At 45.6% G+C, this 65,825-nt stretch overlaps 2 protein-coding genes and 1 long non-coding RNA gene across 15 annotated transcripts in view; 1 reads left to right on the top strand and 2 right to left on the bottom strand.

Moving 5' to 3' along the window:
• LOC114487002 (uncharacterized) overlaps positions 1–5,965 on the bottom strand; it is a 20,823-nt gene extending 14,858 nt beyond the window's left edge. The window contains exon 1 of the long non-coding RNA XR_003681565.2: positions 5,334–5,965. This is a non-coding gene — a long non-coding RNA (uncharacterized lncRNA). The remainder of the gene's footprint in view (positions 1–5,333) is intronic.
• Positions 5,966–16,720: 10,755 nt separating this feature from the next.
• On the bottom strand, positions 16,721–43,958 carry ERMARD (ER membrane associated RNA degradation). 13 transcript variants are annotated; one of them, XR_003681576.2, is made up of 19 exons: positions 43,918–43,949; positions 40,827–40,995; positions 39,353–39,492; positions 38,293–38,394; positions 37,912–38,001; positions 35,855–35,952; positions 35,294–35,430; positions 33,992–34,106; positions 32,742–32,844; positions 29,172–29,201; positions 28,420–28,488; positions 26,863–27,036; positions 24,354–24,440; positions 22,727–22,803; positions 22,054–22,179; positions 21,522–21,740; positions 20,537–20,650; positions 18,908–19,144; positions 16,751–16,831 (listed from the first exon to the last, which is right to left on the bottom strand). XR_003681576.2 is itself a non-coding variant. In XM_024122463.3 (18 exons), the coding sequence occupies exons 1-18, from the start codon at positions 43,921–43,923 to the stop codon at positions 16,759–16,761; spliced, it is 1,929 nt and encodes a 642-aa protein (XP_023978231.1). In that variant the 5' UTR covers positions 43,924–43,949; the 3' UTR covers positions 16,721–16,758. The 13 variants fall into 13 exon arrangements, 11 of the variants coding, with proteins under 11 accessions (XP_023978231.1, XP_028350539.1, XP_007107203.2 ...); XM_024122463.3 differs by lacking the exon at positions 18,908–19,144 and having other exon boundaries at positions 16,721–16,831; XM_028494738.1 differs by having other exon boundaries at positions 16,740–19,144; positions 43,931–43,958.
• A 67-nt stretch (positions 43,959–44,025) lies between these two features.
• Positions 44,026–57,955, top strand: DYNLT2 (dynein light chain Tctex-type 2). The gene is made up of 3 exons (XM_028494746.2): positions 44,026–44,177; positions 52,403–52,609; positions 57,626–57,955. Exons 1-3 carry the CDS (start codon positions 44,070–44,072, stop codon positions 57,734–57,736), a joined length of 426 nt encoding a protein of 141 aa, XP_028350547.1. The 5' UTR covers positions 44,026–44,069; the 3' UTR covers positions 57,737–57,955.
• The last annotated feature ends 7,870 nt before the right edge of the window (positions 57,956–65,825 follow it).

Below are 65,825 nucleotides of genomic sequence, written 5' to 3' on the forward strand. Positions count from 1 at the left end.
CACACAGAGGCCCCGGTGCGGCTAGGGGCTGGGATTCAGAAGAGGAGTCTGGACAGAGGACAGCCCCCAGGGACACTGGTGGGGAGGAGGCTGTGTGTGGGAGGAGCGAGGGAGGAGGGGCGACAGGCAGCCTGGAAGCAGGGCCCAGCAGAGCAGCATTTACTGCGGGGAGGGAAGGAGGGCGACAGGAAGGACAGGCAGGGCCCCCCAGGCAGACTCTCCGCAGAGACAACTCAGTGACCCGAGCGCCCTTGTAGGGAAAGGCCAGCGGGCACCCACGGGCCCCCGCCAATCCCGGCCCCCCATGCAGGCTCCCTGCTGGCTGCGGGGGACACTCATAGGGCCTCACCCCTGCCTGCTGGGGGCGCCGCTTTGCAGAGGGGGTTTGGGGTCCGCAGGCCACGTGGAGGTGGAAGCCCGTCTCGGCAGGGCTGCGTCTACAGCATGTGCAGCCAGAAAAGAGGCAATTTCGACCTGATGAGGTTATCCTGCGGGGGACTCTGAACACGGGCGGGGGGCATCTGCCAGTCCCTGGAGCACAAGCTCCACCTCCATTTCCCAGCAGGAGCCCCGGGGCAGGGAGCTCCCTTCCCCTCTGAGCCCAAGAGCTCACTTATTTGGCTCTTGACAAACCCCACTGTCCCACTGAGTCAGCTGGCAAAGCCCCGTGAGCCGCCCCCTAGCTGGTAAAGGGTCGTGTCCAGAGGCTCAAAGCCGGCCTCATCCCCAGGGCCGCGTGCCAGGGACAGCCCCAGACAATGCCACGAGCCCCTCCGTCCCCAGGCCCTAACTACAGGCTCTGCTGTAAGATTAAGACACTAATCCACGTTCATCTCCGGTCCTTTGAGGCCATTTTTAAAGGTAATTCGGGGCCAGGGGAACTGAGACACAAAACCTTGGGCAGGAATGACCTCTGACCCCCTCTGGAGGCGCACACTAAGGCGTCAACAGGTGAAGCGTTTCTATCCCATCCTGACAATGCTGATTGATAACATGGAGCTAATCTCCCGCCTTTGTTCCCAGGGGGCAAAGGTTTGCGCTGGGCCTTTGAATCCGGGCCTTTCAACTCTGCAGTGAGTAAATCATAGCAGGACCTGAGGCCCCAGGATTAATTCCCTGCAGGAAATGCTGTCCTGGTCCCTAACAACCACGGCCTCCCCTTGGCTGCACACGCCTCTCCCACACCTTGGAAACAGGGAAACCCTGCGTCTCGTGGCCGCTGTACCGCGAAGCGGGGGATCAGGACGAGAGTTTAACGCTCTGTGGGGTTTCCGCAACTCATCTGAACAGAAGCCCCGGCCAGGAAACCAGAGTGCACGGCCTGGCAGACAGGACTCAGACTCCGGGACTGGGTGCCGGGCTGGCGGGTGCTCGGCCTGCCTGGAGGACGGACCGCTCCAGAGACGACATCGGCCACAGGTGAAATGCACTCTCCCTAGAGCCATGCCCCTCCCTCCCCGCACGCGCCCGTGGACCCAGCACCGTCATGCGCCTTCTGTCCAGGGGTGGCCTCCTGATCTGCTCCAGGCCGGCTGCCCTAGGAGAGCCCCGCGCTACAGACCAGCACCATCAACAGAGATGCTATGAGAGCCACGCCAAAACATAACAAGGAACAGAGAGATCAGTCTCCACAATATATTTCATTAAACCAATGTATTCAAAAAGACACATGCACCCCAACGTTCACAGCAGCCCTATTCACAATAGCCAAGACATGGAAGCACCCTAAGTGTCCATCCATGGATGAATGGATAAAAGGATGTGATATATACATAATGGAATATTATATTATGTATATATACAGAAATGTTATTCAGTCATTAAAAAAAACTTGCCATTTGTGGCAACATGGATGAACCTGGAGGGTATTATTCTAAGTGAAATAAGTCAGACAGAGAAAGATACGGTATAATCTCACTTGTATGTGGAATCTGAGGAACAAACCACCAAACAAAAAATCCAAGTCCGCGGGTGTAAAGAACAGATTGGTTGTTATCAGAGCGGAGGGGGTTTTGGGGGAGGGATGACTTGGGTGAAGGGGGTCCCCGCCGTCTGGTGACGGACGGTGACCAGACTTGGGGGGGCTCACCCTGCAGTGTACACAGATGTCGTAGTACAGTGCTGTACTTGAAACTTATATTTTTAAAAATCAATAACTAATTTCATGTTTAAATGTAGGTGGTTAAAAATGCTAAAATCCTTTTCCTGTTTGGAGGGGTAGAAATACTGAACAATTTGGGGTCTGTTAAAAATAAAAATACAGTAAGATATATGTATTAAAATCTTAGGGTAATTTTAAAAAGAGAAATTAAGAATAAAAAAGAGGAAAAGAGGAGGAAGTTAGATCTATTTACCAAAACCAGTAGCACTCCTATATCCAATAATTATCACTTAGAAAATATAATAGGAAAGAAGACATCGTAAACAACAGCATGAAAGCTATTTTTAAAACATCGCTCCAGAAATATGTCTAAAAAGGATATCCACAATCTTTGGTGGGGAAATATTAAAATATTGAGGAACATAAAAAGATTTGAACACATGGAAAATATACTGTGTTGAGGGATGTTAAGACTAATATTGTGAACATGGTGACCCTCCCCCTTAAAAGCTGTGAGTTAGATGCCATTTCAATCAGAATTCCTGCTGTATTTATCATGGAACTTAGTAAGCTGATGGTAAAGTTTATTAAAGCAAAGAGCTAAGAATAGCAGAGAACATTTCAAAGGAGGAGGAGGAGACGGTGGTACCTGCCCTGCTGGGTGTCAAGACTGACTCTAAGGCTGTAATGAGGCAGTGGTGTCAGGAGAAGCAGAGGCCACGGAACAGGACAGAGAACCCAGAAACAGATACACATGTTTCGAGAATTTTGACATATGACAGAGGTAGCAGTAAGAATGAGTAAGGAAAGAATGCACTATTAAAATGTAATAATATGACACCAAAAGCACAGGCAACAAAAGGAAAAATAGATGAATCAGACTACATCAAAATTAATAATTCTGTGCGTAAAGAACAGCATCAAGAAAGCAAAAAGACAACCTACAGAATGGGAGAAAATATTTGCAAATCCTCTATCTGATAAGGGATTAATATCCAGAATATATAAAGAACTCCTACAGCTAAACAGACAAAAAAAAATTAAAAATGGGCAAATGACTTGAACTGTCATTTCTCCAAAGATGATGTGCAGATGGCCAGCAAGCTCATGAAGAGATGCTCCACATCCTTAGTCACTGGGTGAGACAAGCCAAAACCACAGCTGAGATGTCACCTCGCACCCAATTGGACGGCCGTAATCATGGTTGAAAAATGCAAAACAACATATGTTAGTGAAGATGTGGAGAGCCTGGAGCCTCATGCACGCATGGCGGGTGAGAATGTCCAGTGGAGAACAGCTCAGTGCTGTGTGGCCCAGCAATTCACTCCTGGGTATATACGCGAAAGAACTGAAAGCAAGAACTCGAACAAGTATTTGCACAGTCATGTTCACAGCAGCCAAACGGTGGAAACTCCAGTGTCCACCAGCATATGAAGGATAAAGATGATGTCACACACACACACACACACACACACACGCACATGCACACACACACAGAATATTATTCAGCAGTTGAAAAGGAAGGAAAAGTTGATACCTGCTACATCATAGACAGACCTTGAAAACATTATGCTTAGTAAAATAAACCAGACACAGAAGGGCAACCGTTGTATGATACCAGTTATAGGAGGGGTACCAGAATTAGCAAATTCAGAGACAGAAAGTCAAAGCGAGTTACCAGGGTGGGGTGGGGTGAGGAGTTTTGTTTTTGTTTTTGTTTTTTTTGGTGGTACGCGGGCCTCTCACTGTTGTGGCCTCTCCCGTTGCGGAGCGCAGGCTCCGGAGGCACAGGCTCAGTGGCCATGGCTCACGGGCCCAGCCGCTCTGCGGCACGTGGGATCCTCCAGGACCGGGGCACGAACCCGCGTCCCATGCATCGGCAGGCGGATTCTCAACCACTGCGCCACCAGGGAAGCCCAGGAGTTATTGATGCGTGGGCACAGAGCTGATGTCGGGAATGAGGAAAAAGCTTTAGGTAAAGAGAGTGGTGATGGTTACACAATACTGTGAATGTATTTAATGCCTCTGAATGGTACATTTATACAAATGGTTAAATGATCAATATTATGGTATGTATATTTTACAGCAAACATCCTCAGAAGTGAGCTAGAGAATTGTAATTGACTCCAAGTCTGTATTGCAGTCAGGCATTCCCTGATTTTTCAGCATTAAATGAAAGGTTAGGGGCTTCCCTGGTGGCGCAGTGGTTGAGAATCCGCCTGCCGATGCAGGGGACGCGGGTTCGTGCCCCGGTCCTGGAGGATCCCACGTGCCGCAGAGCGGCTGGGCCCGTGAGCCATGGCCACTGAGCCTGTGCCTCCGGAGCCTGCGCTCCGCGGTGAGGGGCCCGCGTACCGCAAAAAAAAAAAAAAAAAGGCAGAATCCATGTTGCTAGACATGCGAATCTGCCCACAGAGAAGGTGTGACTCGCCCAGGGTCCCGCAGCTTGTGAGCAGCCTTGAACTCAGACTCGGTGGAAAAAGCATAGACCTGAGGCCAGACAGGCTGGGTTCCAGCACGACCTCCCCTGGCTGCAGGATCCGAGAGTCCGCACAACCTCCCCTGTAAACTAAGGACAGAATCGGGGGCAGCGTCAGCGGGCCGTCAGCCCAGCCTCACACGCCCCCTCCGTGGGCAGCATGGCCCTGGGGCCGGGCTCCGCGGAGCCTCCGTCCCCTGCCACTGGCACCTGGGTCGGCGGGGAGAGGACCTGCCACCTCCGGGCGGGGAGAGCAAGCCTGCCCCCCCCCTCCCGTCCCCACCCCGCGCTGGCCGAACAGGGTCAGCGGCCGGCAGCCCCGCCATCCACTTCTCCGCTGCAGGCACACGGGGAGCTGGGCCGAGACTGCCCCCCTCGCTGATGTGGCCCCTGCCCCAGAGGAGGGTGGAGCCGTGAGACGGAAGAAGCCCGGGTCCCGGACGGCCGCGGGCACGGGAGCCGCAGCGCCTGTGGGGGGAGGGGGAGGAGCCACTGGGCGTGGCCGTCCCACCCCGCGGGCACACCTACTCTGGGCGACATGGACGCCACCGTGAGCGTGCACCCCTCGAGGGGTCGGCCCGGGAGCACCGGGGCTGGCGTGGCCTCAGCTCCTCCACTGAGCTGCGCCCGGGGCCGCCACGCCGCGTCTGGCTGACGGTGGACCCAGAGCTGCAGGGCCAGCATGGGAATGTCACACACGCCAACGGCGGGGCGGCCCGCGGACGGAGGGCGGCTGCGACGGGCAGTGCTCACCTGAGAAGCACGACGGCGGGAGCGGGGCCAGGCAGCTCCAGGTGGCGCCGGCTCAACGTTCCCTCTCGGCCACGCCGCTGACGACAGCAAACCAGCCCGGGCGTGACCCAGGGGACGGGTCTGCTGGGTTCCTTGGGAGAGTCGATGGAGCATAACTGAAGGTCGTGACCTTAAGGTGACCACGGATCACGCAGAATTTAGAATTTTGCTGGCAGAAATGCCAGCCTCAAAGCACATCTTAAAGCTCCTGCAGCCCAGCCCGTGTTTCTGGGGCTGCCGTTCCAGTCCAGGGTCCCCGGGCGGTGGGCTCCACTCGGGCAGTTGGTCAGAGGCCGGCGTCCCTCCTTCCAGGCAGCTGACCAGGAAGCCAGTGTCCCAAGTGGGACGGCGGGTTGTCGCTGGGAAGCTACTCAGGAAGCACAACGGGTTTACAGCCGAGGCCTTGCGGGAGCCCCTTCCCAGCCTTTGAGAGAGAGTAGACAAATAGTCCGTTCTGAGTGGCTCCGGCCAAGGGCTTGAGGTCATTTGTAGGAAACGGTGAAATCAACCCAGAGTCTCCCCGAACCAGTACGATGCCCCCGACTCGGGCCGCGACAACGGCTTTTCCGTCCGAGGACTTAATGCCACGGTCAGCGGGTCAGGGCCAGTCTGCTCGCGCCGCGGACGCCGGCCTGTGTGCAGACGGACGTGCAGACAACCTGCGCCCCGGGAACCCGGGCCCCTGGCGCTTCGTGGAGAGACTGTCCCGGGAGCGCGCCAACCGGCCCCATCCCAGGCCCTGGCACCCAGCCCCTCTCTCCGTTGTCCCGGCCACTGGGCTGCTCCTGGCCGGAGGGGCCCAGCGTGGCCTCTGCTCACACCGTTTGCTGCCTCCCGAGCCCCGCGGCGCTTGCTTTTGTTTCTCTGTTGGCCTCACCAGGCCTGAGACAAAGAGATGCTGCCGGGTAACCAGAGGTATGGCCCCAAATGCGGAGCGGGGGCCACAGGAAGAGCCCCCGGTCCGTTCGGGGTGCACGGGAACCACTGTCCTGGCACCGGGGCTGCTGTGCACACGAACACGGAAGTTCCGGGCGCCAGCTGGGCTTACGTCCCACTGTCGGAGCCGCTGCCAGCCCGGCCTGGCAGGAGCCCCTGTTGCCATGAGCTGGAGGGAGAAAGGGATTAAGTGCCGCCGGGCACACCAAGCCCAAGTCAGATGGAGACTCAGGCAGCGGCGGAGGAGCGAGGGGCGGGGGCCCCGGTTTCAGGGCCGTCAGGACAGATTGTGTTTTGGCAGCTGAGGTAACGCCTGGCGGGAAGGTGGGAGACCCTCTGCGCAGCACAGCCTGATGAGGTGTGGGATTAGAAGCTGCCTGGCTGCGGCTCCAGGTGAAAGAAGGGACCCCCGGGCAGCGGGGAGGCTGTGCACACGGCACACGCCGGCGGGAGCCGTGTGCACAGCAGGAAGAGAGAGAAACATTAACCAAATCGCCAGTCAGATCATCCGTCTGATGGCTGCTTCGGGAATAGTTCGCCTTTCAAACAGGCCCACCTGTGCTCCTCGTAACACTTTATTTGGGCTTTTGGGGGCGCGTTATCTTGTTCAAACATTCCTTTGCCGAGCTGGGCAGTGGGGCAGGGGGAGGGGCTGTCGGAGGAGGGAGACGTGCCCCACCGTCTGGCAACCTCGTGGGGCCCGGCTGAGTCGGGACAGCAGGAACCCCTGGGCGGGCATTTCTGTCGGGAGCTTGGTTTTAATTCGCCACTAATGTTTTCAAACTCCTTCCTGATACACGAACGTGTCACCACCTCGTCTCAGCCTCTGCCAAACCGAATGGCAAGTGTGTGTACAGTGTGTTTTCTGTTTTCCGGGGAAGATAAATAAATAACACTCGCTTTGCATAATGGCTTGGCCCTCACCAGGGAGCTTGCTAGGAGGTACTTCTGACAAACACGGGTCTTCTCTCGGTGTAAATGCTCTAGTCGGGATTATCCCTAAAGAAATCCAGGCCAAGGAAGGATTTAACTTTTTGACTGAAATATTATATTGTGCTCCCGGAAGCTGAGTCCGCAGGATGGACTTGGATGATGGAATCAGCCTTCCTGCTTATCTGATGCCTGGTCACGTATGTCAAATGTCACATCTCGCCAGCCCCTCCGTCCGGGGTGCGCTGTCCACCAGCGCTGCCTGGGGTATGTGAGCCCCGGCTATTTTGTCCTGTGCATGGATGGCAGGTCCTCCTGATGGAACAGGAGGCTTTCCAGGCACAGGAGCCCTGGGGCAGAGCTGAGCACACAGACGGCCGTGTAACGCCAGCTAGTCACCAGGTACGCACGGGCCGTAGGCCCCCTTACAGTGGCTTCTTCGTTAAGCAACTTTTACAACGTTGAAGAAGCCGTTCTGCTCGGCCGCCCACCCCCGGATCACCCCTCCCACAGTTTAACCACCGCCCAAGGCCCCACTGCACACGTGACCTCAGTGGGCCGAGATCCGGCTGGCTGGTGGAGCCTTTTGAGCAGGAGCCTGCCCGGTGCCTTCTCATGCGTTTCCAGTCTTTCGCTTCTGGTTAGTCTCTTGTGCGGCTTTTACCCCACGTGCAGGTGAGAGGCGGCGGCACGGACAGCACGCGGGGAAACCCTTGGTTCAGCTCCCAGGGCTGCTGCTGTGGGGATGAGCTCTGTTATCGTCAGCCATGCTTTGCCCCTGTTGAAAAATGGCAGCGTCAAGGCTTTAAGGCTCGTGCCATCATCAGAAAGCGTTGATTGGTTTAAACAAACATGTTCCAGGAGGCTTGGATCGGACAGCACGCAGGTGCTGGGCTCCACCCGCACTGGCAGCCGCGTGAGATCCATCACCCAGCGTTACAGCCGTCGGAGAGGTGGATGAGGTCCCTGCCCAGCTGTTTAAGGAGGAGGTTCAGGAGGAGGAAGTGCCAGCAGGTTAACAGCTCTCGGCTTGATGAGGCTTTCCCAGCGCCCCTACCTCAAGGTGGTGTGTTTATTGCCAACTGCACCGCAGAGGCGACAAATAAATAACCCATAAGTCAGTGTCTGTAGCCCATTTACAGGCACCTCCACGACAAACAGAATATCAAAAACTGGGTCCTGCGTGTGATGCTGGAGGTTTACGCATCCAGACCCAGGGCTTGGGCTCCTTGCACCTGACCAAAGTCCCGGGGGATAAATATTTTGTAAAAAGCCTCAAGATCGCTCCCCTTTAGTGGTGAGTGCCTGCTCCATCTTGGAGGTAGAAATCTTTTCTCCTCTTGGTTTCCAGTCACCACAAAATTGTAATGTGATTCTGTAAAATTGAAAGGCAACAAGCAAGCTTCAGAAATGAAGGTGTTCAGGGGATCGATGGGCTTACTGTGGCGGCTCCTCAGCCTCCGATCCCTCGCTCTGCTGTTGCCATGGAGACCGGCGTGCAGGCAGATCCTTCTGATAGCAGGCATCTGTGAACTTAGATTTCCTACTTATTTGCTTTCTAACTTATTTCTTATGTTATTTTTAAAAGCCATTTTAAAGTGTGTATCCCGTCAATTTAAATTTATTGACAATGTTTATCTAATCCTTCTAGCTTCCTACATACCTACTTCTGTGCACTCTTGCTTTGTTTAAGACGCTTGCTTTGTTTAAGACGAGCATGCTGTAAGTCACTTTCTTCATTAAAATATATATATCTATTATTTTTCAAACTCAGAGAACGAATGTCAGCTTTTAAATAATGGTATGACCGCACAGCTCTGTTTTTTTGCCGTAAGGCTTTGTTAAATGAATTCAAGATGCTGTTGAACTCCAGATGCTTAAGAAAATAGTACGTCCTTATGGAAAATTGGGTTTTCAATAATACATGCTATAGAGCTCAGCTAAACATAATTACATGTCAAAATAAAATTCAAAACTTTTAAAAAGCTGGTTTCAAAAGTGGTTATAGGTAATTTGTTTTATCTCTTAACAGATCTAAAGATTTAAAAAATAATAGGATTGGGCTTCCCTGGTGGCACAGTGGTTGAGAGTCCGCCTGCCGATGCAGGGGACGCGGGTTCGTGCCCCGGTCCGGGAGGATCCCCCATGCCGCGGAGCGGCTGGGCCCGTGAGCCATGGCCGCTGAGCCTGCGCGTCCGGAGCCTGTGGTCCGCAACGGGAGGGGCCACAGCAGTGAGAGGCCCGCGTACCGCAAAAAAAAAAAAAATAATGATAATAATAATAATAGGATCATCTTCAGAGAAGCTGAAAAAGTATTTGATAAAATTCAGCATTAAAAACCTCAATAAAATAGGATTAAATATTTCCTTAACATGGCAAAATACATCTATCTCAGCGCAAAGACAACACGAAGTGAAAACCTTCTACAAATAATAAGAAAATTTAGTAAGATATCAGGGTATAAAATTAAAATAGAGAAACCAATAGCTTTAAACGATATAATGGAAGAAATTACCCCCATTTAATTACCCAAAAAACAAAGATAAAGTTTCTAGGAATAAACCTAAGAAATTAAGATCTATTTGAGAAACATTTTTAAATACCCTAAAAAATTCATATGAGAAAACTTGAACAAATGGAGAGGTTACCACGTTCTTCACCAGGAAGTCTCAACATCACAGGACACAGTCTCCCCAACCTGTTTCATAAATTAATGCAACCACAACAAAAATAAGGATGGATTGAGGTTTTTCTGGATATTTGATTTTGAATTTTTTATTGTGAGAAGACGACTAGACAATTTGATTCGAAAGTTCAAATAGAAAAAGAAACAAGAATAGGTAGGAAAATCCAGTGTTAATCATTAGACCATTGCTGTGCTGGAAGTATGTGGTAAATTAGTATGTAGTAAAGGTGACATCTCAGATCAGTAGTGAAAAAGCAACCGTGGGATAAACAGCATTAGGACAACAGAGTAGCTATCCAACAAAATAAATAAGAAAAGATAAAAGCTACAACCATGTCTCACACTGTACGTCAAAATGAGTTCCAAATGAGTCAAATATTTAAATGTTAAACATAAACTCAGAAAAGTAGTAACAGAAATCATGGGCAAATTCCTTTATAATTTTGTAGTCAAGGAAAGACTCTTCTAATTAAAACTGAAAATCCAAAAGCAGTAAAAGAAGGATTTATAAATTCAACTACACAAAAATAAAAACTTCTGCATAAAAAAACTACCATCAGCAAATTAAGAAATAAAGAAGACAATGAGAAAAATATATATATGTGTGTGTATATATATATATATATTCACCTCCTATGACAAGCTATATCCTTAGTATATAAAGAGCTCCTAGAAATCAACAAGACAAAGATCTGCAACCCAAAAGATAAATGGACAAAACCTCTAGATAGTCCAGGGGAAAAAAATACAAACAGACGCTCAAACTTACTATAGTAGAAAACCTATTAGATTGGCAAAAGTCCTTTCCCGGAGCCAGCCAGAGAAGAGATAAGAGCTGTCAATAGAACCCAGTGGACTTGGGAACTTTGTGTTGGTCGCTGAAGTTCCAAACCCTGCAGGGCTGATGGGCCACAGCCCACGGCCTGGCCACGCTCGGGTTCCTCCATCCTCAGATGGACACACAGGCCTCACTCAGCATCCAGTCCAGGCCGAGCACTCAGGTCAGACAGGAGCCTCCTGTCCGGCCACCTCGGCCACAGTGCCCGTGCTGCTGCCTTTGTCCGCTGGGTCCCATTCCCGTCTCACACGCACTCACCCCGCGTGGCTCCCTCTGGCACCTGCAGCATCTTCTGCCCTTGTCCTTCACTTTGGGGTCATGCTCAGCCCACTCTCTGGGATTGAAACACACCCCAGCTCTGGCTGACCGCTAACAGCCCTCTGCAGGGTGTCCCCGCCCCCCGCCCCTGCGGCTGCCCTGCCGGCTCCCCTCCTGCCCGCTGAGGCCTTGTGGGAGCGGTGCCCCCAAGGCCTCAGCGGGAGCTGCAGGGCCTGACCTGTCCTCCACCCACTTCAGCGTCCACCTGGACCCTAGGACGCGGCGGCCCCCCAGGTGCTCGCGGGGTGAGCAAGGAGTCTGGGGAGACGCTGCCTCAGCGAGTGGCTGATGGGTCGGAAAGTTGGTGTGAAAACTGCCCCCCCACCACATCCTCAGCAATCAGACCTCCTGTCACGCGAATGCCCTAGAAAAGACGGGACAGTGGGGGGTAAGTTAGCCGCTTCTTCTTGGACCCGACGGGCGGCGTCCTGGTAGCCACGGCAGAGCTGTCACGCGGGTGGAGGGCGTGCCCGGACCGCTGGGTTCACAGAGCACCTGCTCTGCACGAGTGACAGCTGAGAACGTGGCACCCTCTGGCGACGAACACCGTGGAGTCGGCAGTGCCGGCGCCGGCCTCCGGGGGGCGTCCCTCTCGGGATGGAGACGCCCTCTCGTCAGCCCCTGGGGCCTCGGCCCTCGGATGCTCGTCAGGCGCCGGCAGAAGGTGGAGGAAGCCGCGGGGACTCGGGAGAGCAGAGCCGGGCAGGCAGGGCCTCGGTGGCCCCGGGAGGCGGCGGGGGGCAGCGGGAGGGGGGCGGCTCTGAGGGCGTGTTACAAACACAGCGACGGGCTGGACAGGCGGCAGCCATCTGGACACAACAGGCTTTACAGGCAGTGACACCCCAGCGTTTGTCTCACCGCCGCCCCACCGGGGTCGCTCTCACACCTTCTTGCGTTCCTGCCGCGCCACGATAAACAGCACGAAGCAAATGGGCCTCGACTGGTTCCCAGGCGCCCCCAGCACCAGCCCGTCCTGAATCCCCGCTCGTGGAGGCGATGGCCAGGTTAAAAGGGGCACAGGGTTCCCCCGACCTGTAGGTAACCGAGGTCGACCATCCGTAGAGAAAGAACGGGAGGATGGAGCCAGCTTGCTCCCGTGTCCTGAGAGGCATGGTGGCAGGTTTCCTCACCCCCGGCTCCCGGGCAGTGCTGTCCTCCGCTGACCAATGCCCTCACCTCCTCCAAGCCCTCGTCCCACATTCCCACCCTCAGCCCCTCCTCCGACCTCCCCGCTCCTGGAAGACTCATTCTCTTCCTGCTGCACCGAGGGCATTTAGCTGCTTTGTGTCCATTTCTTCAGCTTCCTTCCTCCCTGAAACCCTCTGCACCATGTTTTCCCTCCCTCTTCTCTGAGGTCAGGCGGCCTCACGCAGGGCTCTGCACACCTGTCCATCTCACCTGCTCCAGGATCTTCTCCTCCTTCAGACACTCTGAGTCCTGAGATGCACTGGTCTCCCCGGCCCACTGGGCTCTCCAGCAGAGCCCCTGCCAGGCCCCTCCCCTTCTCTGCGAACCCCCGGGGACACAGTCTGTGGTTCCTGCCTCCTGCCCCCTCCCGCCCACCTGACCCCAATTGCCAGAGCCGAGGACGTTCCCCAGCCTCGTCCCGAGACATTTCTGGGGTCATGTCTTCCTCTGAACCGCCAGGGCTTCCCTCCTGCACTCAGCTGGATCCTTCTCGGCCTTCCTGGTGGGGCTTTGTTCTAACCATCAATCCTCCCAAGGGTCCGAACTCACCTCTCTCCTCACCTGGCATGCCCCCCAAGGCCAATCTGATGACTCCAACCCAGACCACGGATGGAGAGGGAAACAGCAGGACCTTATGGCACCTGGGGCCCCTGCTGACCCCAGACCCAGCGCCTCTTGGATGGCACTTCCTGCCATCCATCCCCACCATCCACGGCGACGGCTTCTTCCCTCTGCGGCCTCTTGGGACCCTTCAGCATCCCTGGCAGAATGTCTTGCCCACGGTGGAATGAAGTACTTATTTTCGTTATGTCTATTTATTATGTAACTTTCATCCAAGCCAGAGAAATCGGAATTATCAACTACTACAGGGAAGAAAAAGAAAGAAATGAGCCGAAATACAGGAATCTGATCCCAGCAAGAAACTGGGCCCCTCCAGAGCGCTGACAGCGGTAACACACGTTCACAGGAAGAGCAGGCTCGTGACATTTCCTCACTGACACTCAAAGCCGTGTCACGTCTTACAAATGGGAGGGGAGAGTCGCAGTAACTCAGGGGCGAGGTTTTGTGAAATACAGTTACTCATGGGCTGCAGCTGCCAAATCAAATTCCCACGCAGAGCTGCAGGAAGGCCCAGGAAGACTCCTGAGCACCCTCAGGGGTCTCATAGTAGAACAGAGAGCACGCTTAGGCGGGTTGAAAGGAGGTCAAACTCGGTGCCTCCACCCAACAGGCCTTGCCTCCGTTTGGACGAGTCCCCGGCCCAGAACGCAGGCCTGCATCAAGACCCTCCCCTCCGCGACGCTGGGAGCCCCTCTCTCCTCTCTCGGGGCCTTGCTCTCTCCCCTGTAAAGCGGGCGGATTGCGCCTTCACAGTGCTGGGGTGGGGATTCGCTCTAGGGAGAACCCACCTGCAAAGCCTTGTAGAAACGGGGCTGTGATGAGATGGAGAGGAGATGCCAGGTGGCACGGGCCACGCTGGCCACGCCCCCTGCGGAGAGAGGACCAGCCCCACCCCGGCCCCGCCCTCCTCCCCCGAGGAGATGACTTCCCGGGCCCCCTCGCTCCGGAAGGAGCTGTCCTACTGGGTGGGTGCGGGTGGAGAGGGGGCGGACGTGAACAATAAGGACCTCGAGGTACTCTGGGAACAGGGGGCCCACCCGGTACTTACACAGACGAACCTGTGCCACCGCCCGCCCCGACTGTAACCAGTGCTGCGGGGCTCAGCGCGTGACGGGCTCTTTTGAATGTACCCTAAAATACTCTTGTCTTAAAGGAACTGAATGACGTGTCAAAGAACTTCCTGAATCATCATCCAGGGTCTTCTTTGGAAAACCTTAAGAACTGATCTTAGATGGGCTGTAAACGGTCCCAAATCGATTCACTCTGGTGCCACATTATCCAGGGCCCCGGGGACCCGGAGGGGTCCAGCTGTAGGTTATTTCTGCCTCGAAGACTTGGGGGCACGGGCACCAACAGAGCGACGTCGTCTTACTGGAACTGCCAAGTGTGGCTGTAGACCGGCCGCAGCCACGCCCTGCGCAGGCCTGCGTCTCCGCGGGCTCCTCTCAGCCGCCCCCAGACGCCGCAACGCCAGCTGGGAATTCGCAGTAAAGGGGAGCCGTCAGGAGGCCACTTCCACGGCAACTCCGCGCCGAACACCGTCCTCCGCAGGAAATCGACCCCCGTCTTCAAACAAAGAGCTTCTCCCCTGCGGCTCGTTCTCTGAGCTACACGGTCAAGCCCGCCCGGGCTTTCCTCCCTGAGGACGGGGGCTCCTGCCTCGCCGGGCCGGAGTGAAAGCTCGTTTCCGGGGAAAGCCCCGTGGGCCCTGCCGACAAGCTGGCGGCCGCTCTTCACCCTCCCGGGCAGCCCGGGCTCTGCCCGCTGCAGGGAAGGCCGAAGGAAGGAGCAGGTGCCGCCTGGATCCATGATCCCCCAGCCCCTCCCCTCAGAGGCTTCCAGCGCATCCCGCGGCCGCCGCGGCCTTGCTTTGCTGAAGAGCGCCGCCCCGCGACCCGACAGCGAAGCGCAACACCGTGAGGCACGGGCCCAGCCCGTCCGACAGCGCTAACAGAGCTCCGGAGCGACCCTCGTCTGAGGAACCCAAAGTTTACTCGCAAGAGCAGCTTCGCGACCAAACCCCTGAAGAAGCACAGCGAGGCAGGAGACGCCGAGGGACGCGACCCAGCGACCCTCCTCCAGGTGTGCGCGCGTCTGGGCACGCCCGACACCCACCCCGCTCGGGCTGAGGCCGAGCTGTCCTTAGCTCCGACGGGGGGCGGCGGCTGGCTCCCCGCCCCCTCCTTCACCGAAAACCCCGCAGAGGCCCGGAGACTGCGGTGGGGGGAGCGGACCCCGGGCTTAGGCCGGGACGTTCTCCGGCCGCACGCAGCTCGCCCGCCACACGGAGGCACCCAAGTCCTTCCTCCCGGCAGGGCCACCGACGCCGGGTCAGGAAGGGGCTGGGGGCTGCCCGCACATGGTCATCACGCCAACCTAATCGGGCCGGGACGTTATCCTCCACACGTCACCCATGAGAAAACGGTGTGAGGGGCTGAGCCCGTGAAGAAACGTGATGGAGCCGGGGTCTAGCCCATGTCCAGCGTCCGAGCCCGTGGCCTCTGACCTCTGCGGCCGCGCTCCTGAGGCCAGCACGAGCTGGCTCCCTCTCGGGCTCGCTCTTGAATGGCTTGGAGAGCTTTTGATGGAGAACAAATTTAGCTAATCTTCACTTCTTTCCTTTTCGCCAGCAGTTTCCACCTGCTGAAGGTATTCGGCCAGCAGAGAAAATAAAAAGCGTCCGGGGGGAGCTTGAGGCAGACTCGCTAACACCAGGCACCTCTGGCCGCTTCTCAGTTGCTTGGCCTCCTCAGCCGTGACGGACGGTGCCCATCGAGTCGTGGACCCTCAGACGCCGGCGCCCGTTACCCTGGCGACTCCCGCTGGCTTAGACGGCCGGTGTGGCACAGCCCTCAGGACGCCTGCCCCTCGGAGTGAAGTTCTACATCAACTCAACGGTGAAGAGCAGCAGAGACATGTGACATTGTTTGAGGAAATCAATGAGCTTCAGCCCCCTCTGCTGTGGCTGCCACCCGGGTGGACGCAGGGAAGCATCTGCTCAAGGCAAGGGTTCTGCAGTAGGAGCGCGGACAGGGAAAACAGACCGGCCGGAGAGGAGGAAGCCAGCCCGTGGGCAGTGCCCAGCCCAGCACCGGCCAGGAGCGGCGTGGCCTCCCCGAGGGCCGGCAGGCACCAGCCACACCGCCCTAGTGCCCGGCACCCCAGCAAGGGCAGCGCTTGTCACGGGTGTCACGTTGCCGCCGTTCGCCCACAGGGAGGCCGCGGGAAGGGCCTGCAGACGCAGCGCGACACCAAAAGAATGCACGCCGCTCCCTCTGGGAGCACACGCTGGGGTCCTGGGACCACGGGGGCAGCACCCACGGAGGCCTGCGCCCAGTCTCACAAGAAGCCAGCTCCCCCAACCTCGAAGCTGAGACCAAGACCGGCGAGAGTCCTGGGCAGGATAGGAGATCGTCTGGGGGCAGAATGGACGGAAAGCTGACTGTGGAAGTGACGGCCGAATGTGACTCTGAAGTTGCCAGCACTGGCGTCTGGGCTGTGGGTGTTGAGCCTTCGCGGAGGATCTTGGTGAGCGGGCGCGGCCTGTGCGGTGCTGGGGCTCAGCCACAAACAGGCCCACAGCACAGACCCAAAGGTTCTGGGACACAACCCTGACAGTAACTCTCCTAGCTGCCCTCCGGACCCGTGTACCGTCTAGAACCCCGACTCCACCGAGGCTCCTAGTTTCCTCGTGACCGAGATGGTGGGAGGTGTCGTCTGAGCCGTTGCGGCATCAGGTCGGCGCCTGCTGGAGCATCTCCTTCTGAAACCGCAGACGCCCACGCGGGACCAGGCTGTGCACGTTCCAGGGCCCAGGTCAGAGACAAAAGGCTCACGTGCCCACGCCTCCTCGTTGTGTGCCCACAGGCTTAAGGAGAGCTTCCTACGGCCCGTTGCCCCAAGTACGAGTTGTTTGATTTCTGCAAAATCCACTGACACCACCTAAAGGAGAAAGTTGTAGTGTTACAGCCTCAAGGGCAGCCCCCCCACTGTCTCGGGGGGCAGGTCAAGCGCCGGGAAGGACCCATGGCCGTGAGGGTGGGTCTACACGGAGGAAGCAACTGGTAAGTGTGGCCAGGTGGTTAGGGGCCTGGAAGCAACGAGACCGGAAGTTGAGGGCCAGAGGTATCAGAGTGGTTCGTGGGCGTGAGGAGGAGGTGAGTGCACAGCATGCTGACGTCTGTCCCACGAGAGTGCCCACCGCTGGCGTCAGGTGACACGGTGACCTGACTGTGGACATCAGTGACCCCCACCCCCATCACCACGGCACAGAAGCCTTATCTGCTGGGTGGCTCTCCCGGCACCACTTCCAAGACCTCAGCACGCGCTCCAGCCCCACGAGCAGCCCCTGGAGGACGTGGCAGAGACGGGGACGCCTGGGGCTGCTGCCCACCCGACAGGCACCCTCCTCTCTGAGCCACCAGGACACATGGTCGATCAAGGAAGCAGATGAGGGGGGAGCAGCCCTGTGAGCCCCTCGGAGCCACGGCTTGTGGGGAGGCTAGGCCCCCAAGGCAGCCCTTACACAGAAGGGCTGAGGGCCCGCCCGCAGTGCTGGCCTTGTGCCACGGAACCAAAGGACCGAGAGGGGCCGACTGTAATGGGGGTGACCGCCCCCCACACCCCTGGGGACAGGGCTGCGGCCACAGGCGGGGACTTGGGGGCCCATGGGAAAGGATGCCCATTTCCAGGGATAAAAGTCAACAGAAAACAAGTTACCAAAACTAGGAAGATTTCTAGCGGGAAAGCCCTTTCAAGAGTGAGATTTGGGTCAACCTACCAGGTGAAGACCCACAACCAACAGAGGTGGGCAGATGAGGGCAAAGGAACGCGATGAGCTGTAGAGCAGCAGCATTTAACATGAGTTTCTGCCAACCCAGCAGCCGCTGGGCTCCACAGATCCTGCACTGGCTTGGTGATAGTACAGATCAGTCCATTTTCCCCCTTGCCCGTTCCAGCGCCAACACCAGGAGTGTTAGGAGTGGTTAAGCCTTCGAGCCCACACCCGTGACCGACCATGACCGACCATAGGAGCACCTCCTCCAGAGGTGGACAGTCAACGTGGGCATCTGGCATCACATCAGGCAGAAGCAGGTTTCACTGTCTTTACCCACAAGTTCACTTTACAAGGGAGTTGCAGGTACTGGGCTGATGAAGCGACAGATGGAACACGGATGGCTGTTGTTAAACGGCCCCACCTACCCCACGGCGGCCTCCACGCTCATCTCTGACAGCTGAGAAGCCAGGACAGGCTGTGGGAAGTCCTTCCTGGCAGGCCAGACCTGCCAGCAAGCCTGGAGGAGGCTGTGCATCACAACAGGTGGGTGCAGCCGAGCACACACAGACTGGGGTTGGGGGCAGCCCTGCGGGGGTTCCTGGAGAACCACAGCCTTGCTGCTGCCACCTAAGCGGATAAGCTTCCTGCAGTGGCCACCCAGGGCCTCCTGCGAGGGCTGACCCGGCTCTTCCGGCTGCAGCCCTGGCCCTCACTCCTCCGCCCTCCTGGTTCCTGCACTAAACCTGCCAGACCTGGAAACCCGGGGACGTGCTGACCATTAGGCTTGCTACCCAGCACCTTCCAGAAGCTGTTCCTCCCCAACCCTCTCCCTCGAGATCTGAATCATTATCAGCCTCTCAGCTCCAGGGACAAGGGTGACCAGCCCAAGCCCTCCCTCTAAGCCCCAGTGGCCGATCCAGGAGTAGACGTCCACCCAGCCTGACTGGTGAGTGCAGGGCAGGGTCTTGGCCACAGCCATCGTTTCAAGATTAGGCCTGTGGCCAGTAAGATGAAGCCACCCATTCCTGGGTGACAGCTGGGTGAGAAAAATCTCTCCTCTGGACAGTATGCATTGGGAGATGAGGCCCAAAACTGCTACGCCCATTTAGTTCCCAGGGATTCAGCCTGAGGTTCACACCAACAACTTGGGAAAAGCAAATCAGGAAACTGCAGAGCAAAGGACCTTGTGCCCTGATCAAGCAGTACCTGGAATCCACCCTGCCTTTGGATTTTCAACTCACATGCTGTAGTCTACTCAGGTCGGGTTTTCTGATAGATCCCAAAGCATCCTGACTTATTAGACTACTTTACTCGTGGATTTCTTGGCTAAATGTATTAACATTTGTTTCTTCTCACTAAAAGTCCAAATTTTCAACAAGGCCGCCTGTGTGAGATTGACAGCTTCATCCCACTTGTTCTTGTCTTGGCTGGTGTAAGCCGCCAGGTTCTCTGTGTACTGCAAGACGGACTTTAAGAACCTGTTTAAAAGAAAGAAATAAGGGCTTCCCTGGTGGCACAGTGGTTGAGAATCCGCCTGCCGATGCACGGGACACGGGTTCGTGCCCCGGTCCGGGAAGATCCCACATGCTGCGGAGCAGCTGGGCCCGTGAGCCATGGCCGCTGAGCCTGTGCGTCCGGAGCCTGTGCCCCGCAACGGGAGAGGCCACAACAGTGAGAGGCCCACATACCATAAAAAAAAAAAAGAAAGAAATTAATTTCTTTATCTATTCCCTTGTAAAATGCAATAATGATTTAAATGTATCCCCTTCATTTTGAAATTACAACTGAAGTTCTATAGTTAATTTTTGTCTGAGAACTCAAGAAAAAGAAATACATTCAAAACAGGAACGAGAGAATACAAATTGGACGAAGAAGAACGCCGAACTAGAGTGTCACTGGAGGGGGTGGACGCCCAGACTCCACACAGCTCACACACCCTCCATCTTTCTCTCCCAAATCCACATATGACGGATGCTCTTAGCTGATGGGACTCGGTTCCAGAAAGGACCTTAGAGGCCGTCTGGACCACACTCACGCGTAATAAACCCACAGGACACAGGACCTCGAGGGCTGTGCCTCCTGTTCCCACCCTGATGACCAGCCTCACCCGCCCTGATGGAGAGAGGGACCACCCCTTCAAAGCAAACACGTCCCACTGGGAGCAGCTATTGCTGTTGAAAGGCTTTTCCTGAAAGATAATTCGTCAGAAAGTTCACAGGGGAATTACCTGACTGATGGGAAGAAGTGCCATTTTCACATTTTCCAAATTCTCCTCAAAGTTTCCCAAGTAGCCTAAAATTTTCTCCAACTATGAGTTTTTGAAATTTTCACACTTAGGGAGAAGTTAAAAGAATAATACGATGAAAATCCACAGACCCTTTGTCTAGAGGCATAGCTTTCACTTAGGGTGATTTTGCCCCCAGAGGACTGTGGCAACATCTGAGCCGTTTTCAGTCATCACAACTGGGGGCTACTGGCATCTAGTGGGTGGAGGGCACCACCCTACAGTACCCGGGGTGGCCCCGCGGCAGAGACAGTCCACAGCTTTGAGCCGCGACCTGGCCCCAGGCATCCGCACAGCTGCCCAAGACGGTGGCAGCTTCTCCAGCTTCCTCCCAATCACACTGTCTGGACATTATTCTTACACCAGAGGGAGGAATTCCGAAATCATTCACATGTAAATCACATTAAATTTTCTGAAACGTGTCAGTTTTAAACGCTCACAAATTTGCACTGAAGTCCACAGAGAAGAACAGTTCAGGACCAGACTGTGGGCTTGAAAAAAATCACCAAGAAAATAACCAATAGGAGTGAACATGATTCAGAATTACCAAAACACAGCTTCGTCTCCTGTAAGTGAGGACACTGACCTTAGATACTGCTGATATTCTGAAGTATTTTTCCCAAGAACCACATGAATGTTGACCAATTCCAGTGCAATCAGCAATAAAATCAGGTAAAGCATAGAAGACAGAAGCTTAATACTAAAAATAAAGTAAAAGTTAATAAACGTAAGTATTTATCACCTTTATAAGGAGAAAAATGTTTCATCTAGCCAATCCTTCTTTCAAAAGTCCTTAAATCTAAACTTCTCAAAAGAACACTCTTGTGTGGACAGCCATTTTTCCAGTGGCCATGAGCCCCGGCCCCTGCAGGCTGTGTGGGATGCCCCCCAACCTTGGGCCTGAGCTCCTCGCCTGGTTCTGAGCCCGCAGGCGCCCTGCCTGCTCTGAGGACCGGGCTCCACCGGCTCGGCACCCAGTCCCCTCCACTCGGCTCCTGTTCCCTTTGCCCAGTGGCAGCTCCTTCCTTACAAGTCAACGTTCAGCAAAGGACTCTCCCAAGAGGAGAAACACAAATGGCTTAAACATGAGAACGGGTTCAACGTCTCTGGGACCAAATTCCAGTTAAAGTCAGACTCCAGTCTTCCCGGGAGGAATTTTAAAATATACCCTGTTTTGGGGAAGGATGTGTGATGTAACAGCATCATCTCATAAACTGCCGGTAAGGGTGTAAACTGGATGTAACCTTCCGAAAGCTTACTAAAAGCTTTATAAACAGATACCATTCAACCCCAAAATTCTAGGAATTTGTCCAAAATGGTAATTTCGTGAGGATGTAGCCATTCTAAAATACACAACGCTGGCATCCCCAGGTAAATCTGCTGTTATATTTTAAATCCAAATATTCATTCGGGTCTGTAGAACCCATATCCCAAAATTATAAATGGTATTTTAAAGTGACACATATGTAACTTTTCCTGAAAGTATTTCTCTGAAGTCAGGGATAGAAGTGTACCCAGAGGTAAGAGCTGCCCAGCAGAGCTCCTCTAAACGAGACCCGCGAGCTGCGCACCTGTGAACGAGGCGCAGGTAGTTCCGCCGCTGCCGGGAGCGCAGGCTCCTGTCCTCCCACTGCCGGCGCCTCAGCTCCGCGCAGGCGGCCACCTGGCCACACACGCGGCGGCAGTGGGCGCCGATCTTCCGGAGCACGGCCAGCACCTCCAGAACGGCTCTGGGGCAGAACAGGGTCCGGACAGGGATGCTGCAGAGCTCACGGAGCAGCTGGGGCCACCTGCAGGGCAGAGCGAGAGTCCGAGGGCCTATGGTCGCCGGTCCTCTGCGGCCTGCCCACCTGCCGTGGCCTCCAACGCGGTCTCGGTTTCCTGCTGCAATCGTTACACTGGGCGGGTGTTGATGGTGAGAACAGATCGTGTATTGTAACGTCCGTCAGACAGACCAACGCACACACCATCAGGGCTTATCTAATAATTCCTCCTGGAACACAGTGGGATTCTAACACTACCTTCAATGTGTAAGACTTCAAACACAGAAAACTGCGAAGTCGGCGACCCCAATATACTTCACCCAGGATACCCTGAACTTACTTCTCAGGAGGGAGGTGCTCTGAGTCGTGAGGAACATGGTGGGTCTCGGGCACATGGTGACACAGCTCAGCCACGATTTCTGTGATTAAAGAGTGGCAGGCATTTATTTCAGAATTACCTTCTGATCTGAAAAACAGAAAACGTTTAAAGATACATGACAATGAGCAAGATGCCTAATTATTGCCAGTGCAGAATATTATTTATTTCAGTGGTTCACTGAGCAAAGCACTCAATCTGCAACTTGCTTTCCCCCCAAATAAAACGAAAAAGCCACCATTAGAGGGAGAGGTAAAAATAAACGAAACAACACACTGTGGGCGATGCACCTGCTGTCAGAAGATGCCCTGTGACCCTCGAGCTGACTCTGCAGTGTGTCCATGCCCACTCCTCTCCTGAGCTTCAGACCTGCTGTCACACCGTCCACTAACCATTTCTGCCAGATGCCACCCTCCTCCCCATGAGGCCTGCCTCTCGTCCCTGTGCCCTTGGTCTCTGCAAACGGTTCCCCCACGACCGGGCCCTGAACCCCCAAGTCTTGGCCCTCCAGTCACCAAGACCTAGCAACCCCTCCTTGGGATCTGTCTCCCGACGGGCTTGCCAGAGAAAAAAAATCGTTCAGAGGCTGACGTTCTCGGACCCCCGTGAGGCCTGCGTGACTTGGGGGGGCACTCACCGCTGAGCCTCCCTTTCGGATCCTTCAGGCAAAGGCAGCAGCGGCCAAACTCCGATGCTCCTCTCACAGCTCAGCACCTGACAGGACAAGTACAACGGCTTTTCAAGATTTTTAAATAATGTTCTAGAAAATATGTTTTTAAGTTGTTACAGATGTTGTCATCACTTCCAAGAAAAGACATATCTGTAAAATTGTTACAGATGCCACACTTTAAAACTAGGTGATGGGTCTGTTACTCGATAAATCAGGTAAAGGAAGGCAGGTGAAATATGGGATTCTAAGGAAGTGTCCAAAATTCTTCTGACGCCTGCTGATGAGAGTTGGTCCTTGTCCCCACCCCTGGTCGGGGCCAGCCGTGGCGAATGGCCGTGGCCTTGAGAACACAGGGAGAAGCAGGTTGGAGACAGGCCCCTCCCCTTGTCCCCACCTCTGCCCGAGTGCAGCTGACCGAGCACCCAGAACAGACTTCCACTCCTCAGATGGGTTCCTGTCTGGCAGAGCCCGTCCCAAATTTATGACCCACAAAAGCACAAGCAAATTAAGTGGTTGTTGTTGATGCCACCAAACGAGGTACTTTGTTACGCAGCTGATATCCCGAGCAGTGGACTTAGAAAGAACAGGATGCAAGATCAGCTGCAGAATAAAAGGTGACTAAATCACATGCGGCAGGGGTACGAGGCCACAGAAAAGGTGAAGGTGCAGAACGCCCACTGTGGGGAAAGGAAGGGGCATTGACCCGGGACCTGGAAGCAGCAGCCAAGGAGCAGGAAGGCTGGCTCCCCAAAGCTTCTCTTCCTTCCAGAACCTTCCCTCCTTCGTTGAAGCCTCCCTCCCTGAACGCTTCTGGGTCCTCCTTCTAACGGCTTTTGTTCTGGAAGCTCAGAATCACGATGGGCGATGTGAGTGGATAAAGGTACCAGAGTAGCCCGACGCACCATCGCAAACAGGACCCGCTGACACAGGAACTCAGGCTGATTCCTTCCCTCAAACATCAAGGACAGAATGCCACTGGACTCTGCTCCTGCACATCTGCTGATAAACCCCTCCTACCTGATGCTACTCAGGACCTGTCTTCTCCAGGCTCGGCTTCTCCCTGCCGCCATTGCAAATCTCCCCAATCCATTCTGTGCTGATTTTACAGCTTCCTTTTAGAATTTCTCAGTTAGCAACTATCATGATTATTATATTCTTGGAGACGACCCCATTTTTGCCCCCTCGTACCGCCTACCATACAGAAAATAAAGTCCCTAAGCTACTCGCCAAATTGTAACTTCCTGGTAGAAACGCTTAAGAAAGTTTGTTGCTTGCTTGTTTACTTTACAGGTTAACAAAGGCTGGCCTCATAAAGCTGGCATTCCTCACCACCGAAAAGCAACACCTGTGACCAGTCCCGGGTTAACAGCACTCAGGCACCCATCAAGTACCAAGAACGCCAAGGACACAAACCCCACCACAACCCTAACTGCTGGACCTTAGAAAGACACAGTGGCTTGGCCAAGGCCATGTGTCCAAGAGGCGCGCAGGCTACAAGGCCAGGTCTGCGGACTTGCAGCCCGGCTGGACAAGGCTGGCCTGTACCTCTCAAATCTCTGCAACAACTGACCTGCACATGCCCCTCCCAACACACCTGTTTTTTAAGCTGAGAAACTGGATGGCAGCGAGCGCTGTAGGCTTCTGCAACGCTCACCAATGCTCTCACTGCTGCTTTTTCCTGCTTTAGAGAAAACAGACAATTGTTACTACAACTTCTGGTCAGGCTTCTACTTTTCTTCTATTGTATCTTAGGTCATTTAAGAGTCCCGATTTCCAATTAGCTTCCTTCACATAATTCTCTCAGCTAAAAGAAAGCAAAACTCTTCATTAAGATAGGTCTAACATAGTAGTCAAACCATAACCAACAAAATTTTTAAATGAGGCTGATTAACAATGTTAAATTACAAAGGCCACTCTGTCCACAGTGCAGCAAAACAAGAAATAAATGGGGGAAAAAAAGATGCCAAACAATTGGAAAATGTAAGAGATTCTCCTAAAAAACTAGGACATAAGAATTTAAACATTAAAAATCAATGTAACTAAAAAAAAAATCAATATAACTAAAAGAGGATTACATACTATAAACACTCAATTGCCAAACATACATTTTTAAAAAAGTAAAAATAACATTATTTACAGCTGACACATCTGTATAACTGGAAAACCCACGGTGGCGGACTATTACAAAGTCAGTGAGTTTAGAGTGGACAACTTTAATACACAAAAGTCAAGAGCTTTCCTACATATAAGCAGTAACTACCTAGAACTCTCCAAAGCACAAAACAACTCGTATAGTTAGTCGTTACTTGCAGAAGAGGTGCACTCAACTTTCACTCACGCAGATACCTACACCACACGGGTGCTACACGGAGCAGACAGAAAGCAGCCCTCACCGTGTGGTGAACGTCCGGCAGGGTTGCCAGGACTCACACCTGAAGTCAGTGACGAACCGGAAGCCACCACAGCACACACGGCTTCTCCCCTGAGACAGGAACCCCAGGAGGGCCTCAGAGCACAGTGGGGACACATGGGGGCCACACCCCTCCCAGGGGCTCAGGGGAGCAGTGGGGGTGACAGAGGAGGGGGGATGCAGATCTGGGGCACCAGCTTGAGGTAGAGGATTGAATGTGGAGAGTGAAGAGTAGGGACTGGCCTGTGTCAGGGAACAACGTTCAATCTTGCAAAAATGTCAATTATCCCCACATTAATCCATCAGGAGCCCATTCCTGTGGGCTGGTTGGTTGGGCTTGGGCTTTGTGTTTAACTACACAGGTTCACTGGAATAATAACAATTAGAGAAGAGGCAGGACAATTCTGAAGAAGAAGAGGGGTGGGAAAGTAATCGCTCAGATATCAAACTGTATCATGAAGCTTAGTAAAGACAGGGAAAGAGAGTCCAGGTCTGGAGTCCAGTGCACACAGTATAGAGATATTTATTCTCTAAATGGTGTTTGGCCAACTTGCAAGCAATTTGTTAAAAAAAGAAAAGAAGTACAGATAGATTCTCTAAGTCACTCCCAGGTGAAATAAATTCCAGCTGGATCAATAGATGTAAATGGGGAAAAAAGCTATAAAACTATACAGGAAAACATATGAATACATTTATAATTTTGAAAAGCAAAGGGTCTTTTAAGAACAACTTCAAATGCATAAGTCAGAGAGAAAAAACATCAAAACCTAAAGACCGGTAACAAGCAACACATACTCTGAAAATGGCAAATAAGGCTAATAAACCAGTGAGGAAAATGAAGCTGAATAAAACAGAGCAAAAACGTTAACAGGAAGTTCACAAAAGAATTTCAGCATCATAGTTAGACATTTTCCACACCAGAGAAAATTCTAAATCACCCATCAATGAAGGACAGCTTAGACAAATAATGACACATTGATAAGATGGGGGTATCAAGCAGCTGAGACAGAGTAAGGTAGAACAAAGTTGCCAAAAATAAACTGTTAATGAAATGCTAGTTACAAAACAGAGTATGTCCTGCTTTGGAACCCGCACTACAGGCTCATGGAAAGATGTGGAAGCAGAGACACCCAGCTACTGACAGCAGTCACCTCTGGGAGAAGGGATTCCTGAGAACTTTCACTTTTTGTATTAATTTTTCTATCCTGTTGGAATTTTGAAACAAATTTTACCATAATTGTTACATGTACAGTCTGAAAAAAAGATTAAAATATAACTAACAATCTAACCTAAATTATTTCTTTTAAAATATAAAAGAATTACAGTTTATTGACAAATACAAATATTCTACTGTCTCATTTAATAGTCCTCTGTAAATTTTTCCAATTTATTTAGTTAATCCTGTTTTATACTTTGTTCTCTGGTTTGCAATATCCCATCACTGTTAAAAACACAAGCAAAGGTATGCTTAGGAAACAGGTTGAATTATTTTAGGTGAGATCAAGTAATATTGATTTATTTGTTATACACAATACCTGTACACATGTACACATGTTCAGATGGAGGCACACTGTACTCATATAAATTAAAACAAAAGATGATTAAAATATAATTAATTATATTTGAAAATAAACTATATTCCTTCATAACTTAATGACAGTGAATCTAATTAATTTTCTTTCCTACACATTACCTTAAACACTGATAATAGATCTTCATCAATAAATCTGAGTAAAAGTACAAAGGAAAATGCAAGCAACTGATTGGCTGCTTCTTTCGGAAATTCAGGTAAACTGATTTCCCCATGGCTTAAACGATCTCTTAGACGGGGACCTTCCTGATGGTTCAGGAAATCCCAGAGAAATTCCTATCAAAAAAAGGACACAGAAAATATTTGGTTAGTATTCTCAGCAGAAAGAAGGAAAGTCCGAAGGCCCAGAAAGGGCAAAAGCCCCAAACATCTGAGCAGCAGCAATGTTCATTACAGAAAAGTTAGCCTGAAAAAGAAAGTCATTCAAGGTCACACAACAGAAAAGTATCAAGTGACGATAGTCCCTGGGATCTCTTGGCTTTATCACTGCACTCGACTACCTCAGGCAGGACTGCACCCCACTAGCTCAGGACTGCCCTGAGGAAACCCCGTCCTCTGGAACTGCACCCCACCACCTCAGGCAGGATTCCCCTGAGGGAGCCCTGTTGTCTGTAACTGTACATCCTGCTCCTCAGGCAGGATATCCTGGGGAGCCCTGTTTCTGTATCTGCTCCTTGGCTGATTGATAAGAACCTGAGAAGTCTGCAGAACTCACCACCAGGGCTACAAAACTGCTTGCATGGCTCCAGTGCTTAGTAAAAGCACCCTTTCTCATTCTCACCCTCCTGAAAAACGAGAACTGAGTCGACCACATTTGGAAGCCAACTTTCCAATCAATAAAAGAATCCACTGCTGTGCTCCTGCATGGACAACACCATTTTTCTTTCCCCTCATGGCTCTCCTTCTTACATGTCCTTTCTCACATCACTCGTTTACTTCTGAAGCCCTACGAAGACACTGCTTCTTTCTTAATGGCACAAATCCAAGGACTCTTCCACAACGTAGAGGAAAATGAGTCAGAAAACCCAATTTGCCGACCCAGGCAAATTGCTGATGGACAAACAGAATTAGACAAACTAGTTCAATCATCCTAATTTCCTGATGGCAGAAAGGATGCCCAGAGAGCGTATGGAACCTGACTAGTGTCACACAGCCGGAACTGGAACCTAGGTTGCTAACTCCCAGTTAAAAGGAGAAAATATGAAAATTCTATTTACAATCCAAAGTAGTCACTGCAATAACTTCGTAAGATACAAAACTGTGATAAATAGAAAATGGCTCTAAATAACTACCTTCTCTCATCCAACACTGTGTCTTACTAGTCGCATCTGACTTTGTGCTGTCATTCACGAAGCAAATGCAGTCCCTGCTACCAGCGCAACACAAAACCCACAAATTCAAATATTGCTCAGAATCAGGTCAGCTAAGTCATCAGGCCTTAGGAGAAGGACGTTTAAACAAAAAGCATGAAGCACAGTACCTGAGCTGGGCTCAGAGCCAGCAAATGACAGTTGCACAGATAATGAAGTTCAGACATGGGAATGCTTCAGAAGCATTTCTTATGGGCACGTCACAAGCCAAAATTAACATCATTTTTGAGAAGTGCTAATCACATCCATAAATACAAGGATGTTAGATTGTAAATGCCTAATACTTTACCATTGCAGGCTCTCCAAGGAAAAGAGGAAGTTGATTGATTTTACCATCATTCAAGTGTTTTGCCAATATCTAAAACACCAAAAAGAACTAAGTTGATTAACTGGTACACATACAGAACTTTCAGTGTCAAAAGATATTGTACATTTGGTATGACATGCTGTGTAAGTCCAAAGCAGATTAAATGAAATAAGGACAGTCTTAAGAACGTAGCAACCACCTGTTCAGAAAAGGTTTTCTCAACCAATACAATGACTTTAAGAAGATATATGTATGTATTCTTAATTCTTAATATATATGTATTCTAAATTCTTAATTAAGAATTTTTATGTATGTTTATGTATATTTACATGTATATAGGTGTGTATATGTGTGTTTATGGATGTTCGTGTATACATGTGCATTTATGTACATATATGTATCTATGTATATGTGTACTTATGTGTTTATGTGTAGTGTGTGTACACAGATATACGTGTATTTATGTGTATTTGCAAACACTGTGTATGTGTATATGTATATACACGTGTATATATGTATGTTATGGCCTTTCCATAACTTTAGAAAGTAGGTTAATAAGACTGGGTCTCAATTAGTCTGAAAACTATATTCAACACTATCATCATCTTTTTCTCTTTTTCTTTGCTTATATGACTATCAACATTCTCCTGTAAGTATATGACTTATGGCTGATCTTTAATTTTAAAAGAATACAATGTTTTATTTGTTTCAAAATACCTTATAAGTTTACTTACCTCATCAAAGGTAGTATAAAGAGCTGTTGACTTCAGAAAAGGAAATAAAAGAAATAATTAAAGCAAAATACAAGTAGTGTGACACTATTCAAAGCAGGAAAAAATTCTAGCACAGGGCCACAAATATGAAACCTTCTTTTGTAAAGAAATCTTTATCTAGCAACACTTTGGGAAGAATGTCATTGACAACATAAACACAATATAAAAGACATGAAAATACAGCAACCCTGGCAGTCTAGCCGTGTTAGAATACTGCTCTCACAAGTACTGTAGCTCAGATACTTTTTTTTTTTTCTTTTCTGTTGAGAAATGCTTTTTTATTGTTCATGGACTACTGATCACAGACAGAAAGCATCTGGCTTATTTGCGACTTCAATCATTAGCTCTACATTTTAGGTTAATGCCAATATTTGAGAATCAGGCCTGAGTGAAAGCAGTAATAAATACTAGATAGAAATGACAATAAAAGTCAGAAGTATCATAGTCCAGATTTCCAGAGGTCTGATCTAAATCAGCATATCTCAGTTAACGGGTCTTTATGATCTTATAGATTTGAATTTAAAGTCTGTAATTGAGTTTAAGGACTTGATAAGAAAACAGCATTTTTATTTTGCAAATTAAGGGTAAAACGGCTGTTCAATTTCTTCATACAAACTGGGCTTTTAAAGCATACATTTGACTAGCATACTTAAATATTTTACCCTCCAAGCATTTTTTCTCTTTTTTTTCTTTTTTTTTAACATCTTTCAGATACTTCTAACACTTACGATGCCACAACTTCACAAATCACTACTCACACAGAGCACTTCTACTGATGGCTGGTATTTGTGTGCAAGTGAGCACAACTGAATATTTTCTCCAACAAATAGCCTTTGTTTTTCATGCTTCTTGGTATAATTAGCCCAGACTTTATAGACACAGCTCGGGGCCAGGCTGCCTCAGCACTCTAATCCCAACTTCCACACCTTCTACAAGTGAAACCCTAAGCACCTCCATGCTCAGGTTTCTCTGCAAAACTGCAAGTAAGGAATGCCCATCTCAAAGGCTGCTGGGGAATTCAGTAGGATTTTACACACTGTGTCAAAATCAGTATTTGGTCAAAGTCAAGTGCTCAAGAAATGTGTTATACTTATTAATGCTTATTAACATATTTTCATTTTAATATTATCAAAAACTCCTGAACATTTATTACTGTGCAGATGACTTGAAAGCCCATGTATTGCTGACCCTAAATTTTTTTCCAAGCTCTATTCTAAATATTCAATTGCCTACTAAATATCCCTACTACTTCCTCAGAAAAGCTGAACTTTTCATTCATCTCCATAAACGATGTGAATTAACTTCTACCTTTTTTTTTTTTTCTGCCACGCCATGCAGCTTGTGGAATCTTAGTTCCCTGACCAGGGATTGAAGCCGGGCCACGGCTGAGAAATTGCGTAGTCCTAACCACTGGACTGCCAGGGAATGCCCAACTTCTACCTTATTTTATGGAGTTGGTATAAGTGTCTTATCTCTCACCCCTCATACACACAAGCTTCTAAAAGTCACTAGGTTTTTGCTCATCTTCATATCCTGCATTGATTCTGAAGAGACCTTACGCCATAACAAGTATTCAATAAATAATTACGGCATTTGCATAGCACTTTATAATTTTCATGTATGTATTGCTTTGTAAATAAATTGATGCTATGTTTATTCTGGATAAAAGCCTGGGCTAAAATTTAAGATATTCTTCGATAAACTACATCCTCTGTAGAAACAGTCACACTTTTTATTCGTGCAGTGAAATGACAACTAAATAACCAAATTCATGACACCACAGAGCCGTGCAGTGACTGGTCATGTTACCATGAAGTCAATTCTAAGAGCACTCGAGTGAGAGCTGTGACAACTGGGGCTCTAGTTTCTGCTGGAAGACCCAGGCTTCACTCCACAACACTGGACTAGGCAGAGCCTACATGAAAGGCACCGGGTGTGGGCACCAGCGGACATAAATATGGATGACCCACTCCAAAGGGGCCTACAGCAGAGAGCTCTATAAACATGCACATAAGGCAAAGCAGAACTGCCTCAAGATAAGACAGAAAGAGAATGCAGAGAAAAGCAGCTGTTAGATCTGAGTAGACGTGGCTCTGGGAGGTCACCGCTGTGGCCAGGAGTGCTCAGGCAGGGGGCAGTGGGCAAAGTGAGAGGAAAGACACGCATGTTCAGGAACTGGAGAGGAGCTTAATGCTGGGGAATCAGAGGGAAAACAAACTGGAGAAAGGCTGAAGCCAGACTCCGACATCCTTACAAGCCATGCAGAAGCGTGAGCCTTGCAGGCAGGTGCTGGGAGCCATGGAAGGTTTCTAAGCAGAGGAAACCATAAAAGACACAGGAATACTTGTGAGTTTAGAAAATAATTAGTGGCAGTGTGAGAATGGATTAGAGAAGGAGAATCATGAAGACTTGTGGGAGATGAGTTACCAGGTGAGCGTGATGGGGAGCCAGGTGAGGCCTCAGCACTGAAGGACCACAAGACAAATCAGGGGTAGAACCGATTGGCAGGGCAAGTCCATGAGGAGAATGGAGTGCAGGCAGAGCATAAGGTGGTGCTAAAGCTTGGTGCAGAGCAATTCAGAGAATAAGGATAATAAGGAATACCAGAGAACAAATTTGTAGAAGAAAAAATTTGCTTTTCTGAAATAAAGTAAATTTGAGATGCTGGGGAAAACTCATATGAAGATATTCAACAAACAGGTGTAAACCTAACTCAGGAGATCAAAGAACCATGAGTTAGAGACAATGCCTTGGAGACTGCTGGAACTTAATGCTATAAATTGCCCTCTTGGCACTGCTTTAGCTGCATCAACAACTTTTGCCATGTTGTGCTTTCATTTTTATTAGTTTCAAAGTATTTACTAATTGGTGTTGCTCCCACACAGGTAACAGCTTAAGGCATGGTATTATGTGAGGTCTCCCAAGGAATAAAGAGAGTACAGGGTTGAGAACAGAATTCTGAGGAATGCCCATATAAAAGGGCACAAAGAGGAAGCTGAACTAGTGAAAGAAACAAGAATACCAAGTGTGGTAGATGCTGCTGTTTGTCCCATAATATATATTCTCCCTTTCCCCTACCTAATGGATTCTCCCATAGCTAACTAGGCCCATGGCCACCCAGAGACATCACTAAGCCTCTCTGGCAGTTTTGGCCAAAAGGAAGCAGTATCCTTCGAGAAGGGCATGCTGTAGACCACCCACGGCCCACCTCATGGGGTTACAATAGTACACCAGTAAATATGGCTACAGAGAAAACATAAGCGTCAACTCATTTTATGACACCATTAGGTTTAAAAGACTACTTGGAAATATGACAGAACCCTCAAGGACAATCACAAGTAAAATAAATATATAACATAAAATCACAATAGGAAGCCACAAAAAATGACAGTCAAGCCTTCCAAAGAAAGTTCTTAGCTAAAAAATTCATTTAACAATAAGCAAAAATATGATATTAAAAACTTTTAATTAGGCACAGAAAAATGTCAATACAGCAACAACAGTCACCATCAACCATTTAAAGCAGTGTACCTCAGCAGTCAGAAGTCTCTTTGGACATTTGTTAACTGTGGCAAAAACTTTCCTAAGTCCAGTCTCTAGTTGCACCAATAACAATATGGCACAGTCAGCAAACCTGTGAAATTGAAGGAAATAAGCAAAACTTCATGTTTTCAAAGTAAACACTGGCACCAACACCATAATAAGGGTGCTGTATTCCAGATACTACCAATATGTGTCCAAAGCAAGGAGAGACATTACTCACTGATATGAGAAACAAAAACAGAATCAAAGTCTCATTAGACTAGTGACTGTAAAACCATCTTCTAGTGTTTTAATGTATGATGAAACATTTTTAGCAGCTGCAGTAGAATAAAGTGTCATCAAAGATCTGCTAAACGGGCTTCCCTGGTGGCGCAGTGGTTGAGTCCGCCTGCTGATGCAGGGGACGCGGGTTCGTGCCCCGGTCCAGGAAGATCCCACATGCCGCGGAGCGGCTGGGCCCGTGAGCCATGGCCGCTGAGCCTGCGCGTCGCAACGGGAGAGGCCACAACAGTGAGAGGCCCGCGTACCGCAAAAAACAAAAACAAAAACAAAAAAAAGATCTGCTAAACTTGTTTCATCACTTCTAAAAAATACTCAGAAACCAGGATTTCAGTGGGTTCTCAAGGTATCCAATCAAATGTACATATCAGGATAAGGTAACTTGAAAGGAAGTAAAGACCACTGACCTCCTGATGCTTACACTCCTGGGCTTGCTCCCCAGGGAATATAGAGACACACTGACATCTTCTTTCTCTCATGATTCTCTAACATTGGACACCATGTTTCAGTCACAGTAAGAACTCAAAAAAAATTAATACGTTGATTCTGAAAAATAATTATCAGGGAGTTCCCTGGTGGCCTAGTGGCTAGGATTCCGGGCTTTCACTGCTTGCTGTGGCTTGGGTTCAATCCCTGACGGGGGAACTGAGATCCCACAAGCTGCACAGTGCAGCCAAAAAAATTTTTTTTAATTTTTAAATAAAAATAAATTCATTAAATAAAAATAATTATCCTTATAATTGTACAAAAACTGTACAAAAAAATAATGTTTAAAACATAGTTACAAGATGCCTTTTAGTTAATTACATGAAGATATTCTATGCTCGGGTCTGCTCTTGAGTCAGTCCTGCTCCTACGTGCTCCAACTCCAACAGCGACAAAGCAGGAAGGTTAGGGTTTTAAGAGGGCCTGGCCTCCAAGCTGCCAATGACCACTTTGTAATGCCACACTTCAGGTACCTGTGAGACTTGAACTTGATTAATGCAACTTCCCAATATGGCAACATGATTTTCAGTATAAAAGTGGATTTCTTCATCACTTCTTCTAATACTGAAAGTACCTCATAAGTAACATCTGTAAAAATAGCAAATATTTTTAAGCACAACCACACCAATCAACTGAAAAAAAGGTGTGAACACACTTAGGGAGTGATGCCACTGAGCCGACCTCTTCAGGAAGATAAACCGTGGGCCCCAGGCAGTGTGCCACCTAAGCGTGAGACCACCTGAACTAGGGCCAGGGTTGCAGGTGACCACAGGCACCCTTGGAAAAAGGGAACGTGGGCAACTACATCTCTTTAGTGATTTAAGCTACAACACTTTGAGTAGAGGAGTTCAGGGTCAACAAGCTGACCACACTGACCAAGAAAACTAAATATATCTTCAGAAGATATAGGAACCAAGTGTGAACCCAAAGGTAAACTATGGACTTAAGGTGTGGCAAGTCATATGACTTGTCAATGTAGGTTTATCCTTGGTAAAAAATGTGCCCTCTGGTGGGAGATGTTGATAATGGGGGAGGCTGTGCATGGGGGGGTGGGGGGCGTGGACAGGAAATCTCCGCACCTCCCTCTTGATGTTGCTGTAAACTTAGAACTGCTCTACAAAAATCAAGTCTTAAAGAATATATACATTATTGGCAGTCACCTGACTTCCAGAAGGATCCTTGATACAAAAAGGCTAAGACTGACGGGACCAAGATGATCTGTACTGTTCCCTCCAGGATTAACATCAGCAAATACAGACACAACACTCCAACCAAAGTGGAAAAGAATGAGTCTGGAGCAAACACATGGTTTAATTGCTCTTTCAAAGTCCTGTGTCCCCCAACCCCACTAATTTGGTAAATGGCTTTCTCATGAAAAGAAAACAAAAGATGATATAGGAGAACATTTATACTACTGGTACTTTTGGCATAATGATTATGAGTACAAAGGCACGAGAGCTAAAAGGAGAAGGGAAAGTGCATTACCAACTGGTCCAAAGCCATTTGTATGCCAACATATCTGCACAATGAACTAACTTTATCATTAACGTTGAGTCACGTAGCTGTGGCCCTCAGACAACCCTGGGAGCACTGAGGGAAGAGGTAAGGGTTGACGTGGCCGAATTTAAGAGGTTCTTCATGAAACTTTCAAAGGCATCTTGCCCCTGGAGAATAACTATTCCACCTACAGAGTTCAAGTCTCAATGCTATTTAATAACTCCATAAATATCTTTACAGAGATATATTCAGGGAAAAATGTGGCATGTGGTACTTACCAGGGAAAACGATCAAATCCTCTAAGCTTGTAAGAGTTATGAAAGGTCGATGTGCCAATGTGAACTTAGTTTGCTGAAGGTAACCCTTTAGTAGTTGACCCAATCCTGCTGTCAACAATATCATCATTGAACAGTATCTAGTGGAAAATACCATAGAGATCCATTAGAAAAATAAACTCAGCACACATATAAAAAGCTCTACTTTCAAAAAAAAAGTTTAAAATTAAGAAAATAAAACAGCATTAAATTGCAGAAAACTCCACGGGCTCTGGGGATGGAGCTGTGCAGTGGTCTCAGAAACCTGTCAGCTTGAACCTCGGGTCTCCATGCACCAGGGCGCTGTGCCTGTCACCACCTGCGCTTCTGGGGCACAAGTCAGTGAAATCATAACCCTATCACCACGCCAGTCATTCTGCCACTAACATCCAGTATTATCTTCAAAATCCTGTCCCCAAACTCTCATTCTTCTCAAAATACATCTTTCCTTGATGTGAAATTCAAAATAAAACAAACTCTTAAGTATATCAAAAAAGAGAGAGAATCCCTCCCCCAGCACCTTACTTTGGAGGAATCTCCTGAGGTGCCGCGAAGCCGTGCCACAGGACGTTGCGAAGGTTGAGTCCGCACGGAGAGCCCACGAAGACCTTGAGCACGTCCATCTAGGTAGAGGTGGCAGATCACCGGGTCACTGAGTAAACCAATACAACACTGGGATTATGTGAGCTCTCTTCTTGGAATTAATGGAACCAACGGTATATAGTAGTGATAACAATAATAACAGACCAACACTTGCTGAGCATTCAACATGTCAGACACATTTTGTGTTTATTTGTTACTCACTCACCCTCAGGACAACCTCTGAGGAAAGTACTATTATTCCCACTATGCAGAAGAGAAAAATATAAGCAAGGAGAGGTGAGACCAAGGTTTCAGAGGCCACAAAGCCACAAAGGGGGATGAGATCCCACCCAGGATACATGCTTTCATACCATACATCAACATGGCCAGTATCTAGATAAAATAAAACAAAAAGTGATAAACAGAAACTCCACAGTAAGCAGCGTGTGCTCGTGATAAAATACAGAGGGCAGTGACGAACAGCCAGACCACAGAGGCTCCAGCCTCTTCTCTGGCTTGAAGCTCACCATTCACCTGCTCTGTCCCTCAATCTACAAAGCAAAGACCCTCCCAATACAAGGACCCTGCTTATCAAACTGCAATTATACCTTTCCATAGGCTACCTCTGGGTCTGAAACACCACACCTTAGAGGAGATTCAGAAAAATGGAAGCCGTTCAGAGACTAAAAGAACTCAACCCCATGTCATATGAAAGAAGAGCTGAGCCTCCAGGAGACTCAGGAGAGGACTGAAGCTGTCTTCATACAACTTAAAGACTCTCTGAGAAGAGGAAACAGATGCATTCTGGATTTCCCTCAAAGGACAGGAAGTTATAAAGAGGGGTTTCAAGTCAATGTCAAAAAGCTTGACAGCCGATCCTTCGATGCTATTCTGGGAAGTCTTGGCTCTCACACTAATTTAAAATACTTTACTATTAACTTAATTAAATGTTAATGATTATAATATTAATAATTTAATACTGTTTTAAGTTTAGTATTATTTTAAGTTAACTGTTCATACCATCTGGGCAATCAGAAATATATATGCCAACGAACTAGGAAAATTATCTGGGAGCTAAAAGGGCTGCGGGTAGGCAAAAGGCTCAATGCACAACACAGGCAGAAAACAAAGGGCAGAAGAAAACGACGGGACTTAAGAATTCAGCATGACACCAAGCAGTCTGTACGTCACTCCACACCCGCCACCAAAGAAAACTATCCGTAAGCTGGCAAGGGGTAGGGAACCACCGTAAGAGTGGGAAAGCTCTACAACGTATTTCTTAATGTCCTGTCTGTAGTGTCCTTCCAGCTTGGCACTACCCTGGCTTCCTCCTTCACCTCAGCCCGGCCTTATTCAGTTGCCTGAAGGTTATTCACTGGTCTTAAACGATCTTGATCATGTGGCCTCTAGAAGGTTTGAAAACGTACATAGCTCTACATGTTTTTTAATTGGCATCTAAATTTTTTTTCCACGGTAAGTTTGAACAGCTGCAAAAGGTATAATTTCTCGGATGTTAAAAATATTGATTTTTTTAATAATAAAACTATAATATCACTCTTTAAAGGGTTAAAAGTTTATTCTAGAGTAAGTTAGTATTATAATTTATAACCTGCAGAATTAGTATTATAATTAATACGTAATCAGTGGATCAAAAGGCTTCCAATCGCTCATTTGCCTGGCCCCCCAGAGGTCACTGTATCAGAAGCTGTCCCACCAGAGGTCATCACTTCAAAGTGACTACTACACCTGAGGCTCTTACACCTGAGGCCCTCACACCAGCAGTCATCACACCAGAGGCTATTATCAAACCACATTAACACTCAGAACAAGAGGGAGGTGTGTCTTTTGGCTAGAAAGGGGATGTGGGAAAGGAAAATATGCTTGAATCACTGAAATTAATTTTTTCCTAACAGAGCATCAATTTTGAGGAACAGAAGTACAGCTAACATCAACTGTTTTGCGCTGTGTCTACTCCATCAGGTTTAGGTGAACAAGCTTACCACAGACTGCCCAAAGACTTGAGCGAGCTCCTCAGATGCAATCAGATCTCTTAAAAGAAAGGGGCATTCCTTCCCAATCAGTAAATACACCTAAAATTCAAACAAATATTGTGTAACAATCGTATTATGAGTCAGATGATGTTAACAAAAAAATCGCCCATAAAGCAAGTGTCTGTACAAATGAGAGGACAAAAGTACCGAAGACACTGACGTTTTTGATCTCATAATCATTCAAAAAGAAAAATATTTTAAAAATCTATGCTAAGTGATTGTATAGGAAAACAATACTTAAAATCAAGAAATCTGAGCTAAACTGCAAAACAGGTTAATGTTCTTTCTGATACTTTACTGGACCAACAACAAAAGAGTCCTCACACTTACGTCAGCCAGGGCTCGCTCCAGACATGATGTCAGCTTCATTAAGCTAAGAGAAATAGCAAGAGATTGAAGACTTCCCAAGGCATCAAACATTTCAGGAAATAACTGTTTAGAATAAGACATATGTTAGAATTTGTGTTCAATAAGTATTATTTCTCAAAGGCACAGTTCTATTAATGAAGTTCAAACCTCGAATGATTTCAACTGGCATATTTTAATGACTTTTTTGGTATAGGTAAACATTTTCTATATAACAATATCCAAAGAATCAAGAGAGATGTTTAACTCTTTAGACGTTCAATATCTAAGGAGTTTTTGGAAAGTTCTTTATTTATTTAAAGGTTTATTAAAAGCAATAAATCTGGCATAATTGTAAATTGAAAGGTCAAATATTTTGACCTAAATCTTATTTCCCATTTTGATTAGTTCTTAAAAACAGATAAATATAAGGCAGCTCACCCTGCCACTTAAGGGAGCTACTACACAGGGGAAAGGGAACACCCTTCCACCCTACATTAGGAAATCCGAAGTATTTTAGAATTAGACTCTTTTATAGTTACTGCTCTACTGTAATCATTTAATGTTCCAAGTGAAATGGTTGGTTTGAACCAACCACCAAACCAACCATCAGGCCATCCAAAACAAGGTTTGGGCCCCAAGCTACTCCTCCTTCCTTCTATTCACCCTCCAACAAGCCAAGCATCCCCACCTCCAGTCTCCCGGTCCCACCGTCTCAAGAACACCTTACTACCGGTCTGTAAGGTCTTTTTTTCCTGGAGCTGTCCATTTTTCTCTGTCCCAGGACCAGCACCCATGCACCAAACAATGTCCCTAAACCCCAATCCTGACACTGCATCCAAAAACTTCCTTTGGTCAAAGGATGTCTCTCAGCTCAGGCTTTGCGGGCTTTGCAAACAGCTCCAACTTCGCCTTGCAACACTCAAGCCTTCTTACAGCTGAGGGCCCAGAGGATGGAGGAGACTCCTTTAAAATCAGCAAGTAATAAGGGCCTCTAAGTGGAATCTGCAGTCTTTTATTTCTAAAGGTTGTTCAAAAGCCGAACCTCTGGAACACCTGTCCACTGGAGCCCCGGTGAATATCGCGTTTCAAACTGCCCCTTGGTCAGAGACGACAAATGGAAGTGGACAGCCTGGCACACAGGGCCCAGCAGCCTCACGCTTCCCCCGTAATCCAGACCCTGGGCTTCAAGGATAAGAAAGCAAGTTAGTACCCCAGCGCCACCTCGTGTGATGCAAATGCCTAAATCATCAAAGAAAAAGGGCTTTAATTAAGAAATTTCCATAAAGTTGGCAACCAGTTTATAATTGAACTTACAATAAAGATACTCATGTTGTTGAAAATAAGTCACATAGTGTTTATCTGATTATAAAAGAAGAACTCTCATTAGCGAGTTTGAAAAATACAGAAAGGTTCAAAGAAGAGAACAAATATTTTTTCAATCTTTTTATCTGTATATAAGTTTGTACAAAATCAGCTTCATGTTGTTATATATATTTTAACCTGACTTTTTAATGTAACATTATTAAACTAGGAGATTTCCAATAACATTATTAATAATAATAATTATTAATTATTTTAGAACACATTTACAATATGAATTTTTGGTTTTGTTTTTTTGATAAGTTTTGGTTGAACATTCACATGGTTCACGACAGAAAAATATAAAAGGGTGAAAGTCTCCCTCCTGCCACCAGTTCTCCTTCCTATAGCAGCTACTGTTGTGAATTCCCTGGGTGTATTTAGAAATATTTATACATACACAAGCAAATAATACAAGTATGTGCTCCTCCTATTTTTTCACTCAGCCATACAGCTCAGAGAGATTTCTGGATCAGAAATATGGGCCTCCTCACTTTTTTTCACCACCACATAATATTCCCTTACATGCATATTTTTTTCATAATTTACTTAATCAATCCACTACCGCTTGACATTTGGCTATTTCCAATGTTTTTTCTTTCTTTCTTTCTTTTCTATTACAAAATGCTGCAGTAACTTGGCACAAACACACGTTCATACCTGTGACTGGGCCTGTCTTGTACGTTCCTGGATGGATTGCTGGGCCATAGAACATTCACTTATAATTTTTACAATTATTATTATTTTTTCCCATCCCACATCCCTACTTCAAAAGACATACAAGAACGCCTGGAAGACATTTAAAATAATTGTATATATCACTGGTCATTCTATACCCTTAATTCATATGACTTCTATCTTCTTCCCTCTTCCACCTGGATCACGGGCGGTGAGCTGAGAGCCCCTCAGCCCTCACTGCCTCCTGACCCCTTCCTTCTCACAACTGGTTTTCAGAGCCCAGCTTTCCCTTAACTCTCCTATGCTTCTCTGGCCTCATTCCCTCTTTCCACACCGATTCCTTTTCTCTTTCAAATTAAGCCTGTACTATAACATCTCCTAACCCAAAAAGCAATGAGCAGAGAGGAAAATTTTACAGGTCAAGACATCTTAAATGCAACGGTATCGACGGGCGTTTGGGCTTCAGAGAAAGTACAAACCTGATTCTGTATAAACCACACAGTCTGTAATTGTCGTCCAGCATACTTCACCATTTTGAGTTACAATACTACTGATATCACAATTTTCTCTGGCTTCAAACCCGAATTTACAAATCATATCATACACTGAAGGAGAAAGACACGTGGTAATAGGATCCTCTATTAATATCTGAAATATAAAACATAAAACACACTGTTTAACACGAAGTAAAAATTAATTTTAGTATATATTTAAGTCATATGAAAATTCTATTCTGTCTATTCTGAGTACATTCTATTCTGAGTATAGAATATACTCAGGTATAGCTACTGTGTTAACACACTTTCCGAATGTCATGAGAACTATATGATTAAAACATTGTGATTAAATGTTAACTGAAGATTACTTATGCAAATATTTCCAAGTAAATGCTTAAAGATTTTAAATTACTTTATTAATCATAGTATTTAAGAATTTACAGAAGCTCAGTATATTTTATGGATAGTGCCTTATTCCTTTCAGCATTCCTTTGCTATCCCAAAGTTATCAAAATAAGCATTTTTTAATGAGGGATGGGAAAACAAAATCAAGCATAATGAGTTAAAAGAGAAGCAGAAAGCATAACTCTAACTCCCTATATGGTGTAAAAAGCAGCAAACCACACTGCTTTTCCGTGAAGGATTAAATAAAACCAAATTTTCATAATTTTCCCAACATTACACGAAGCTCATCTTATAACCCTGCAAACAGATCACATTCTAGGTCTAAAACTGACCTGGGGTCTTTATGTGATGTATCAAGTTCAGGGGCCTCTGTGTTCTAACATCAGTAAGTCCTGGCAGCTCCCTGATTTGGAAGCCAGCCAGCTTAAGTTCCTCCATCCTGGTCAGCATCACCCTGTTATCCTGTCCGCTATTCCTGTCCCCAAAGGCTTCACTTCCCCCTCTCAGGCCTTGTTGTCAACCAATCCTTTCAGGCCCTAGCAGGCGAGGTGCTGCCCGAGAGACTCGTGTGGAATATTCAGTGGTCCTCTGGGACACCTGCTCAGCCAGTCGGTGCACACCCCTAGGAGCACTGCGGCACGGCAGGGGAGAGGAGACTTGCTCCTGCCACCGCCTGCAGCCTGGGGCTTCCTGTGCGCTTCCTATTCCTTTGAGCACTGCCCTGCAGCGGCAGCTGAACTCAGTCTGCAGTCTTCCTGACACCTGTAGGCCCAGCTTTACCACCGAATGCCCACCACAGACATGACACCATGCATCAGTGCCTTCCCTTCAGAACTCTGCTTCCCAGACTTGCCAGGCCCTTACACGTAGCTGGGCAGCACAGTTTCCTCCTTAGACCCCTGAGTTTCAGCCATGCAGGGGCCCTCCTCTAAGTTTCTAAGCTTTAAAATTCTGACCACTTCCCTTAGCTCCCTCAGTCCTAGGGGGAGTGACTGCTTCCCGCAGCTGCCGTGTCCACACTACTACTTGCAGAGATCTCTTTTTATCCTTTCAGATAACTAGTTAACAATTTTTACCTAGTTAACTCTTTAAATCAAATTATCTTAGTGCAAAAACTAGTGTGGTTTGTCTCTGGACTAACACAGAAATAGAACTCTAAAAGGTCACATTCACATCAAAAGGGACTCCTTGCATTTTTAAAAAGGATTCGAACTCTAAAAGAATGAGCTGTAGTTCTGGAGTGACAGGTGACAGGCAGAATTGATATTTCTGCACAAAAGCCCATCTACTCCACTAGCATAGTGGGCCCTGGATTTGGCACCTGAAGTTGTAAAAAGGGTCTCTTTTGGTTGTAGACACTGGATCAACACAGTTGTCCCTCAGACTCAACCAAACAGTAAGATCTTAGAGCACAGAGACCATGTCTTATACAACGTTGTATCCCCAGGACACAGCATAGACCCTGGCACACAATGAATGAAAAATAAGTTACATGAATGATTGGCTCCTCCTACCCTGAGCTGTAATACACCCCTCCAAGTCTCCAAGACCTTCAGATTTGAGGAATGGCTATATTCTACCCCTACCAACACACATACAATTCTGCAAGTTGGCTTCTAGGTTAACTTTTAAGCCCATACTCTGTTAGACAATAAAATCCAACCTCAAATCAACAAACATTAGATGTTACAAAGCTCTGATTGTCATTCATGACAATAAATACATCATCCTGTGTATTACACTCAGGAACATGCCTGTCCCCCCCTAGAAGCCAGAAACCCTGCATGTCTGTGTGCATGTGTGTGCACCTCCCACGCCATTTTTGATACTTCAGTGTCTTGTCCAGAGCAGCATGGGGTAGTGCAAACGGCCTGTGCTTGAGAGCTAGAATGATCTGAGTTTGAATCCTTCCTCAGACTCTTTACCTCTTGCCTTGAAAACGTTACTTAACATACCTGAGGCTTTTAACTGTAAAACGGTGCAAAATATTATCACCTTCTCTGGTTGCAGTAATTAGAGATAATACTTGAAAAGCACCTAGCACATAGTACTCAGAAAGTAGCAGCTAGTGCTAAAACTGACAGATGACTGAGACAGGAATCTAAGTAAAATCCTTATTTTGAGGCAACCCCACTGAATCCGATCTACGGTCAGTTAATGAGACCCTTGTGATTTAGTTTTGCGTTATCAAAATGGCCTAAAAATGTCCAATGTAATTCTGACTTGCAAATGTGAGCCAGAAGCGAGTATTCCTACACATTCTTCCCACACTGCTCAGGGTACCACCTAGCGAAAACTTCCCTTAGGGGCGAAGGCCAGTCAGAACAAAAACTAGAACCAACGGCGCGTTGTGCGTGCACGCCCCCGGCCCCGGTGAACAGCTCCGGGCCGTGGCTGTCGCGGCCACAGAGCCTCCACACGCGCGCAGAGCGTCCCCTCGGCCCCCACACCACGTCCTCTCGGACTGCAGCCGGGACCTCGGGCCCCAGGAACGACGTGGGGTCGGCCGGCGCCAAGAAGCAGGAGGGCGGGACGGGTCCAGCAGGCGCCCACCCAACACAGGCACGGCCGCCCTCCTCCGCCGCGGCACCGGCTGCGGCCCGGACGGCGCTTCCCGCGCCGAACCCCGAGGGGCGCGCTCAGTAGAACCGGCGACCCCCAACGCTACCTCCATGACTTACGGCTCCCGGCCGCGGCGCCGAGGGATGACGCAAGCCACGCCACGCCACGTCACGACCCTCCCTGCGGCGCATTTCCGGCTTCCGCGGCGCAGGCGCGAGCCAAACCCTCTCGCGGGAATCGTCCGCGAGAGCCTGCGCGATGGAGAAGCGGGGCCGGGGAGGGACTCCGCCTTCGACCGCGGCGCCCGAGCAACCGCCGATGATGCCTCAGAAAGAGAGGAGGCCTAGCATGTTCGAGAAGGAGGCAGTGAGTGAGGAGACTCGGGACGAGGGCCAACCCCTAGGCTGCAGAGCTCCGGCTTTTGTGGTGTAGACCCTAGACCATCGCGCTGACTGAAACAGCTTCTTCAGTTCTGTTCAGATTTGTTCAGCTCAGGTTTCCTAAGAGGCGCTTTCCGCAGAAATAAGTAATTTTAGTGTGTTTAGTGCCACCACACAAACCGCAGCTTTACTAGCCAGAAGTAGGTGTTTGTGTGCTGTGCTTCAAAATAATAATAATAATAATAATAATATTTGGATTGGATATACCAAGCAGAACAATGAGATGTTCTTAGTTTTTGAAAACAGCAGCAGCCTCAGCATTTGAAGAACATACGAGAGAGAAAGTTAAATTGAAAATAATTCTGTCCATTAACTTACTGTCTGGAATTAATGCAAAATGACATTCAATTTTATTGGTGGTATAACACCATGATTCCTGTATGAGCATAGTGTGAAAACCATTACTGTGATGGACACTCCATCTTTTATTGAGACAGAGAGAGAATAATTTGTCCAAGGGTACAAAACTATAATGATGGAGCTGGGACTTCTGGTCCACTTGCCTATAATTGTTTCTTTTCATACCTACTTCGTGGGACCCATAATCAACAGGATGAAGGAGAGATAATAGGCAAAACACTAATTTTTGAAGATCCTTATTTCAAATAACAGAATCCTTCCCACCGCCCCCGCCCCAAAAAAAGTCATGGCAGCATTTCAGGTTCTAATGACTGCTTTTTGGTGTCTACATTTTACAGAGGAAAGAGAAACAAAAGAAGGAAAAATAAATAGGGCAGGTTCGCAGAACCAAGAAAAAGCACAGCAAGACTAGAAACCTTAATATATTGAATTTTAAATTCATGCTCCCAGAAACTTTGTTGTATTGTCTTGTAATAAGTCAGAGAAACAGATAGGTCGCCTGCAGTAATGAAAAATATTTGTATTTTGAGGTGCCTTTTATAAACTTACTGTCTACTGAAGATCTGAAGTCTTGAAAGGTGAGGAAGTCTGAATCCAAAAGGAGGGGACGACAGATAGGTTCACTTGGTATATAGGCCAGAATCTGGGGAAAGGGGGACATGGACCAAGGCAGTCCTTGCGTATTTGCTATGAATGTGATTAACCATAGCTGTCTTTAAAATCTGGGCTTCTACAGATAAGAAAATTGAATTGGGAAGAGACTGAGAAAAGATTTCACAAATGCTCACTAAATGTGCCTGAGGGCAGTGAGTCACTAATTAGTCATTCCTAACTTTCAGGTAACTGATTATTCTCATGATCCTGAGCATAAGAAAGATTAGGACACAATTTAATGGTTATAAATGTCTTTTGATTTTCTCTCTCCTGCATCCATTTATTTTCTTCTACTAGTAGCAAATCAATTTTCCTTTGGAGAATTAACTAATTCCCTATTGGGTAGAGTTTTGGTGGGACTGTTAGTCACCTTCCTTAACTTTGTGGTGAGAATGAGACCAAAACTAGGCTGATTAGATGAACTCTTCATGTAATAATTAAAGAAAATGGTTGAGATTAATTTAAATTGAAGGTGGCATACTGAACTGCCTCAAATGTCTGACTCTTTAGGCTTCTCTTCCATTCTGTGAGCTACTCTGTATCTTTCCAATTAGTTATGTATATGGTTAACAAGGTTCCGTGCTTATTGCTTGCAACCAAAGATTCCAAAACCTTAAACAAATTACCGAAAATTGAAAATTTGGTTAGTCTCACTTGTCTACGTACATTTGATAATCTTTAATACTAGCAAACAGCTTTTAGAAACACATTAATGTAATGGCATCTCATGACCATGCTCTTTTTTTTCTAGGATTGTAGGCTCAACATAAGGAAATGCCATATCAATAGGTTAAATAATTAAACTCAGATTGTTTTAGTAGATACCAAAAAGTTCTTCATATTTAAAACCTATTTCTAATTTTTGGAAGTGACTACAAAGATTCTTCCTTAATTAAGAGATAAAATACTCTTAATAAAGAGAATACTAAATCAGAAAGCCAATATATATATGGAAGAAATGGCAGAGATGTGAGTTTTCAGCATATTAGAATCTCTGATTGTTATTTTTAAACCACAAATGCATGCCCTATCCCCAAGGAATTCATTGCAGTTGAGAGCCACTGTTAATGATATAATATAGTTGTATCCCTTGGGTGTATAGTGAGAGGAAAAGAAGATGGCAGTACCCTGGAGAAGCATTCTATTAATTGAAAAGAACAAAATAAAGATTTCATTTTTAAGAGGTTTGGGGAGCTATAATGCTTCTCTTCCCCAACTAAAACATAAAGCAGTCTGACAGATGATTAAAACAGCAGGTTTATTTCTGATTAAGGACTTCTACTAGAAGCCAACATGGAGTAACTCCTACCAGAAACTACAGAAAATTACACAAAATGTATGAAGTACTTATTTCCACTGGCTGGATGTAAGGCAAGACAGGATTTTGATCTTTGAGAGATGAGAAACAAGAAAGGTGAGCCCCAAGATTTCCCCTAATGTACTGCCTGGTGAGGGCTTCCAGCCCATACCTTATGGAGATGTCTCCCTTAGTTGAGAATGATTTGGGAGTCAGGGTAGGTCAGGGTGATATAAGAGCAGAGTATTAGAGAGGAGAGAGTTGTACAAACAGTTCCCAAGATCTGCAGAGGATTTTCCTCAAGTCTTCAGCTTAGCACATCAGTGCATCTGGTGAGGAAGTCAGGTGTGGCTAGAGAAAGAACCACCCAAAAGAAACAGAAAAAAATCCTTGGACTTACACAAAATAGATTTTTTTTTTCCCACCAGTAAGAGTGGAAAACCATGTAAATCATCGGGCATTGGTTAGAGTGCTAAGAAGTGTATTGTCTCAGTATTGGGGGAAAAAAGCCCTAGACTTACGCCTCGAGAGGATTACAATGTTTCCAAGTTACTGCATTCTGGAAGAAAGCTCAAGAATGCATGTGGGAATACAAAAATAAACAACAAAAACAGAAGGTAAAATTCACAATATCTGGTGTTTAATTAGCATACCTTCAAAGAAGCAGAAAAGTACAACTCAAAATGGAGAGAAGAAACAAAACACCCAGAAATGATAAAAAGATAGAAATAGTATAAAAGGACACTAAAGCGGTTATTATAAAACAGTTACTGTATTATATTATTTTTCATCACATTAAAGCAGTTATAAAATGCTGATATTATAAAAGAGTTAATATTATGTTCTGTTCAAGAATGAGGAGAGGGACTTCCCTGGTGGTCCAGTGGTTAATACTCCATGCTCCCAATGCAGGGGGCCTGGGTTCGATCCCTGATCAGGGAACTAGGTCCCACATGCCGCAACTAAGGATCCTGCATGCTGCAACTAAGGATTCTGCATGCCTCATTGAAGATCCTGCACGTGGCAACAAAGATCCCACCTGCTGCAACTAAGACTTGGGCACAGCCAAATAAATAAATAAATAATTTTAAAAAAAATCAGAAAAGGTTCAGCATGGTAAATCCAAATCAAACCTCTACAGATGAAAAATATAATGTTGGAAATGTAAAATGAACTGAGTGGAATTAACAGCAGATTTGACACTGCAGAGCAGGCTTAGTGAATTTAGAGACAGCAATAGAAAATCTGAAATGAGCTATGGGAAAATTTCAGGCAAAACTTTTATTATCTTTGGAGTCCCCAAGTGAGGAGAGGGGACAAACTGACCAAGACTTGAGAGAAAACTCAAATAAATAAAATCAGAAATTAAAGAGAAGAAATGAAAATTGATACCACAGAAATACAAAAGATCATAAGAGATCACTATGCCAACTAGTTGGACAACCTAGAAGAAATGGATAAACTAGAAACATACAACCTTCCAAGACTGAGTCATGAAGAAAGAAAAAATCTGAATTGACTGATTACTAGTGAGGAGATTGAATCAGTAATCAAAAACCTACCTAAAACAAAAGTCCAGAATTAGATGGCCTCACTGGTGGATTCTACCAAATATTAAAATAAGAATACCAATCCTGCTCAAACTCTTCCAAAAAAATAAAAGAGGAGGGAACACTTCCAAACTCATTTTCAAGGCCAGCATTACCCTAATACCAAAACCAGCCAAGGACACCACAAGAAAAGAAAATTATAGGCCAGTATTCCTGATGAACATAGATGGAAAAATCCTCAACAAAATATTAGCAAACTCAATTCAATAGCACATTAAAGATAAAACACTATGATCAAAGGGAGTTTATTCCAGGGATGCAAGGATGGTTCAACATCTGCACATCAATCAGTGTGATACACCACATTAACAAAATGAAGGATAAAAATCTCATGATCCAAAAAAAAAAAAATTTCATGATCATTCAAATAGATGCAGAAAAAGCTGTGACAAAAATTAACACCCATGTATGGTTTTTTAAAAAAACTCTCAACAAAGTGGTTATAGAGGGAATGTACCTCAACATAATAAAGGCTGTATATCAAAAGCCAACAGCTAACATCATACTCAATAGTGAAAAACTAAGCTTTTCCTGTAAGATCAGGAAAAAGACAAGGATGCCCACTTTTGCTGTTTTTATTCACATAGTCCTGGAATTTCTAGACAGAACAATTAGGTAAGAAACAAAGGCATTCAAATTGGAAAGGAAGAAGCAAAATTGTTGCTTTTTGTATATGACATTATATATAGAAAATCCTAAAGACTCTATCAAAAAAAAAAAAACCCAAAAACATTAGAATTACAAAACAAATCCAGTATAGTGGCAGGATACAAAATCAATATAAGAAATTCTGTTGGGTTTCTATGTACTAATAATGAACTATCAGAAAGAGAAATTAAGAAAACAGTCTCATTTCTGGTTGCATCAAAAAGAATAAAATACTTAGAAATAAATTTAACCAAGGAGGTGAAAGACCTGTCCACTGAAAACTGTAAGACATTGATGAAAAAAAATTGAAGACATAATAGAAATATATTTCATGCTCATGGATTGGAAGAATTAATACTGTTAAAATTTCCACAGTATCAAAAGAACCTACAGATTTAATATAATACAATCCCTATCAAAATTCCAATCCCTATTCCAATTCCAATTCCAAAAAAATATGATGAAAAAAGTGGGCAGAAGATCTGAATAGATATTTTTCCAAAGAAGACATACAGACGGCCAACAGGTACATGAAAAGATGCTCAACATTACTAATCATCGGAAAGTTTCATATCAAAACTCAAGACTGTTAGAATGGCTGTTATCAAAAAGACAAGAGAAGTGTTGGTGAGGATGTAGAGAAAAGAGAACATTTGTGCACTGTTGGTGGGAATGTAAATTCATGCAGCCACTATGGAAAACAGTAGAGAGGTTCCTCAAAAAGTTAAAAATAGGACTACCATGTGATCCAGTAATTCCACTTCTGGGTATTTATCTGAAGAGAACAAAAACACTAATTCAAAACGATATGCACCCCCATGTTCATTGCAGCATTATTTTCAATAGCCAAGATACGGAAATGACCTGAATGTCCAATGATGAATGAATGAATAAAGAAGATATGGTGTATGTATATAAAAAAGAGTGAAATCTTGCCATTTGCAAAAACATGGATGTGTCTCAAGTGCATTACGTTAAATGAAATGTCAGAGAAAGACAAATGCCATATGATCTCTCTTATATGTGGAAGCTCACAGATGCACAGAACAGATTGGTGGTTGCCAGAGGTTGGGGGTGTGGGGAAAGGGCTGGAGGGTGGGCAAAATGGGTGAAGGGGGTTAAAAGGTACAAACTTCAGTAAAATAATAATAATAATATGCTCAAGTGTGGTTTATTCCAGGAATGCAAGGTTGGTTTAACATTCAAAAATCAATGTAACTCACCATATTAACAAACCATTAGGGATGTAAAATAAGATGGAGATTGGTAACATTTCTACTTAAAGCAGCTCACCCAGTCATGGGTCTAGCTGGATGATGACATATATCTAAGATGATGTCCTAGCTCTGTAAAGCATATGCAGTGGTGGAACAGAAAATATGTGCTTCTTATAATCAGATGTCAAGAGGAGAGGTGGGGAGATTCTGCACTAAACATGCTCTTCCTCTTCCTAACTTGCTTATCACATAAACTCCCTCAGAGAGGAGCAAATCAGAGGGCAAAGAAGGGGAAGTATTGCTCCAATAACAGTTTCTGCCACATAGAAACATCAGTGGTAGAGAATAAATATTTTCCCATAGTATTCCTGGGAATATGATTTTTAATGTATACATTTTAAACTACTGGTCTATGAAGTAAGGTGTGAAAAGTGAAGAGGAGTGATAGAACTATGTAGAACTGTAGGAAAAGATGTAATAAACATTAAAATTAATAAAATTTTAGTAGGGAACAATGGTATTTTTATGTTATACAACTCCTAAAAACATAAAATGTGTTTTTAAATCACCTTAAATGGGACATTGAAAGAATATCAAAGGAATTAATGCTTCAGAATAAATTGAAAGAAATTTTTGGGGCTTCCCTGGTGGCACAGTGGTTGAGAGTCCGCCTGCCGATGAGGCCACAACAGTGAGAGGCTCGCATACCACCAAAAAAAAAAAAAAAAAAAAAAAAAATTTTTGTAACATAAATTAATTGTAAATAACAGTTCTTCTGTAAATGAAGAAGCAAACCATGTTCCTGGTTTGAAAAGCTATTGTACAGTTATGAAGTTATCATTAACATTATTTGTAAACAAGTATTTTAAACTATAAATTATTATTCAGGCACTGATCTCCCTATAATCTATTCACCATACAGCAGCCACAATTATCTTTTAAAACTGTAAATTAGAAAATATCCCTTGCCCGTTTAAATCCTTCCAATGGCTCCTCATTGTTCTGAGAATAAATTTCAAATTCCTTTTCAAATTCTTAGTCCTACATGATACTTTTTTGTTTTTAATGTATTTATTTTATTTATATTTGGCTGCGTTGGGTCTTCGTTGCTGCACGTGGGCTTTCTCTAGTTGTGGCGAGTGGGGGCTACTCTTCATTGCAGTGCACGGGCTTCTCATTGCAGTGGCTTCTCTTGTTGTGGAGCACGGGCTCTAGGTGCGCGGGCTCAGTAGTTGTGGCGCATGAGCTTAGTTGCTCCGCGGCAAGTGGGGTCTTCCCAGAGCAGGGCTCGAACCCATCTCCCCTGCATTGGCAGGTGGATTCTTAACCACTGCGCCACCAGAGAAGCCCCATGATACCTTTTTAACCTAATTCTGTTACTACTATTTTCCTCACTCTAAACGATCCAGACACACCAAACACACGTCTATTCTCAGAACATGTTCTTTGTCCTGCCTATTTCCTGTTCCTTTTAGACTTCAGCCCAAACTGGACTGAAGGGACTTCTCCAATTATTCAGTCCAAATTAGGCCCTCATGTTGAGTTTCTATCAAGTCATGTGATTTTATTTGTATAGCAATTAGCACTATTTAAATAGGCTTATTCATTTCCCTATATACGTTTTTATTGTCTATCGGTCCTCCTCCCCACTAGAAGGATAACTCCATGAGTGCAGAGTCCTTGATTATGAGTTAATACACGTAAAACAATTCCTGGTTATTATAATGAAATTCACCACTGTAACTTGAGAGCCTAGAGTACTTAACTGAACCATAGTAGCCACTAAATAAGTAGTTCTTTAAGACAGGTTGAATGTCATACGATAAATGTTGAATGTAAAAAGCACAGAAAGATGTATATACCAAATCAATACACTTTTGTTATCTTTTCAGCTTAAGACTTACAAATGTGTTATGTAAATAATTGTATTATTTATTCAAAGATAAAATAATTAAAATTATAAGAAGACAAGGGTAATATTTTCATAATGTCAGGGCAGGTTTTCCTTACATACCAGTCTTCTAGCCACTCAGTTGCCCTCTCAGGGGCCACTCTTGTGTCTAGTTCTTTTGCATCTTTTCCATGGATGTTCTAAATATATGCATTCAAATTTGTGTTTGTGTGTATTTGTGTTTATAGATAAATAGATAGATGATAGCTATATTCTTTTTTCTTCTTTTACCAAATTGATAGCCAGGAGTGAATCTAGGATTTAGCAACCACATAATCACAGAAGTCTTATAATGGATTTCCAAGCTTTGTGTCAGTCCTGTCCCATTGCGCCAGGGTTCTTAAAACCGAAATTAAATTTTACAATTAAAAAAGTAATCTCTCTCTCTCTGTCTCTCTCTCTCCCTCCTTTCAGTATGCACAGATTTTAAGAGAAAGACTGAGAGAATCAATTCATGATGTTCAGTACGTAGAGCCACCATTTGATGACTCAATTGCTGATATAGGTAAAGAATGGAAGAGTGCCCTGGCAAAACTAAAGTTTGCTAATTCATATAGAATGGAGCCATTGAAAAAATTCCAGGCTCATTCAGTAGAAACGAAAGTCCAGCAGATATTAAAGGTAGGTTGATAGATATATATGATAGCAATATCTTAGCTTTGGGGGTTTGATAAACTATAGTAAGATTTATGGCAGTATATTTACCCTGATTGATTTTTTTGTAGCTTTTATCTCTAAAAATATGAAAGTACTTTGTAGTCATTCTCAATAATCTTCATGTTGATGCTATGATTAAAGCTAGACCAAAAGGAATATTCTTTTGCTATTTCATTTAACTCTTAATTATCCATAAATTATTTATCCTTCGGGTTCCATGTGCCTCCCATATTTGGAGGAATTAATTTAAAAAACCCATATTGAATATGTGTGAAAATTGATTCATGACGACACTAAAACATCTTAAGAACAGGCAGTCCCCAATTTATGCATGGGTTTTCTTCATTAAACCAGCTGGAATCTGAAGTTCATTTAAGACAGTATGAAACTCAGACACATGTTTTCAGGCTAGTCCAACAAAGCTTCAATTTTACAAAATTAATACTGTAATACTAATACCAATATTAATTATACTAGTGTTGGTATCTGAAGACTACATGGTTCAGATGGAAAGAATTCCCTTCACCATCTTTCCTAATAAAGGGCCAAATTAAAAACTTTTTAATTATAGAATGTTTGTTTAAGGGACCACTTTTTCTGAATCCCCTTTTCACCTTTGGGTACCAGGCACCCAGGATTTTTCTGATGACCACACTCCCTTTGTGGGACTCTACCCAGCCTAATCTCCCTCCCCCACCTCTAATTTACAACATGCACTCCTTTAGTAATAACTGATGTAAGCTAGCTATTGGAATGAAAGCATATGTTTACTTTATTCTGTATAAATGATTAATGTCCCTTTAATTGTATCAAAGTTAATTCTTAAATGAATTAACCTTTATTAATACAGAAGAATATTTAGGAAACCCACCCTCCAACCTCCCTCCACCACCATAGACATAGATACATTTCTAAGCTGAATTAATAATTATCAGATAATATTTGGTAAAGATATTATGGCTCATAACTTCAGGAAATAAATTCAATACAATAAAATAATTATTAATTCTGTGATCTAAACACTAATAGCAAGCATTTGTGATTGAGTATACATTTTGGTGTGTCTCTCACTCAGCCCTACCACATAGACTGAGTTCGAGTTTATTGAATATAGTAGAATTTCAAATTGTATTTGCATGTGATAGCTTATAGAATTGCATTGAGCATGATGGGGGCTGGAACAGCTTATTGGAAATATAGGTGGAAGGCTAGGGGTCATAGAGAAGCCGGGGATTTTCCTTTGTGTTTAGGGAACATTGGACACAGTTCTAGACACAGAACCAGTATATACTGATGGAGCTTATAGGTATCTTCCTATAGCACGTGCTCTTTATTTATTAAAAATGAGCACTTAGGTAGATAAAGCCTGGGATCTCTTAGGCAGATTCAGAAGGGAGAATGGATGTTGCTAAGTGTCCAAAAGATTGAGCCAATTGCCTGAGGGAACGAAATTCTTCTAGACCCAGTTTAGATCCAGAAGCATTCTAGAAGGGAACCAAAACCAAAAAATGGGTAATTTATTTGGTTTTACTTGCCTATAAAATGATCAGGTAGGCATCCATTTGTTGTCATTAGAACTCAGAACATTGGTTAATTTTTCACTGGTCTGAGTCAGTTAATCAAAGCCAGGTGCCACCTGCTCACCAGCTGGTTCGGGTCTGCTTATGGTTTGTAGGAAAATGTAGTCCTTCATGTCCCACATCTGTCTCCTCGCCTGCCCCCAGCTGTATATTAATTTAGTAACAAACATGAGAAATCTTTGATTTCCTTGCTATTCTCCTGGAGACCACAGAAAAAAGCAGTAGAGTGAGAAGCCATAGAAGCAGGATTAGAAAGAAGTGGCCTTTAATTTGTGGAGACAAGAAGACAGGAATAGGGATTCCCTGGCGGTCCAGTCGTTAAGACTCTGCCCTTCCAATGCAGGGGTGTGGGTTCGATCCCTGGTTGGGGAACTAAGATCCCACGTGCCACGTGGCCAAAAAAAGAGACAGGAATAACAATGCAGCCTCTGCTCCTGAATTTTAGCAAATATATAAATTTGAAAAACATTTAAGATTCTCTACCTAAGAATTCCCAGAAGCTTTGTTTTAAAATTCCTCTTGTGTCTCCCTAATAACTGTTTGGCACAGTAATCTAGTAAAGGAAAACTTAAGCTTAAGGGTTGCTAATGAAGGGCAATTGAACATAATTTAAAAACCCAACTAGGGCCTCCCTGGTGGCGCAGTGGTTAAGAATCCACCTACCAATTCAGGGGACACGGGTTCGAGTCCTGGTCTGGGAAGATTCCACATGCCGCGGAGCAACTAAGCCCATGCGCCACAACTACTGAGCCTGTGCTCTAGAGCCCGTGAGCCATAATTACTGAGCCCGCGCGCCACAACTACTGAGCCTGTGCGCCTAGAGCCCATGCTCTGCAACAAGAGAAGCCACTGCAATGAGAGGCTGGCGCACCACAATGAAGAGTAGCCCCCGCTTGCCGCAACCAGAGAAAGCCCGTGCGCAGCAACAAAGACCCAACACAGCCAAATATTAAAAAATAAATAAATAAATCTAAATTTTCTTCAAAATTATTATTGAAATAAATTGGTAAACATATCAACCATTTAATATTATTTGGTTAGAAATATGTATATTTTTCAAAAAGTTATATGTATTAATCAGACACATTTTCTACTTCAATTTTTGTTTAGAAAATATTTGGTTTGAAAATTAAAATATTTTTCTTAATTTTTTTAAAGGAAAATCTTAAAGATGTCAAATATGATGACAAAGTCTTCTCTCATTTGTCGCTTGAATTAGCAGATCGCATATTGTTAGCAGTCAAAGAATTTGGGTTCCACCGTTTTAAGTTCATTATAAAAGTATTATTTATTCAAAAGACGGGTCAGGCAATCAATGTAAGTACCTCACTGATCAGCATCTACCAAGTTCAACTATGAGGTCTCCCCACTAAGTGACTTGATGTTTATTGCAATGTCTCAAAGTCACTTCCAGATCCTGAGGTGCATCTTGCCTGAAAGGATAATTATGTGAACTATATTTTCTTTCACTATGAATTATTTGAAAAATACTAAGCTAGAAATGGTAATTTTCTATTAATAATTTATTAAATTGTATGGGTATTCTGTTCCTTGACCATAACAGTTTTGACAATTTAATGTCATTTAATAATGGATTAACCAGTAAATTTATTTAGGGCACTAAATAATGGTTATAGGTACTGAGGAAAATACAGAAAATTATATGACATGGACCATGATTGCCAAGGAGTTTTTACTCCAGTCAAGAAAATAAAGCAACACAATTTAGAGTGTAAGAAAATAAAATGATGCGGAGAATGTAATAGCCTAGGTTTTAGCATCCAGTTGGCCTGGATATGAATCCTGGCAGCAATACACACTGCCTCTGGCCTGGACATAGTTTTTTCTTCTGTAAAATGGGGATGATAAAACCTACTTGCTAGAGTTAATGTGAAGATTTAATAAGATTATCTGTATTAAAATCCTTAACAGAGTGCCCAGCCCAGAGTCCTCAATAAACAGAAAGGCTTATTTTTTTTTATTACTTCAATAAATATTTATTGAGCAATTCCTACATGAGAAAGGCTTATTACTATTACTTACAAGTAAGAGTGCAATACCCCGAGAGCTCTGTGCGTTTCTAGTGAGTTGAGCGCGAGTGTGCGGGGTGGGACAGTCTGAGGGGCTCCATGAGGAAGCCCGGCGGGAGGCCTTGGCTGGGCGGAAGGCTGCCGCCCACACGGCAGTCAGCAAGGCTCCGGGGAGGACAGAATTACACCACAGCCTACGTGCACACTCGGGGAACGAGACGCTTCTAGATGGTGACGAGTGCTCCACGGACGGAGTGACTACTCCGGATTATCTGGAGACGGAGAAGGGCCTCTGATGTCTGAATGACAAGAAGAAACCAGCCGTGCCAAAGATCAGGGAGAATGTCCAAGCAGAGAAAACATGGAGCGCAGAGACGCTAAGGCGGGGCGAACTCGCTGTGCTTGATTAATAACCAGAGAGGTTGTGGTGTACTTAGGTAGCCCCACCCGAGAATTTAGCAGCCTAAGACACCAGCCGTTTGTTTGCTCATCATTCTGTGGGTCAGCTTAGCCTGGGTTAGCTGTTTGGATTTTCTTCTGGTCTCACGGATGCACTTGCAGCCACCCAGTGACTCAGCTGGACCTAGAGGTCCACGACGGCCTCACTCACAGGTGTGACAGTTGGTGCTGGCTGTTGGCTGGGGCATCTGGGTCCCCCTGCACAGGAGCCATCATCCTCCAGTGAACCGAATGGGCTTCCTTACATGTGGGGCTCCTCCCAGCATTCCAGGAGGTGAGAGCAGAAGACCTAAGGCCTTTCTTGGAAGTTGCACAGTGTTACATTCTTTTGCTCAGAGCAAGTCCCAAGGCCAATTCACATTCACAGGGTGGAAAAATAGCCTCTTAATGGGAGATGCCACAGAGGATTTTTGACCATTTTAGAGCCACCACAGAAAAAGATTATGTGTGGCTTTGCAGGTGAAGCAAGGAATTAGGGTTTCTCTTTTAACAGCCTGCTCACAGAGTCAATACCATTTTTTAATTTCAAGACAGACTTTCGGTCGGAAATCTTTTAAGGGTGGGAAGAATAATTCCTTATTATGGACTATAACACCACAGAGTAGTACTGCAGGCAGAGCTACTAGGCCCAGATTACAGAGTGCCTCCTGTTCCTGCCCCCGGACACTCTCTGCTAAGGGAGGGTCATTCTGTGTTAGATAACTTAACAGCTCCAGTAAAAGAAAAGATGGGCCCAGGAAGCATCACTGTCAAGTCTTTTCAGCAAAGGGAAAATTGGACAAATTACTTTTAAAGTATAACATTCTGAGATAGTGATGCATCTTCTAAAAAGTATCAAACTTGTATAGATTTAAAAATTACTACTTAACATGTTCGATCTAAAGTGGGTCTTCTAAACATTTCTCTCATAGATTGCCAGCAGTTGGATCTGGGATGTTGCGTGGGACAGCTGGGTTGCTGCGAGACATGAAACTGAGACTTACGTGGCATTGGCCTTAGTATTTGCTCTTTACCATGAATAGCTTGTTACATGTACTAAAGAGTGTTTACTTCTCAACTTTTCAAAAATACATGAAATTTATAGATTTGTGAACCTCATAGTAGTTTTGATTAGCTATTTTTTTATATCTCCAATTGAAGCTTCTTAATTGTATTCTTTTAACAACAAAGTTAAAGCTGGATTTTTACCTTTATACTTACTAGTTATCATATTTATTAACATTGTATTACCCCAAAGTATAAGAGGTATATGTATATGCCTTTTTCATATATATATATATGAATACATGAATGCTTATGATGGATTATAATATGGGGGAATTATTTATCATCCTAGTTAGATTTAAGAAAATTAGAATTTGCTACAGGATATTATGATGCAACCTTGTAAAATGTCAAATTAAGTAAATGTTAAGATAGATTTTTGGAAAACTTCCAAAGGCAGATATTTTGAATGGTATCTTAATATACTACATGCATTCTTTTGAAAGAAGTTACCAAGTTTGAAAGAAAGATGTTATATTTAATACTTCCCTAACTAACACCTCTCCCTCCAATCAAAACACTTCCAAGTGTGCAGTCTTTCTATTTGTTAGTCAGTTAGTTAAGCTCTTCTTAGCTGCAAGAACCAAAAAACCTAACATAATTATTTTTTAAAAAGAGGAAAATTGTATTTCCCAGGCATTTGATCAAGGATCCGGGTTCTTTCTGTCTTCCTGCTCTCCCCTCAGAGTCTATGTACACGAGTTTAACTTGGTAGAATTTAACCACGTTCTCATGGCTTTAACATCATGATTCACTCCCTGAGCTGGGCTGGAGCTCACCTTCCCTGAAGCACACGGCTGTGTGGAGAGTGGACACCACTGTCAATCGGGGCTTCTGCAAGGAGGCAGGGGGCGGACTTGGTGGAGCCAAGCAGTAGTGTCTGTGATAATTCACACTATTTTCAAGTTATAGTTAGAACTTGAAAACACATGCCAAACTTAATGGACAGTAAAAATACTGATTAGTTGAATAATCTATAAACAGGAAAACAGAAAGACAGAGGAGAGTTTTCTTTTCACTTGTGTGTTTTAATGCGTTGGATAATCCAGGACTGGCAGTTCCATACTGCACAGCATAGACATGATAGTTGTAGCCCAAGGAATCTTTAAAACAGGATTTATTGTTTGCTAACTTTGGTCACAGAAAAATCAGTAATAACAAACCTAAGAAGGGCTTCTGTTAAGCAATGTTCCTTCCTGATGATCTCATCAGGATAAACACACTTCCCGGTATTGAGCAGACGCTTATAAATGTGACTTTGTAAACTGAGAATTATGCCTTCCTTCCAGGGTTGGTTTGTGAATTAAGTGAGGTAATATATATAGTCAGGCACTTACGCCCAGCACTTAGCATAACCCTGGAGCATACCAAATCTTGAAATGTTACCTGTTATCATTCAGTTTGACAGCTCAGAATTACCTTCAGTTCTGCTTTCTCTTGCCCTTGTCCCAACCCCCATTCATACTTAATTGTTAAATTCTATGGATTCTGTTTTTTTGAAGTGACTCAAAATCATCCCCTTGGGACTTCCCGGGTGGTCCAGTGGTTAAGACTCCCCCTTCCAATGCAGGGGGTGAGGGTTCCATCCCTGGTGGGGGAGCTAAGATCCCACATGACCCCGTGGCCGAAAAACCAAAACATAAAACAGAAGCAATATTGTAACAAATTCAACAGACTTTAAAATTTGGTCCACCTCAAAAAAAAACAACAAACCCGCTGTGATATCTCTTGCCTGGGTCCTCACTCTCTCACAACTATTTCGATAGTCCTTCTTTTATTTATTCATGTGTTAACTGTTTTGTTCAACAAATGTCACCACAGAAATCTGAACACCCCCTAATCTTGATTCCCTGCTTCTCAAAGCTTTATAGCAGGTTACTGACCGTCGTTTACATGGTTCACAGAACTGCTCTGTCATCCCACCCTCTCCTCCAGATGCATTTTGAGTTTCTTTCCTTAACAAGGCCCTGACTTTTCCCTGAGGAAGAGTCCCACTGCAGCCCTCTCAAGTAAAAGCTGCTTTTCCTCTCATCCCTCATCGCTAATGCCTCAGAGCCAGGAGGTAGGTAGGCAACCCCACTGACTAAAAAGCTCTGGCTCCTGGAAATTTATGCTATCTGGATATACAGTTCTTTACTTCTGTGTGTCAGTGTTGCCTACTAGTCCCCTGGCCTGTTCCTTCTCATTTCTTGAAAACCTGAGCTACTGGATTGCAAGCTTCATCTCCACTGCTGCTGTCATTCTTTGTGACTTCAATATCCACGTAGATAATCATCCAATAAGGCAGCTCTCGCTTTGCACAAGTTGTAGTGACTACAGTTTAGTTGAATCACACCAGTCCCCCAACAACATGATTCACATTTCAGTGACTACAGTATATTAACCGTGAGTAACTTCATAAAGTACAAACTCCTCAGCCAGCTCTTCAGTCCTCAAGTCACTACGTAAATAGCAGGTGGGCGCCATGAGCCTTCTGTCAAAGTCCGTCAGTCACTGGTCACTGCACTTCTGGTATTCAGCTCTTCAGGTCACAAGACAGCAAAACATGTAGTTGTGTTGCCTCCTTGTCTCCCAGTGACAAAAACACATGATGTTTTACCAAAATGGACCACCCAAAGAGGAAATTGGGCAAAAAAAGGTGAAAGTGCATCAAAGAAGTAAGAAGTGATGATGCTAGAAATGAAGTTGGTTAGGAAATTTGAACATGACAACAGCAAAACCAAGATAGGATGAGACCTAAGCCCGCATGGAAGTACTGCAGGAATCATGGGGAGAAAGTCCAATAAGTAAGAAAAGTAAGGTGAGGTTGCGTCAACATCTTTTAGCTTAAATTGTCTAGGAACAGAAAGCCACTTGTGGTTGCGAAAGACTTTCTTCTACTTTGGATAGAAAACTGTACGTTATCTGCTGTTCCACACCCGCGGATTTAACCAACGGCAGATGGTGTAGTAGTGTAGATATATTTAGTGAAAACTGTATAAGTGGACCTGCACAGTTCAAGTATCAACTGTAATAATAACTTTTTAAAAATCTCAATCAGTTTGGCTAGTATTCAGGCCAAATCGTTGAAATTAGTTACTCTGTTGAAAGAAAACTGTAATTGTACAATCTGTATAAGTGGACCTGCACAGTTCAAGTATCAACTGTAATAATAACTTTTTAAAAATCTCAATCAGTTTGGCTAGTATTCAGGCCAAATCGTTGAAATTAGTTACTCTGTTGAAAGAAAACTGTAATTACAAAGAGACAGAAAAACAACCTTTTTCTGCCAGTAAAGGCTGGTTCCATCATTTTAGGCGTCGACATGAAGTGATTCATGTCGACCTATCTGGTGAATCTGCTGTGAAATATGCACCCAGATTTCACAGGTTAGTTACAGACAGTGGTTGTGAGAAAAGGATGGAGATGTCCAGAGGAAAGGAGGTTAATAAGACTTCACGTTAAAGAGACTCTTGGAGATTACTTACAACGTTGAAAATGCAAAAGATAAAATGCTGGAAGCCATCCAAACTTCGAAAGAAGTATGACAATTTATCAAGGCATAGGAAAGATAAGTTATGGGATGAGAAAAAGGCAAGCACAATTTAAATTACTCTTGGTAAAGTTTTTTAAAATACTCATTCTCAATGTTTGTCATGTTTCAAATTACAGTGTACTAAATATAAGTTTTACATTGAAAAAAATTCTGTATATGTGTATAATTGTCAGTAAGGGAGTATTCAGTTTTTTAACGAAAGCTTTTTAAAGTCGTAGAAGAACTCTACTTTTTCTCTTTGATTAATAAGATTACTTTGTACGATTCCAGCTTCCATGGTCGTTTTTATGGCCCTGTGCTATCATGCAGCTAGGACTGTCTGTGCTCTAGGTTCCCAGTTCCTTGACCAACTCACATTCAAGGACCTTTTCATCTAGCACACGTTGGGCATCTGCTCCTTGGTTCATCCTTTAGAACTTGTCAGCCTCAAGATCAGTATGACCTCTGAAATCTGTTTCGAGCAGGTTACTCTCATGCAGTGGTTTCCTGTCCTTCTAGCTCACCACCTGGCACACCCTGAACACAGTCACTTTTCAGTCTTGTTGAACCCACCCGTTCACTGACCTTCCTCGCTCTTTCACAGCTCTCTTGTTTTCTGCCTCAGATCTCATGGCCCATCTTTATAACTGCTGTACAGTCACTCCCTGACAAACACACTCCAAATTCCTTTGCCCCTCTTCTTCCTTTGGGAACACCCCTTCCCGAACAATCCCGGATCCCCTCGTCTGCTTTGTCCAAGCCTGAGTTCAAATAGCTGAACTTGACTGACTGGTTTCACTTTAAATTCACGACCACAAACCTCCAGTGGGCAAACACTTGGCATCCTAGAAGCTTTGTTTTCCTATCCCCACACCTCCTCTCTCCCCCAGTTTCCTATATTCCTCTCCTCTGCTCACCTTCAGCTTATGATCTCACCTCATACCTGATCAAGGAAAGAAGGATCAGAGGAAAAATCCCTCAAGTTCCCTCCACCAGATCTCCAAAGCTACTCGCATCTGCAGCCACAGTCTGGTTTCTGTCTGGTTACAATAAGCGGACTGTGCTTCCTCCTATCAAAGGCTTATCCCAACATCTGTGCTGCCTTCCACCCTTCTCATGGCAGGCACTTTCCAGCACCTATCTCCTCTCTCTTTTGCATCATGATTTTCCCCTTCTACTGAGTCATCTTGTCAGCACGTAAACATGCTCTAGTGTCTTCTGTCGTAAAAACGACAGCAACCCACCTCTCCACCCACCCTCTTTCTCTATTACTCACAGTTTTCTCTGTGCAGCACTCTGGTTCCAATTCCTAGCCTCCCATTCCTTCCCTAATCTACTTCAATTTAGCTTCTGAAATCGCCACACCATTGAAACAGCTTGGGACAATAAAGATTGGTAGTTACTACCAAATTTCTAAATACAATGGACATTTTCCTCTCCTTATCTTACTCAACTTCTCAGTTGACATGTTTATCAGTCCCCTGTTTGAGACACTACCCTCTCAGCTCACAATACTTGATAGGTTTCTTCCTTCTTCTCTATTTCCACCAGTATCTCTGGAATTCTTGACCTTGGGCCTTTTTCTCACCTATATCTACATATGCTAAGTGGTCTCATACAGTTTTATGGCTTTTTTTCTTCACCACTCTATTGTCGGTGCTTTACTCAGGGCCTAACTTAATACATAGTAAGGTAGTATTTGATGAATGAATGAATAAATGATTCCTTGTATTTCTATCACCTAATATAGTTCTTAGTTGGTTTCCATAAAATATTTGTGAAATAACTGAATGGACATTATTATTCTAATCCTGCAAATGAGGAAATGGAGGGTCAGAAAGATTAAATAATTTATCCACGATTACACAGCTAATAAGTGGCACAGCTGGTATTCATCTGGTCTTAATTCCAAATCTTTGTTCTCGCCATTACATCAAACTGCCTCCCTGTATATTTCACTCGTAACTCCAAGAATCTACCTTCATTTACCCCATTCTCAAGCCACAATGGAATGACCTTTGCACTTGAATATGCCTCTTATTTTCCCACCTCTCAGTCTTTTTCAGGCTTGAACCCATATTTCCACTTCTAATTGTACATTTACAGGAAGTTGTCCTACCAGTCTCTTAAGATACTTTTCAAATTCTATGTCAACCTTAAAATCTTAATTTTTCTGGTTGCAAGTAAATTTTCTCCCACCTGTGAACGAAAAATGTTGCCTGCTGTATCAGTAAACAAAGGATGTTGCAGCCATCAAGCCATCACGTTATGGCCACCCCACAGTCGGCACTGGGGGAACTCAGGATGGAGGCAGGATGCCCCGCCATCCCGCAGTCAGGTGCTTGAAGCACCCGCCCACCCTGGCAGTACACCCTGAAGAAACTCAGGATGAGAAAACACAGGATACTGGCCCCCAGGAGCTGAGGTGCACATCAAAGGAATGCTTTCAGTGAGCTCAAACTCTTGCATCTTCCCATACACAGAAAAGTACTAAATTCCTTAACTTGAGATACCTGGTTTTCTTTAAATAACAGTAATCTTTTGATGTTCCGGCTACCAGGTCTTTGTTGCAAAAACACCTGTATATCCTGGCTCCCCCATTGCCTCTTCTAAGCCGTCCCTCAGACTGATCTGAGAGTCCTGTCTCCTGGGCTTGAAGTCCTCAGAATGTCCACCGAATAAAACGTAACTCTCAACTTCTAGGTTGTGCATTTTTTTTCAGTCAACACACCTAAATTGCCTTTAAGTACAACTGTATATTTGTATCATATTCTTTCAGTGTTGAAACTGCCTATGTGCAGGGATTGGAATCCGCACAGTGCCACCTTAATATTATGCCTTACCTTTCACGTTGAAAGGCTGAATCAATGTTTATTGACTTGGAATGAAGAGTTTTAACTTTGTATTTGATCTAAAGACAGAATACCCAAGGGACAAGAGTAGAACCAAGTAACTGAATATACAAGTATATATTTAACATTAAACTCTATCCAGAGAATCTAATTGAGAGTCTGGATCAGTTGAGGGAATTTGGGGGAAAGATGTTGGTTCTTCTTGGCTCATTCAGACAATTAGGCCATTTTCTTCAGTGGGCTTTTGACAGGGAAATGGGGAGCTGCTCTGACTGAGGTTATGAGATAAAGCAAAGTCTAGATTAGCAGCAGCTTGTGAGTCTTGAGTTGTTGGTGATGCCATTTCTGATCTGATGCAAGTGGAGAAGCCAGGAAAGGGTGGGCTGGGAGAGTCAAAGGAGGTCCTTTGGGCTTCCCTGGTGGCACAGTGGTTGAGAGTCCGCCTGCCGATGCAGGGGACGCGGGTTCGTGCCCCGGTCCGGGAAGATCCCACATGCCGCGGAGCGGCTGGGCCCGTGAGCCATGGCCGCTGAGCCTGTGCGTCCGGGGCCTGTGCTCCGCAGCGGGAGAGGCCACAACAGTGAGAGGCCCGCGTACCGCAAAAAAAAAAAAAAAAAAAAAGGAAAAAAAAAATCTTTTCTTTTCTTTTTTTTTTTTTTTTTAAATCTTTTCTTTTTAATGCTCCCCAAATAAAAAAAAAAAAAGGAGGTCCTTTGTGTCAACGTGATGGGCTAGAAACAATTCCTTTGTCTTATCTTTCCAAACTTGTCTGCTGAGTGTAAGCGAAAATAATGAAGGAAAGGGAAGCCATATTGCATTCTAAATCCAAGAATCTTCTCTGTTGCCATAAAACAAGTCATCTACACTCTCAGTGTCTGCTGAGAGGTCAACTTTAACACATTTCTGGCACCATTGTCATCTTATCACAGCTGTCTCTCGTGTTAAGGTTCAGTTACTTTGTTTTTTTCTTTTAATTTTTGGTTAAGTCCAAAAGTGACCAGGTGAAAACTAAGAACTAGGATTAATAATAAATTCAGTTCAAATAAAACAGGTCTCTTTCTTGGTGACTTTTATGGGCCTACCATTGTACGCACTTTACAACAACACTGAAGGTTCACTAAATGATCGGCTAAGGCTATGCAGGCAGAAAAAGCGGAGCCAGAATCCAGCGGAGGTCAGTATACTCCCCAAATGTTCCGCTGCGGAAGCCTGTCCTCCCTCTCCGCACGCTCACTCTCCCGTCTTGGGTGGGAGCTGCTGCAGCAGCTACATCCTAACAAAGTCGAACGTGAACTTGTAAGTTTTATGATTTCCGCACGCACTGAGGTGAATGTGGATAAACTTTTCAAATGAAAGCAAGCTGAGGATGTCTTTGGAAAGTACACATTCCATGGCAGGTGGTTCAGGAGCCCCAGACAGCTCGAGGCCGCGAACAGAGAACAAAGGCGGACGACGGGCAGCGACTGGGGACCGGGAACACCGGGAGATGAGGCAGGGCCCCCACAGCCCACCGCGACGAGGCCCCCGGGAGGGAGGGGACGCCCGGAAGGGAGAGGACCCCCGGGAGGGAGAGGATGGGGGTGAAGACTCCGGAAGGAGGAGGAGGGGGCGGGGCGGCGAGGACCCCGGGAGGGAGGGGAGGGGAGAGGCGGGAGAGGGACCCCTGTAGGGAGAAGAAGGGGGCGTGGACCCTCGGGAAGG

Source organism: Physeter macrocephalus, chromosome 10, assembly GCF_002837175.3.
Source record: "Physeter macrocephalus isolate SW-GA chromosome 10, ASM283717v5, whole genome shotgun sequence".
In the NCBI taxonomy this organism is placed as follows: domain Eukaryota; kingdom Metazoa; phylum Chordata; class Mammalia; order Artiodactyla; family Physeteridae; genus Physeter; species Physeter macrocephalus.

Bases quoted from the DNA above. Each gene is read 5' to 3' on its own strand.
- DYNLT2 (XM_028494746.2), top strand. From the start codon at position 44,070: ATGGAGAAGCGGGGCCGGGGAGGGACTCCGCCTTCGACCGCGGCGCCC. The intron at 44,178-52,402 runs GTGAGTGAGGAG...CCCTCCTTTCAG, and splicing joins GCATGTTCGAGAAGGAGGCA to TATGCACAGATTTTAAGAGA. The intron at 52,610-57,625 runs GTAGGTTGATAG...TTTCTCTCATAG, and splicing joins AAGTCCAGCAGATATTAAAG to ATTGCCAGCAGTTGGATCTG.
- ERMARD (XM_028494737.2), bottom strand. The intron at 39,493-40,826 runs GTTTGTACTTTC...TTATCCTTGAAG, and splicing joins TGTGGTTTATACAGAATCAG to CCCAGGGTCTGGATTACGGG. The intron at 35,953-37,911 runs GTAAGCTTGTTC...ACCTCTACCTAG, and splicing joins AAGTCTTTGGGCAGTCTGTG to ATGGACGTGCTCAAGGTCTT.